Raw genomic sequence first — 63,825 nt, 5'->3', positions numbered from 1 at the left:
GCAAGAGATAAACAAGTGCATCTCCATGGACGGAAATCACGTGTCTTACCAAGTGTTGGCTCAAGTGAATTGAAGGTATTTTAAGTTAACTAAAAACATAGAAATCATCAAAGGATCACACATTCTTTTCATTAATGGTTGAAACCACAAAGCTATAAATTCTTGCACTTGGAACCTTTCCCGGCAACCTTAACTCCAAGGAACTAAAAGTCTAGCCACTCATTCTCTGAGGAAACTTCCTCAAAGCTTGTTTGGCTAGAAAGAAAACTAACGAGAAAACAAATATATGAAGGAAAAATAGAGCAAGCTCTCTAAAATATATTTTTTTCTTCCACTGATTACATAAAAAAGATATCTTTGTAAAGAAAATTACAAACTATATATATGAGGTTATTCACCCTTTTCCTTGCTTAAAGACTAAGGAATCCTATGATAGGTGGATTACAAGGAGACTTTGGGGATTTAGACAACAAATATCTAAAGCAAAATATCCCAAAATATCTCAAAATGTCGGTCGAAAATATCAGGAAGCTTCAGGAGAACACCGTGACACTGTATACTGAGAGAAAACTCTCCGGGTAAGCGCTATTAGAGGATCCGGATATGTCTGACCGGAGAAGTTGAAACGTCCTCCTCTCCCATCCGACTGTGAGATATCCGGATGTAAAATGTCGGCGCACGGAATTTCGGATATGAAATATCCGGAGAAGGTGGAAAGTCGGTCGGATAGAATCCTTCTACGGGTGGAATGAGCTATGTTGCGCAAAGGGGATCGTCTACGTGTGCAAGGTGTAGGGACTCTTCTCCCGGATGACACGGAGCGCGCAAGGCTATCCGGATAAACTCCATCCGGATTCCCCAAGAGGACATGTGGCGCGCTCTCCTATCCGGACTCCCTCAAGGAGAAGCACACGACACTCGTGAACATCACACCTGGACGATAGCATATCCTATCCGGATATACTGTCCGGATCATTGACTTCCGCCGCCATTTGATGGTGTGTCCGAATGCCCTGTCCGGACATCTTTTGCTCCTTGCCTTCCGGATTTGCTTATGACAAAGGACTTCAAAGCTTCAGTTCTACATGTTTTTGAGCTTTCCATTGCTTTGACAAGGATTCCAAAGAACTCTCCTCAATCTCTGATTGCTTTGGTGATAAAAAAGCTATCAAAACACCAAAACTTAACACAATTTGATTAGAATTGATTGCAAGGGTCCTTAATATGTTAATTGGGTTAAAAGGTGATAACTACTACTCAAAAGTGTTTAAAAGAGTTTATTACAAGCTATCAAATAGCACTTTTTGAGTAGTAATCACCAAACCTACCTCACTCAGTGTATACTTTGTCGCCCCTTTGACCACCACCCTACTTAGCTTCTAAATTTTGTCACTTCTCACCATGTCATTATTGATCTCTAAAATTTATCCACTCATGACATCCTTTCCAACAATGATGACATTTTCATTGGTGACGATATAGGTCTTCAAATCACACACACAAAATCCACAACTCTTTATTATCTCTTCTCTAAACTTTTTGTTCTTATTGATGTCTATTGTGTCCCTACCATGAAAAATAATTTAAATCTCTATGTCTAAATTTTGTCTTCATAACAATGTTTCTATTGAATTCTTACATTATTGTTTTTATGTGAAAGATGGTCACAAGAGGGCAATACTTTTTAGGGGCCAACTAAAAATGACATTTATGAGTGGCATTAATCAAGTTTGATCACACCACCACTACTTGCCTTTTCCACCATCAAAGCTCATATCTCCAAATGGCATGTTCGTCTTGGTTACCTATCCTTCCCCATTTTGAACCATTGAGTAATATTCTCATCGTCTTAATCTCTCTTCTTCTATTAAATACAAGTTTTTGTGTAATTCTTGTCATTGTAATAAAAACAAAAATTGCTTCTTCTTTTTTTCTTTTTTCTTTTTTTAATTCAACATTTACCAGTTTTGCGCCATTAAAACTAATGTTTTATGATGTTTGAAGTTTTCCAATTTACTCTCATGATGGTTTGAAGCACTATGTCATTTTTGTTGATCATTTTACTCGTTATATTTGGTTTTACCTACTAAAACGCAAGTCCAATATTTTTGACATGTTTATTCATTTCAAAGCCGTAATTGAAAACTTTTTTCAGAAACCTATTATCACCTTATATATCGACAATGGTGGTGAATACATTGATCTCAAATATTTCTTATCCACCAATGGTATCTCTTATATTACAACACCACCTCACATTCCTAAACATAATGAATTCTATTAAAGATGTCATCGCCATATTATCAAAACATCCCTCATCCTTCTCCATCACACCTCCATTCACATCACTTATTGGCCCTATGCATTTGAAACAACTGTCCACTTAATCAATTGCATGTCTAAGGTCAATCTCTCAATGTCTTCCACATTTGAAACGTTTTTTCATCACCCTCCTAATCTTTCCAAACTCTTATTATTTGGTTGTCTATGTTATCCATGACTTTGGCCTTACACTTCCTATAAGATTGAACCCAAGTTTGTATTGTGTATTTTTTTTGGGTATTATCTCTCGCAAAGTGTGAATCGCTGCAAAACAAAAAAAATCTACATTTCTTATCATGTCATATTTGTTAAAGATGTTTTTCATCATAGGTTATAAAAGTAATCTACCATTAAAAATTCAATTTGAGAAAAAGATGCAAAATCATGCCCCATAGTTGATTCCTCAAGCTTAAAGATTAATCTTATGACGTTAAAATTTCAAGATTTAGGTGTACTAAGGAATGCATGAAAATTGTTTTATAGGTTTACATTTTTAGAAATAGAAAAAAATTAATCATCTATATTTTTTTTCATCTAGAAAATTTGATAATAATATTTAAATTTTTATGTTAAAATTATTTTAATAAATTATGATAATTTTTTTAAACAAAGATATTATTTAAATCTAGATTGCATTTGGAAATAGATAAATATCAACTAAATTAATTGAATAAAATAATAATAACATGCCCATTTAAAAAAGGGGAACAAATATTTTAGTGTTTAATATATAGTATATATTTGTACGAGGTTTCATAAATTTTTTGCTTTATCAAATTATTTTTCTTGAAAATTTTAACTTGTATTTTTAATATTTTAATAAAATTTATCTACCCATGTTTTCATCCTTGAAGTGGTACCGTCCGTGTAAGTCATGTTTGACGTTTTTACCTTTTCAATACTTGATAAAATGTCACAAACATTTCCTAAAATCAAGACGCACCCACGGACCGAAAGCTTAGGTCAAGTCGGCCGGTCCATGAATTAGGCTATTGGACCATATAAACCTAATCAAACACAACCTTCTCCTCTAGGGTTTTAGAGCTTCGACAAACCCTAGAATTTTTTCTCGGTAAGCTTCACCTTCATTTCTCAATCACATGACTGATGTTTCTTCCACACCATCCATGTCGTTAATCTCTGGAGGTTTGTTTCCTTAGGTGGGAACCGGTGCCGAAAATGTCTCGAGTTTATGTTGGGAATTTGGATCCTCGTGTCTCAGAAAGGGAGCTTGAAGATGAATTTCGAGTTTACGGTGTTATTCGGAGGTTATTCCTAATTTTTTTATAAGAGAATTGCGTGGCAATTGTTCTCCATTTCGTAATTGAAGTTATTTTTATGATTTTTTTTTCTGCATTTTGGTGACCCTGGTTGTGATATCTCTTGTTTGTTGCCATTGGAAATATTTTGGAATATCGGTTGGTTTTTTTTTAAAGCCCTTTTTTATGTCTTTCGTGGTTTCCCTTTTGATGTTTCTTGTCTTTGATTTAGAACCATCTTGTGTGTAGGCAGCTGGTTTCTTCGATTTCTTGAAACTTAAATAGTATGAAAACCTATGGCAGTTTGGCAGCATATCTCCTTATGTTGCGAGCCGAGCCTTCTGTCTGTTGCAATTTTGCTTACCAGTTTGTAATATTTATTTCCTCTGAATTTTATACTTTAATTAATTGGGAATTCGCATTCAGAAAATGCACCTGTTTCTAGCACTCTCCCCTTTTGTTTCCCCACTTTTTCTTTTCTTTTTTTTTTGCTTCAAATACTTGGTTTTTTTTTTTTTTTTTTTTTTTTTTTTTCAGCGGGAAAGAAATGGGGCTCTAATATATTATATATCCATGTTCTGGAAATTGGGCCAGAATCTTCTTTTAACTGTTTGGTTCATGCTGATTTGTTTTATAGCAGAATTTTGGGTTATTCATGGATAATATTGTTTCCTTATGTTGATATGTTCCTTAAATAATTGAAAATCAAATTTGAATTTTATATGAATTGTGCAGAAATTTTCTGGATAAAAGATCTATGTCTATTCCGCTAATCAGTAGCCCTTAAAAACATTATGTAGGTGCAGCCCAAATAAAATTATGCTAACTAGTTTTTCCTAATTTTATTTGATGATCCTTTCCTTTCATAGAGTCTCTGACCGTGATTGTGGGCCATTTCCTTACCCATGTACATGATTGTGGCAATCATTACAAGAGGCATTAGCAACCTGCTAAAATTCAGGCATTATAATATAAAGCGTTTTAACATGGTCCAATATGCATGGAGCTTACAAAATTACTTTCCGTCTCCAAGTTGATGGACACTTATTTGTTCAAAGCCCTTGCCAAAATCCCAACTTCTCTGGGGTGCTCAATTTATCAGCAATTCGCACTCTTCTCCCCCCAAGGAATTATGCTCAAATCTACTCTCAAGGTCATTTGACTTGTACTTGTAGTCTTCATGACCAAACATATTGGGATATATAATTTAATTGAGAAATGTCAAGTTCTTCCTGCGGATTCATGACAGCATCAATATTCCTCAAAAGATTGAATGGATTGGGCACAAATGAGTGCAATGTGAGCATATGTGTATTGTGCCACTGAAAACAAAATTAGGTGTATACCAAATGTGTTTTATGTTGATGTATACCATATTAGATGTCAGAAAGTGTTTTTTTTTTTAAGACTATTGATTGGTTCCCAGAAAATTTGAGGGAAAATGCAAAGGAAAGAAAATAAAGAGAAAAAATAGAAAGAAAGATAAATTGTAGGAAAATAAAAAATAGACACTCCTACTTGGTTGACCTGCTGAAAGCCTGTTATTTTTCTCAATGATTGTCCTGTCCTTTCTCCATCATGGATGATTGAAATTACCCTTCTTTGGGGTCCATTCATTTTGATTTCTGACGATTGTAAACTTTCGTCAATTTGGTTCACTTTTTGATCTTTCTCCTTGAGAATAAAATGCTGCAATTTTCTATTCTGCAGATACATCTGAATCACATGTTTAAGGCTTTAGCATTCCTTGGTTGTATGTCCATTGACTCTTATCATATGTGCAATATTTGGCTAGGTCCTGCTTTGTAGGATCTCCTTCAGGCTGCACAGGCCAACAAAACTTTGGCAATTAGGATAATACCTTGAACACTTGGGCATGAGGAGTTGTTGACTTGGTAAACATATGGTCTATTTCTTTTGACTATAACCTCACCAGTTGTCCTGTTGCAGAAGTATGGTTACTCTGTCGACACTTTCTCTTCGGAATTGCTAGAATTTGCTTCCTGTTTTTTCCCCAAGTAGTAGTGGCTACCACCTTAGGTTGAGAAGATGTTAGGTCCTCTAAGCTTGCCAACTCGGTAGGCTCAAGTAAAAGCTTGCTCCATACTCTTTGCCTATTACTTATGGAGCGATTGATTTGAATCAGAATTGGTAGATAGACCTAAAGGTGGTGGTGTTGTCATAGCTTTCCACCTATACTAGGGTAACAATAAATTGCTTTATATAGTCACATACACTTTCTCCATCCATCATTTGCACATTAAATAAAGAATCCATATCCCTCCTTTGCCTAGAGGAGCACATCTACTGAGATAAATATGTTGCACGATTCTGAGAAAGATCTAGACAAATTATGGAACCAGATAAGTGTGGGCCTTGCAAGCTTGATGGAAGCGCTTTGCATAACACAACATCATTTCCCTACATAAGTGTCATAAGATGGTGGAACTCGGAAGTACATTAGATGATCCACTGGATCTCCATCCTGTCATCTATCTAGAATTTCGGAAATACAAATCCAGAAGGCACATCAGTTTTCAAAATGTTTTTAGTAAATGGGCTCCTAACTATTCTACAAACAATATAGCTCATGAAATGATGCAGGGTTTTCCCTTTCATTGAGTGAACTCAGGCCTTTAGTTCATCTATTTATTCCTATAGGTCTGCTTTTTGGCGGTATGATTGGGAAGTCCTATTCTGGACAGATTTATCATCTTATATAGTAGGAGGTTAATCTTCTTGCTACAACCTTGTTGCAAGTGGTGGTGCAGAAAGACTAACAAATGAAACTGACCTCCTACTATTCAGACAAACTCTCAACTCTTCATTATGCCTTGTTAGAGCCTCATTCAAAGAGTGGAGTCTCTGATTGAATTGAGCTTGTTGTCAGTCCAATTGGCAGCACAGCTGCTCCAAGGAATCCTCATGCTCATGGATCTCCTCTTTCTCTCTTCCGGGTGGTATTGGATCTATCATTCCCCTTTTGATTTCGTTGTTCCCACGGATGACACCAAAGTGTAGGTGCAGCCAAAATATAAGTGCATTAATGATTCTTTTTCCAATTTTATTCAATGATCCTTTCCTTTCATTATTTTTTTTTTGATAGGCAAACACAGAAATATATTAGAACTTTCCTTTCATTATTGTTCCATTTAGAGTCTTCAATCATGATCACAGCTCATTTCCTTCCCAAGCTCATGATCGTGGCAATTGTTACAAGACAGTAGTGGTTTGCTAAATTTCAGGCATTACAACAAAAAGCATTTTGACTTGTTCCAATATACATGAAGTTAACGGAACTACTTACTGTCTCTAAGTTGATGGACGCTTATTCCAAAGTCCTTACCACAATCCCTACTTCTCTAGGCTGCTCAATCTGCAAACAATACCCACACAATATTTGCTTACTGCTTTGGCAGGCATACTGACCAGTGTTATCAGAACCCAAACTGGATTATCTGGTCTGACTGTTGAATTGGACACTGGTAGTTCAACCGGTCAAGCGCTTTGTTGTTAAAAAATTAGCATGAGGCCTGGGTTTGGAGAGAATTGATATGCCAACTTTTTAGATGTTCTAAAGATGCCACAACCAATAGCCTCTTATGGACAATATGAAGTACATGTGTCTCTTGTTTCTCATCTTCAACTATTGCGTTTGCACAGGAAAATCCAATTTTGTGTTAGACTTCTAAAGGAACCACATTTCTCATAAGACAGTCATTAAAAAAAGAGGGTTGGCTTTGGGCCAAGTGATTCTCCTACCATGGTTATCTTTAACAAGCTTTGGGCTAGCATGATATAACTATAGAGTCAGGACAGGTGTGAGTTTTAACTAACTCTAAAAAAAATTTAGGACTATGTATATAGGCAAAGATAGAATATATTAAAGTGCTTTACAAAAGATGAGCAAAGGTATACACTGAGCGTACAAAGATGCCAAAATGGACAAATAATGCCAAGGGAAAACAAAAAACAACTCCCATGTCTCACTTAGAGCCTATCCAATCAATCAAGCCTAAGATAGTCAAAGAGCTATCACCTATGAACATTATAAGCCACTCCTAAAAAACATACATGAAAGCAGAGGTGGAGCTAGGAATAGGATGCAGGGGGGGCAATAGGATAGAGGTTAATTTAAGGAGGAGGGGGGGCAAATATAAGCCAAAAAGCAATGTTTGGCCCATCGGCTGGTGTATTTCTCTTAAAACTGAGGTCAAAGGTTCAATTCCTTATTATGCATGGGGCATGTGCCCCCTCTGGGCCTAGCTGAATCCACCAATGCATGAAAGTTTGCTTGATTACTTGGTCCCCTTTTTCTATATTTTCAAAAGCTATCCTATTTCTTTCTTTCCATGTTGTCCAAAATAGACAACAAGGGACAACTCTCCAAGCCTTCATCCTCTTCCTCCTGACATAAGAACCATTCCAACTTAAAAATCTGACCAGTTTTATCCCAAAAACAGCATAAATAAGATGTCAAAACATGACTGCTTTTAAATAGTGAGGGAGGATTTGATCAATTATTTTTTCATTGCCTTTGCAAAAATAGCATCAATTCTGAGTTTTTTGTCTCCTCTTTTTAAGTTGCTTCAATGTCAAAACCTATCCCAAGTAGCTTCCCATGCGAAGAAACTCATCGTCACAAAGACCCAAGGTTGCAAACCAAGTTTGTAGGGAATGCTTTTGAATTTACAAAGAATTCTGTTGAATCTCTTTATTCCTCTTTTTTAGGTCTATATTATTATAATTATTTTTTGATAAGTAAAAAGAAGAATATATTAAAAATGCTTGTAAAATGGCGCAACAGAGTACCCATAGAGTATACAAAATAGGCCAAAAGACAAGCAAAAAGAAGAAAAGGAAATGAGAGAGCAAATACCAACCACCCTAACTAACCTACCATCCCCATGAACCCCGAAGCCCCCCCTGACCTAAGCACAAACCAAAACACTTGACCAACCTCACAAAACAGGATATGAGTCCCCAGAACTCCTTCCCCTTCCCCTTTCCCTGATAGTGATCGGAGACTTGTTATAATTAACCGAACACTCTAGTTTATAGATATCCTGCTCAAAACGGGTAGTCAAGGGAATACTCCTCTTTCTGCCTGAAACCTTGACCCCACCCACGCCCTTTTTTTGACCCCAGTTTCTTCAATGGGAACTAATCTCCTTTTCAAACCCCTCCACAGGTAACCCTAAGAAGCTGCTAAAATTGACTAAATTAATGGGGAGGCTATTTGGATCCCCACCCCGGGACACAAGCAATTGCCAAGGCCTTAGGGGACTCCACCTCCTCAACCACAACCTCCTCCTCCTCCTTACCCGAAGCTTCTCAGCATTTCTGGAAAACTCCAGCAAGCTGCCATTTTCCAGCAACATGGTTATCAGTGGCTTGCCGGGTCCACAGGCCCCAAAGAAAGGAGCGGGGAAAGCCTTGGAAACCTGTTCACCTCCTCCATGAGAGCTTCGTTGGTAAACACCACTCAAGAGCTCTTTGAAACCAATGCTCGCAATGCCTCAAGCCACACATGCCCATCTTTGACACAACTGTACTGCGTCATCTCCTTGAAATCTGCAGAGAAGGCCCTCCCTTTAAGAAGTCATAGAGAGCCCTTCTCTCCCTCAGCCAAAGCCACTAAGCAACAACCCTCCTTTTTATCCTTTAAACTCACTAAACCCACCCCCACTGGCTTGGCCCACTCTTAAACCCTCCCCCACATCATTAACAGAAACTGAATGGGCCTCTGAAGTTTCCAGTCCACTAAGGCTTTGGGCATGAGGAATTGCATTGCCACTGGGACTTTGGGCTCCCTTTAACCACTTACGACCCAACCTTTGGGTCCCTAAGTCAGCCCCACTAAAGATGCCCTTGGCACAGTGCTGTTCTACCATACAGGCCCCTCCTGCTACACCTGTACACCTCACAGTTCTTCCTTGGACATCCCCCGCCTGCAGCTTCTGCAGGTCTATATTATTCCACTCCTATCCATTAGAATCATGGATTATTAGTGTCAATTCTACAACTTTTATATAAATGGAATTTATTTTAAATATTTTATATGTTATTTTATATCACTGTTTAATGTTAACTTTGCTATATTATACAATTTTATTCTTACAGGGCTGGCCTAGGTTTCGAATTTGGACTTTTAGGTCCAAGCTTGGCTGTTAAACCTTGTATTGAAGCCGTCTTTGTGGAGTAGCACAACTATTTTGTTTTTTAAAACTTGATACTATTTTCAACACATAGATTACTTTTTAGTATCCTGCATTTGAAATTTTTGTTGGTCTTAACACATGTTGCTAAAATTTATCAGTGTTTGGGTTGCTCGGAGACCACCGGGTTATGCTTTTGTTGAGTTTGCTGATCGTAGGGATGCTGTAGATGCAATTCGTGGATTGGATGGTGAGTACAAAGCATTTTCCAAATATAAATGTCAAGTTTGGTTCTTTGCATATTTTGTTGATCCTACTGTTTTTATCTTCTTTTTTTTTTCCATCCTTCCTGTTTATTTTATTTGAATTGTTTTCTTTCTCATGTATTCCAGCCACCTTTTGTACGATAATATTAATTTCTGAGGGGTAGTGTCACCATTAACATGAGACAGATTTGATACTTGCCAGAGGAGCTCAGATTTATGGCACTTGCATCGGCCAAGAAAAGGTCATCCCTGTGACCATCCTTATGGATGCTCTTTGGGAAGACTTTATTTTGAAGTTTGCGATTATAGTGTAACTTTGTCTGTTTGAAAAGTTATTAATGCTTTTCTGTGTTAACTGTCAACATAGTTGTTGTAAATGACCAGTTTTCTCCTGTTTGTGTTGGTTCTGTACACGATGTTCAGGTTGCATTTTGGATCCTGCTGGACAGCAATCCCTTTTGGTCAATTGACTCTGAAGGGTGAAGCTTGCTTTTATTTGCTTTATAAACTTTGGAACTTTTATGCGAACTCAACTTTGGGTTAACAGGAAAGAGTGGGTGGCGTGTGGAGCTCTCTCATAATTCTAAGGGTGGTGGTGGTGGTGGTGGTGGTGGAGGCCGTGATCGTGGACGTGGTGGAGGTGAGGACTTGAAGTGCTATGAATGTGGTGAACCTGGTCATTTTGCTCGAGAATGTCGCTTGCGGATTGGTTCACGAGGCATGGGAAGTGGACGGCGTCGAAGCATTAGCCCTCGTCCTCGTAGGAGTCCAAGTTATGGGCGCAGGTATATCCTGGCTATACTTTGTTTTTTTCTTTTTTGTCATAAAGTGCACATGCTATAGAGTTTTGCATTATCAGGTTATTGAAATGCCTTGAAGCCTTTTCTGTTTTCCTCTTTATGTGAAATTATATAGGATTAAATTTTTTGGAATCTGGAGCATAACTGTCTGAAATACCTTTTTTATGGTTTTACTTGAGAAAAGTTGACTTTCTGAAACCCCAATGCTAAATCCTTTGCATGTTCTCTGCAACTGAAAGTTTTTTAGGAGCTCAGAACCATGCTACTTAACAGTTGGTATCATATGATTATCCTCATGTGTTTGGCTGTCAGCCGCTTCTATTGGTGGCTCACAGCTGAACCCCATTAACGGCAAACTCACTTGAGGCAGGGATATCCTGTATCAGTGATATATTATATTACATATCTTACTCTCATATGTAATATTTAACAGGGATAAAAGCTGTTACAGGATATCCTACTTTCATATAAGGGTAACAGGGTATTTAACAGTGATAAAAGCTGTTTCTCAGATGAAAATGTCATGAAGTATCACTTGACATGGGTGCAATTTTGTAACAAATAATCTGTAATAGTGTGTGCTTACTGGCCATTTTTCCTCTCTCTTTCTCTCTTTCACCTCATGTGATTGCTTCTATCTTGAATTGCTATTATATGATTTTTTTGGCAGATCTTTCCTCCAAAATATCTTTCTTCCAGATCATATCAGATATCAGAACTTTCTGTTTGTACTTCTATGTTTAGTTGATTAGATGAGTCGCTCATATATTTTCTAATTTGACTGGGGGGAGGGGATGAGGAATGCATAGTAGCATATTGGTGTGACACCTTTCTGGAATGTGGATATTAACCTTTTGCTAGCCTCTATGAACTATGAACTATGACATTCCTCTAAATGTTGCTGATTATGAGTAGAATTGTAGATATTTGTCAATGACGTGCTTCTCAACAATTTTGGACTTTGAATTGAGTGATATTATTAAAATTGCATCTTATGCTAGGAGCTATAGCCCGCATGCGAGAAAATCTCCACGACGTAGAAGCGTATCGCCTCGTCGAGGTCGCAGCTACAGCAGGTCACCTCCATATCGCCGTGCTCGCAATGATTCACCTTTTGCTAATGGGTATGTCATGGGTCCATGCACAGAATTTCTTGCACATGTCGCTATAGTCATATATCCTCTCATTACTTAGCTGGCAACCTAGGCCTTACTGAGATATGGTGCCACGTGTAGTTGGTGCCATTGAGAAACTACCACTTGAATGGACAACTGCCTAAAATGACTGTTTGAACAATGATAAATTTATAAACATTTGTTCACTTGCTTGATTACAGGCCCGTCTCCCAGGCTTTGGAATGTGTCTACACTAATAATTGGATAAATAAATAAATAACACATTATATGGATGGTGAGGATTAATGAAGTTGGTGCCTTGGGCCTAATCTGTCAAATTGGTTAAAGAAACAGTTTATTTCATGTTCTAAATTATGCAGGTTTTTTTTAATCTTTTAATTATTGCTAAATGTTATTAAATTTTTATTTTTTATCTTTAGAATCCAAGCTGATATGGTTAGTTGCATTGGCAGAGACTGATGTTGGAGTAGCTGAATCAAACGCTGGATGGCATTAAAGAGTGGCTTCTCTGCCATAGTGTAGCACTAATAGGATTTGTTGAACAACCAAGAACCATGTTAGTTATGTTCATGTCATGAGAATGGGTTATGTTGGAAAATGGCTTCTACAGTGTTATAGCCGCCAATAGAGATGATTTGGACTGTTTTACGTCGGCTTGCTCTCTTCAGCTTTACTGAAATTTGGAGGTTCCGCCCCTACTTTGAATTGTCATCTTATTGCTGTTTGTGTTTGTGTTTGTGTTTGTGTTTGTGTTATTATCTGTAAGCCCTCTATTTAAAATATAGGTTTCTAAAAGGTTTTACATTTTCTTTTTCTTGTTTTGAGGTGTGATTTTAGGCTAAAACGACATGGTTACTGCTCACATGGTTTATCCCCCCCACCTCTGATTCTGCAACAGATGGACCTCCTACTCGTTGCTTCTTATGCTTCTTAGTCTGCTTGAGTCACATATTGTCACCGCAAATGTTGAGAAACTTGTTGCGTTTGAAACTTTATAATGCGGCAACAAGGCTTCTGACATTTATAGTTATGACCACCTACTTTTTCTGCTATCTGGGTCATGGGTGGACAAGATGAAGCCATTTATTGATCTCCGTCTCAGTTTTGAGTTGGATAGTGACTTTCAATCTGAAGCTGCGTGTTCAGGGTAATTTTGCTTAAGGGAAATTCCATCCGTAGTAGCTTAAACTCGAAGGCACGTGGCACTATGGCTGCATCAACTCAAACCGCAAACGAGTCTTTTTCAACCCAGTAATTGTAAAACTGTTGGGCCAGTGTGATTTTCGATGTTGTGGGACTCAATTGCTTGTGTAGTAGTATGTTATCCATGCAGGATTACTAATTCACCATTTTATCATGATTTACGCTGTTGCAGTCCGCACTGGGTGAAGAAAATTAATTAGTTTTTTTTTTCCTATTTTCAATAATTAAATAGTTTTTATTTTTGTATTTTTAAAATATGATTAGATGGTAAGTATGAATTAGATTAAACATTAGATGCCGTTGGGGAGCAAGTTACATTTTAATGACACAAGGCCCTGAACCTCCGCGTAGACTCTTAATATTTTATTCATATTTTTTGTTTATTTGTTTAGTTTTTTAATGGAGGTTGACGTAAGCTACTCACTCTATTTATGGATCAAATGGAGTGGAGTTTGGAGATGAATCCAATCCAAGTGATACCATGGAAAGGATGCGTTTCCTTGGCACCTTTGGAATCATCAGAGAAGCCGTGAGAATTGGAATCAGAAACCCCAGCTTCATTCCCCTGGCAACAATCGTCTCACTTCCTTTATTTTGCATCACGCTACTTCATGAATTGCTTCTCCAGCATTTCCTCATGGAAGCTTCTCTCTCTCCTCAGCTCAGAAAGCTTCCTCCCAACTCCAACTCTCTTGCTGTAACCAGATCGACTCACATGATGTCTGGCAGGGTTCTCCTACTGGCTCTTCTTTACTTGATCCCCATTCAATTATTGAACCTCCTCACTGCAGTCACTACCGTTTATTCAGCTTCTGTGATTCATGCCGGAGCCAGACCGCTAGGTTTACAAGATATGCTCCGTAATTCCGTCGCCAAAACCAGGTGGAAAGGCCCTCTTGTTACCTACATTTATACCTTCCTCTTGTCCAATTTGTCGTTGATGGTGATAGTGTTTTTCATCCTATTGGGCCCCTTACTGGTGTCAGGGAATGTGCTCTTGCTTCTTGTTTCTATGATGGGTGTGATTATAGCCCTTGGAATTTGGTTGGTGTTGAGTGTCTGGTGGAATATGGGTGTTGTTATTTCAATTTTAGAGGACAAGGGCGGTCTTGAAGCCTTGTCAACCTCACAATACTTGAGCAAAGGCAATAGGTTGCGTGGATTTGCGTTGATGCTCCTCAATTTTATTTGGTTATATGGCCTATCCTGGTCAACCCTCCATGTAAGAGGAAGTTTTTCCGGTAGGATTGTACTTGCTTTTGTTAATACAGGCTTGGTGTGTGTGGGAAAGGTCATTAAATGGGTAGTCTTCATGGTTTATTACCATGATTGCAAGAGGCGCTGCACGGAGAAGGTTGACATGGAAGAAGGTAGAGAAGATGAAATCCTTTGCAAAAATTTTTCATGAGTGTAATCTTATGTATTATTTTGTACTCAATTCCACAAGCCCCAAGATGGGTTTTTAGATGTTATTTACTATGAATAACTCATGGAATCTTCTTCCATGGTTTTAACTGATCTTTGTCGTCTCTCTTTCTGAAATCTGAATTGACATTAAGGGAAGGGAAGGCTTTTGAAATGCTGAACAGCCATCCATCCCACCATTTCAAGGCTCTGCGGATCATAAAAGTTGCAGTGTGCCTCAGGATAGTCCCTTTAAACTGGATTGTTGAGAAACATTAGGCACCATTGCTATGAGTGAGAATTATTTTGTCTGTTTTCCTTCCCACTATGGGCATTGCCACTGGTATCGTTGGCCTCGGAATATAACGTGAATTCCAATCCTATTCTTCAAACTCGAGCCCATGATCATGTGAATGTGATAAGTACCAGATATTCAAAGGTCAACTTGGATTGATATGGTTGGTGACAAGCTTACCAACCTGCTACATTTGACTGAGCTTCTGATAAAAATGGAAGTGGGTAGTTGCTCTCTACTTTACCCTTATATTCTACAAATAGTTTATTTCGATTTATTCTTTGTCAGATCTTGATTGTTGATGTAGTTCAAGGGATATACACTGAGGACATGCCTGTGGCTCTTAGGTAGCTGATTGATAATTATCCAGAGGCTATGATTGTTCAACAACAACAAAATCAGTTGTTGGGGCCTTTTCCTCCCTCGTTCCTCAAAATAAAAAAGGCTATGGAGATGAGTGATAATTATCCAAGGTTTCATCTATAGTGCAATCCAAGTGGTGGAACACCAAGTCAAATCTTCCCCTTCATTAGATGAAAGACTGCAGCCACAGAGAGAAGACTTTTGTATGTTTCAAGATCCACAGAGCACAGAAGTGAAAGGCTTGGAGATGAGCTACACCATATTGTGCATGATCAGGAGACGGACTTCTTGGATGCACTCAAAGGAGCTCTAATGGTCCCTTACAAAAACATCAACATCATCATCTTCTGTTTGTTTTTTTTCACTTCCCTTACTCTGTTTTGTTTCTTGAGTTGAGATATGAATAGATGGTAAGTATGAATTAGATTAAACATTGGATGCCCTTGGGGAAGAAGTTAGAGTTGACATAAGGCCCTTATGCTTCCAACCTCCGCGTTGACTTTTAATTTTTTATTCTAGTTTTTTGTTTAATTATTTAGTTTTTTAATTGTTAATGGAGGTTGACTGTTGACATAAGCTATTCACTCTATCTACGGATCAAATGGAGTGACGTTTGAAGGAGCAAGGGATTAATCCAGTGATTCCAATCCAAGTACCACCATGGAAAGGATGCGTTTCCTTGGCACCTTTGGGATCATCAGAGAAGCAGTGCGAGTTGGAATCAGAAACCCCAGCTTCATTCCCCTGGCAACAATCGTCTCGCTTCCTTTATTTTGCATCACGCTACTGCATGAATGGCTTCTCCAGCATATCCTGATGGAAGCTTCTTTCTCTCCTCAGGTCAGCGAGCTTCCTCCCAACTCCAACGCTGTAACTAGATTGACTCACATGATGTCTGGCACTGGCAGGGTTCTCCTACTGGCTCTCCTTTACATGATCCCCATTCAATTCTTGAACCTCCTCACTGCAGTCGCTACCGTTTATTCAGCTTCTGCGATTCATGCCGGAGCCAGACCATTAGGTTTACAAGATATGCTCCGTAATTCCGTCGCCAAAACCAGGTGGAAAGGCCCTCTTGTTACCTACATTTGTACCTTCCTCTTGTCCAATTTGTCCTTGATGGTGATAGTGTTTTTCATCCTATTGGGCCCCTTACTGGTGTCAGGGAATGTGCTCTTGCTTCTTGTTTCTATGATGGGTGTGATTATAGCCTTTGGAATTTGGTTGGTGTTGAGCGCCTGGTGGAATATGGGTGTCGTTATTTCAATTTTAGAGGACAAGGGTTGTCTTCAAGCCTTGTCAACCTCACAATACTTGAGCAAAGGCAATAGAGTGCGTGGATTTGTGTTGATGCTCTTCAATTTTATTTGGTTATATGGCCTATCCTTGTCAACCCTTCTTGTAAGAGGGAGTTTTTCCGGTAGGATTGTACTTGCTTTTGTTCGTATAGGCTTGGGGTGTGTGAGAAAGGTCATGAAATGGGTAGTCTGCATGGTTTACTACCATGATTGCAAGAGGCGCTGCAGGGAGAAGGTTGACATGGAAGAAGGTAGAGAAGATGATCTCCTTTGCAAAGATTTTTCTAAAAGATAATCATATGTATTTTTCTTCAAGATGTTACCTACAATGAATAACTTACAATCTCTTATTCCACAGTTCTAAGTGATCTTCTTTATCTCTCTCAAATCAAATCCGAATTGACAATAGGGAAGGCTTTTGAAATTCTGAACAGCCATCCATGATCCATCCCACCAATTCAAATCACTGGCGGATCATAAAAGTTGCAGCGTGCCGCAGGATAGTCCCTTGAAACTGGATTTTTGAGAAACATTAGGCACCATGGGTATGGGTGAAAATTATTTTTTGTCTGTGTTCCTACCCAGTATGGGCATCGTTGGCCTCGGAATATGAATTGAATTCCAAGTCTATTCTTGGATCTCGAACCCATGATCATGTGAATGTGATAAGTAACAGGTATTCAAAGGTCAACTTGGATTATTATGGTGGTGACAAACTTTCCCACCTGCAATATTTAACCAAGCTTTTCATAAAATGGAAGTATACCCAAATAGTTTATTTTTCATATATTATGATTGTGTGGAAAGTAAGACTTAAGGGTATTCAGTATCAGATCTTGATTGTTGATGAAGACTGAAGTTCAAAGGATATATACACTGAGGACATGTCTGTTGCTCATAGGGAGATGATTGATAATTATCCAAATTAAAGGCTATGATTGTTCAACAACAACAAAGTCAGTTAGTTTTCCATGAGATTATCCTCCAAAGCACACTTCCTGAAGCCTCAGAAATTCTAACAAAAGCTCCTAGTGACATAAGCTGGTATTGGCCATAGAAGAACGACTAGGGACTTTTTTTTCATAAATTGATTCAACCGGGTGTCCTAGATCTGGTGACCCTTCATCTCCTAGAGCTCACTCGTGTTTGTGGTCTAGGTTTGGCATCAAGGCTATATGTGTTCATACAATGTCCCTTTTATCATATCAGAATGTGCTCTCCTCTTCTCAAATTGTGCTTTACTTGGATTTGCATGGTTGGTAACAAACTACTATGTTATTTCAAGGAGGCTTCTGCATGATGAGCTTAGAAACTACTTGGATTGGAGTCTTGTGTGGGGCAGAACCGCCTGCATTATCTTCATATTTTAGCAGAGGTAGAAAGCAATGTGGGCATTGCATCTAGCTTAAATTTCCAGCCCTTTCCCTGCCCCGGACTAATGCATAGTACTTGGCATCAACGATGAAAAAAATTGGCTTCTTTCTGGAAATTCCCACTAAAGGAAATACTCTGCAAGCACTCTTATTTGCATCAGTGGGATTGACAGGATGCTTGAAATCAACAGCAGGTCCCTCAAAAGATCACAGCATGAATCCAATCACCCCGATGAAACAAGATTGACAAGCAACATACACAAATCGCAATCAAATTTCTGTTATCAATAAAAGCAACTGACAACAACGAATACCCCTGTTATGATCCAGGGGACAACCTTTTCCTTTGATATGCCAACATTATGAGGCAAAAAACAAGCCCTTCATTGGTTAGAAGACACTGAAATGTGAAAATCACCCTTTTTAATTAAAAAAACAAACAATTTATTTATTTTTGTAGTCTAAGCTGACTGGGAACTCAAGGTGAAAGGATGGGGGGAAGCATGGTTTTGAAATTCAGGGACCAGCTTCGGTTAAATTCATTTGGGTTATTCTCTCAATTACAATAAAATGCAACTGGATCTAGTATGAGTTGGCGACCTGGTGATGACTGAAGCCTATCAAAATCAAGGTCAACCAGATTAAAGCTATATGCTTTTGGATGCACATATCCACATCACATGGTGGGGTATACAGCATTAATCTCATCTGTAATGCAGTCCAAGGGGGGAAGAAGACTGCAACCACCAAGAGAAGACTTCATCTGCTTCAATCCTCTCCATCTATGTTAGGAAACTTGTAATTGATCACAGAGGTGAAAGGCTTGGAGCTAAGCAACATCAGTCTTATGATGAAGCAGGTGCAGGAGTTCTTTCAAGTTGTCACAGGAGCTCTAATGATCCCTTACAAAAGCATCAACTTCGTAATCTCCAGTCTTGTCACTTCTCTCCCTCTGTTTTTCTTCTTGATTTTCTATGAAATGATCTTCCAGAGAACACTTGTTGAAGCCTTTGAAATTCTAAATCCTCCTCCTGGTCACTCTAACCGGTGGGATTGGCTTGACCCAGCAATGAGAATGACTTGGGATTTTTTTCTTAAATTGGTTCTGTTGGGTCTCCTCTATTTGGTGCCCCTCCATCTCCTCGAGTTCTTTAACATGATTGTGACTGTCAGCTTAGCATCAAAGCTACATGAAGGAGAGAAGCCAATGGCTCTGAAAGAGGAAGCATATGAAATTTTCCATAAGGCAAGACTGAAGGACCCTTTTATCACATATGTTTATGTTCTCCTCCTCTCAATCTGTGGTTTACTTGGATTACTGTGGTTGGTAATTAACTACTATATCATTTCAGTGCGGTTTTGGTATGAGGATTTACTTGAAAAAGAAGGATTCTTGTATCATGTGTTCTTTAGTGTATTTTTTGGGGCAGCTTTTATAGCAGTGTTAATAAAGTACTTGGATTGGAGTGTTGTATGGAATACGAGTATAGTGTTTTCAATTTTGGAGAAGAGTTATGGGGCTGAAGCATTGATGATATCTTCATACTTTAGTAGAGGTAGCAAGGAGTCTGGACGGCTGTTGATGCTTGTTTTCTTCGTATGGGGGGTCAGTCTAAGGCTGACATGCCTCTATGCTGGATGCAGTGAAAGGGGGAGTGGAATCATAGCCCAAGTTCTGTTGTTTTGTATTGGGAATGTGTTGAAATGGGTGGTCTGTACGGTTTATTTCCAGAATTGCAAGAAAAGGACTTTAGAGAAGATTGATGGGGAAGTGGGACTGGAAGATAAAAATGTGAATGAATAAGAATTGTTCACGAGAACCAGAACTTCAGAAGAGTACATGGGAAAGTATGCTGGATTTTACCTGAGAAGCACAAGTTAGAAGTAAGGTCAATAAGGAAGCAAGTTGAGATGCAAAAGTTCTCTATGTTGTTTTCACTTGGAACTTTGAAGCATAATTGGACTCTCCAACGAGTTAATAGGCTCATCCAGCCCTCTTCCTCTTCCACATAGACTTTTCCAGAATTCAGCTTCATGTAAGCTTTCTTATATCCGTGAACTCTCTTCCAATTCCATGTAATATCTCCTTGAACTTGAACTCTATACAAGCTTTTATTGATGTTTCTTTTTTTTCCTTTTTCTCTTTCTAATTATTTGTCGATACATTACTAATCTTTTTAGCAAAGTTTAATGCCAATTGATGTGAAGTAAGATACAAACACACACACATACATATATATATACATGTACACAAGTGATGCCTAAGCACCAAATCCATCAGCAATGACATCACAAACAGGAGGGTGTGATGAGAGCATTAATGGTGGTGATTGGTTCACTCTTTCACTACTGCTTTTGCATGGTTTGAAGGCTCTTCACAATTTTCAGTATCCCTATAGATGAGCCCTAATTCATCAACTCAGAACCTCAAATATACAAGAGAATTGCAAAGATAATATAAGAAACATGGAGATAACACATATTTTATGTGTCACACCTCTTGAGTTGGAGACTTTCAGGGGCCTGCTTGACATGCAATTGCAATTGCATTTGCATCTATAAGATTAACTCGATGCTTGAAACCAACTGCAGGTCCCTTAGTAGAGCACAGCATGAATCCAATCACCCAAATGAGACAAGATTGACATACAATCAATAAAAGCAACCGACCAAAACAAATACATTGCATGCATACTTATCCAGAGCAAAGGTGGTGAAGATCTTACTCTCCCTCATTTTTTTGCAGGAGATGACCCTATATTGTGATAGGCAAAAGGTAAAATCAAATAGAAGGAAGCAGCCTTTCATTAGTTACAAGACACTGAAAATGAAAATAACCATTTACTCCACCATTTGATGACCTAAAGATAAAACGGATTATTAATGGCACTCTCAACAAACAGCCATAAATCATTGATTAGACTTGAATTTCCTGCCTCCATAGACTTGACACAGAGTTATAAATTCATAGAACAACTGCTGTTCCATTAAGATCAGCATGAAGATTACCCCTAATAGCAAAGGAATAGCAGGGTTTGATGTGATGAACATGGAGAATAACTACAATAAGCAGAAGCAGAAGCTGGAGGTCTTTGACAGAGTCAAAAGAGGCTCGTGTCCCTTCCAAGCTCATTAACTTCACCTCCTTTCCTTTGTTATGCTTCATGGTACTTTATGAAATAGTCCTCTCAACAGTACTGGTTGAAGCCTCACAAGTTTTAGCTAAAGCTATAGGTTATTCATACAATACTGAATGGTTGAAGCTCATTCTCTACCTCCAGAAGATTAATTTTCTTTCTGTTATCTGGATGTCCTGTGTCTACTTCCTTATCTTCTTCCAGAGTGATTCAATGTGATTTTGATCGTTGATTTAGGCTCTAGGATATAACAGTGGGGACAATCCAAAAACTCAAAGAAAGCTGATATGTCAGGCCGTCCACAAAACAAGGTTGAAGAGTCCCTTCATCACATCTCTCATTGTTCTCACTTCTCATGTCAACTTCTATGCTACTTGGATTGATAGGATGGCAATAAACTGCTATACATAGCCTGCTGGTTGTAGAATTTCATGAATGGCTTTCACAGTACTGCTAGATAAGTACATAAATTAAAGTGCTGGAACATGTCTATCACGGTCTTGATTTGAAGGAGACACATAGGAGGGAAGCATTAAAGCTCTTGGTTAACATTAACAGGGGTAATGAACAGCATGGAACTCTTCTGGTGCTTGTTCTTGAGGTTGTCTTGCCTACAAGCTGAATGTAGTGCTGGAGGAAGCAGTCCTATACCTGCTACTTTGGTTTGGTCAATCCTTAATTTTCACACCAGTGGTCCTGAAAGCAATCTAGACAGCTAAAAAGGGAGTCCCTTACTCCAACAACATACTAGAAGTAATAATTAACCAGGTAAGAGGAACAAGAAACTTGTTTAATTCCTAAAGGCACTAAGAAAGTCCATCTGGAAAGGCCAGTAAAAGCCGAATGCCTACACAGTAGGAATGAAAGATAACACATTTTTGAGAGGCATTAGAGAATGATGTGGCCATTGGAATTGTGTCCCAACATGTGAACCCTAAGCTATTGGCTTCAGAGTAAGAAATCAAGAGGAGGTCAGAAGCATGGTCAATTCGAATGGGAACCCAACTGTAAATTGAGGTAGAGTTCACAAGACAATTTGAGCCCTAAAAAATATCTCATCCAGCAATTGTGAGACTAGAAAAGCCATGAGCCTGGGTCAGGACTACATAAAATTAAAGTCAACCAAATGAATTCTACCATTTGGATATAAACACATATTATATTAACAAGCACCCATGAATGACATCTACAGCATTGTGTTCATCTAAAATATCACCCAAGAGGGTAGAACACCAAGTCCATCCCTGAATTGGTAGACGGACGAGGAAACCACAGAGAGAAGACTTCATATATGTTCCAAGACTCTCAGGATAGAGCACAGAAGTGAAAGGCTTGGAGATGACTCGCACCAATATTATGTGGAAGGAGCTATGCTTCTTAGATCTAATCAAAGAAGCTCTCATGATCCCATACAAAAACACCAACTTCATCATCTTCAGCCTTTTCTCTTCCCTTCCTCTGTTTTCCTTCTTGGTTTTCTATGAAATAGTCCTCCAAAGGACACTTGCTGAAACCATTGAAATTCTAACACTGCCTCCTGGTTACTCTTACCGGTGGAATTGGCCTGTCCCAACCCATACAGCAAGAAGACTGACTGGGGTTTTTTTCCTTAATTCGTTCAGCTGGGTCTCCTTTATTTGCTGCCCCTTCATCTCCTAGAGTTCTTTAACTCGGTTGTGACTGTCAATTTGGCATCAAAGCTACAACCAGGAGAGAAGCCAATGGCTCTGAGAGAGATGGTATGTGAACTCTTCCACAATGCAAAATTGAAGGGCCCTTTCATCACTTCTGTTTATGTTCTCCTCTCCACCTGTGCTTTTCTTGGATTAGTATGGCTGTTTGTGAACTATTATTTTATTTCACGGAGGTTTTGGGATGAAGAGCATAGAGAAGTAAACAGGTTCTTTTTAATGTGTTGTTTAGTTTACTTTTTGGGGCGGCTGTTACAGCACTGCTAACAAGTACTTGGATTGGAGTGTGGAATGGAATATGAGCATTGTGCTTTCAATTTTGAAGGAGCCTTATGGGGCTGAAGCATTTGCAGTATCTTCACATTTTAGCAGAGGGAGTGAGAAGTGTGGACGTCTGTTGGTGCTTGTCTTTTTAGTATGGGGACTTGGTTTAAGGTTGGCATGCCTACAAACCAGATGCAATGTTAGAGGGAGTGGAATCCTAATACAAGTTAAGTTGCTTTGTATGGGGACTGTGGTCAAGTGGATGGTTTTCATGGTTTATTTCCACTACTGCAAGAAGAGGATTTTAAGGAAGACCATTGTTGGAGAAGTAGGAGTAGAAGATAAAACTGTGAATGTGGATTTTACTCATGAAACAGAAGCTGGAAAGAAGGTCGACAAGGCAGCAGGTTGAGAAGCCTAAAGCTCTTTATTTTGTTTTCATTTGGATTTCATTACACAATTAAGCCTCTTGAGGATTCATTTGGATTTCAGAACTTCAAGACACAATTAAGCCTCTTGAGGAGTTAATAAGCTCTCTCTCTCTCTCTCCTCATGTGTTTTTACTTGTGTTTCTTGTTTCCATTTATGTTTGGATATCAAAATTTTAGGTTCTTTTGCAAGATCCTCTTGTGTTTCTTGTTTCCATTTATGTTTGGATATCAAAATTTTAGGCTCTTTTACAAGATATACCCAAGTCATGAGGACATCAAAGTATGTAAATACAGCAGATACAGTTGAGAGGGGGCACAACACAAGTTGCTTTCCTTAATTGCTTCAAGTGTTTCCCCTGCTCTGCATCCAATACCTGCTGCTGAGGGAAGGCAGTCCTTTGAGCACGGTACATCCCGTTTACCCCCAGCAGAGCACTTGCTCATTATACTTTGTAGCAGCTTCCTGCTGTAAATATACAAACATGAAGAAACCTAAACCAGCAGAGCTTCTGGTTGGTTTATTCTTTTCACGTTTGAGGGCTCTTCACAAATTGCAATCACCCTTTAAATGAACCGCATTCCTTGTATTCAGAGCCTCAAAATCCAGTAAAGAATTGTAAAGCTAAGAGACGAAACACGTATGACAAATGTTTTTGAACCGGATTGGGAAAAAACCCCTATTTCTTGAATTTGGCATCTCAAACATACATCAAAGCTGTAATTGCAAATTCAAGAAACAAAGAAACATAAATATAATATTTATGAATTAAACAACTAGTTGCAAAAACTAAGCTGGCTATGAGTGGTCCCCAAATTTTCATAGTCCAGTACTAATCATAAGGAATGACATTAATCCCAAAAATCCAATAAGCATACTAACTCCGCCCCCACTGAGGACATATTTCAAACCTCAACTTATTCTATGGTTCATTGCTACTGCACCATTTCGATGAGGATGAAATCCAGCAACTCTACCATTAAATCCTGGTCAAGTGCTCTTTAAACTTCTTCTTCTTTTCTTTTTTTTTTTCATGTAGTTTTTGAATCAATCACCTTCTTTGCAAAAGATGGCAAACAGAAAGCTGCAGCGTGAATCTGAAAACAAAATCCAAAAAAAAATTGTAAATCAATATAATGCATGATTAATGCAGAAGTGAAGAAGACTTGGGGCAAGCAGAATCACACCTCTGAGTTGTAAAATTTCAAAGGTCGACTTGACTTGCAAGCACTCTCATCTGCATCAATGGGATTGACAGGATGCTTGAAATCAACAGCAGGTCCCTCAGTAGAGCACAGCATGAATCCAATCACCCCACTGAAACAAGATTGACAAGTAACATACACAAATCACTTATTAATAAAAGCAACTGACAACAACAAATACCCCTGTTATGATCCAGGGGACAACCTTTTTCTTTGATATGCCAAAATCACAAGGCAAAAAACAAAACTCTTCATTAGGTAAAAAGACACTGAAATGTGAAAAGCTCCCTTTTTAATTTAAAAACAAACAATTTATTTATTTTTACAGTATAAGCTGACTGGGAACAATACCATTCCATTACCCAAAGATCACCAAAACAACTTGGGTTTCGAGTCTCCTTAGAGCTCAAGGACACAGGTGTGAGCTATTGAAAAGATCTATTCAAATAAGGTTGTTACGAAAAATTACTCCTAATAGAGGAGAAATAGCAGCATTTGAGGTGTGGCCCAATTATGAAGAACAGGGGAACCCTGTAGATGTGTTACTCTACATACCCCATAATGACTTTTCTATTTTTTATTTTTGAAAAGATGACATTCACAGGCAAACACAAGATTGAGCCTCTAAAGCCCTATTATATATGTGTTTATAAGAGTGGGCTTGGCATTGTGCATGAACATCAAAATATATATGTGGATTGGCAACTGGCACAGTACCCACTAAGGCACTTCACTTAGATCGCATCGTATTCTTATCTACGTAGAAAGAAAGGACATTGCATACCTTGGGTATGTTGGAACTGTTGTCCATGCATAGTTGACAGAGCCTTTGAATATCTGGCGGCAGTTTGTGACAATGTCTTCAATAATGTGCATATGAAGCCATATACTTTCTGCCTGAGTACACACAACTCCTCCTGGACGAAGAGCCCTTGCCACTGACGCAAAGAAAGGCTTCTCAAAAAGCTCCTGTGCAGGACCTGAGTCATGAAAAATTATTACTTGGGATTCCAAAGAAGATAACCCTTAGTTTCCATTACAAAATTTACAAGTGATTGTTGCATGGATAATCTTACCTATTGGGTCAGAAGAATCTACTATAACAGCATCATAAGTTCCTTCAGGTGCATTCTTCATAAATGCAACCCCTGCAATGTTGAGATAGCCCACCAAGAAATTAGTTCATAGGAGATGGGAAAACAAATTAGAAAAAATGAAGGCGCTGGATGATCATACCATCGCCAATATGGAGATTCACACGGGGATCATCATACCCAATTGCTACGTCAGGGAAAAATTTTTTAGAAACCTGGAAGATGAGAAACAAAATTCAGGTGATATACTAGGATTGGTTTCCAGAATGATTAGGGGGTTGGGTCCATAAGAGCAATTCATTGTAGCCTATGTCAAATAAATCTGCAAAGTAAAATTCAGCTTCCTTTTTGGAAGCCATATAAAAGTCCCTTCAGTATCCATAACAAAGGACATTTTACATAGGTACACATTCATGAGATTTAACACACAGTGGAGATCTGGAAATAGAAGAATATGGCATTCATTCAAAGCAAGGAAAACATTTATTATTACTCACATCGACAACCATCCCATCAATTTCACAGATATCTATCTGCTCAACAGAAGAATGTCGGGCCACTTCTCGCAGGACACCACCATCTCCTCCACCAATGACCAAAACCTGGAAAAGAAGATAAAATGATTTGAGTATAATTATAATTAAATAGAATCATGTTTACTCATTCCCCACCAAAAGAAAAGGCATGAGCTTACAGAAAACCCACAGCATGAACTCTAATAGCATAACAATTAACAGTGTTATCTGTAAGTTTATTTTTTAGGTAACGAGTTATTTTCCTATTACATGGAATCGAACCTGGAACCTTCCCTATACCCAATCCAATCACTTGCTCCTTGAGCCAGTCCTCAAGGGCCAACAGTGTTAAACGTAAGCAGGAGAAAAAACCTTCTTTGGGTTTGGAATTGAGCAAAGTGGCAGGTGAGTGATCATTTCTTGATATGCGCATTCATCCCTCTCTGTGAGTTGAATCACCCCATCCAAAACGAGAACCTTTCCATATGTTGCTGACTGCAACAAAAAAACCACAGCACAGCTTGGAATCAAACAAACAGAAGGCATAACTAGAAACAGGTGACAGTAAGAATATTGATATGTTCATAGAAACAAATACCTGAAAGACCATTACATTCTGGTAGTCAGATTTCTCCTGAAATAAGATCTTTTCTACCTTTAAGGAATGTGCCTCTCCTGCATTAACATCATATAACTTCATGTTTTATTGCTATATAAGAATAGATAGATACAAACTTAATCATCATAATTAGACATGCATTCGTCCAATTAGATTGGCATATGAACCAATATGCTGGTTTAAATTATGATTATACTCTAAATCTAGAAAGAATAAGTCAAATTCCATGTCTATGAAGTTAAATGAGAGGAGCATAGAGACGTAATCTAAGTCTAAACAAGGCAGTTAATGTCAAGTATATCCCATTAGCAAACAATGATTTGAACATCCAATCTAGACAGATAAATAACACATGATTAAAATAATAATAATAAAAAAAATAAAAATCATGTTACACCAATTAACAAGAAACAGGTCGTGAACATATTCATTAAAAACCATATCTAAAATACATCCATACTTCGAAAATCTTATACTCCAATGTTTTTATCATCATCATCATCATACTAAAATCCCTATCAACCTCCTAAAAAATGTAGGAATTTGGTTCAGAAGCTATTGATTCACACAGAACACATCCTCTCAATGCTAAAGCCCAACTTATGCAGAACTTTTAATCAGAAGTGCCTAGTTCTTCTCACAAAAGAAATTCCACAATAGGTCCTCTTCCTATAGTAAATGTATGCACCTTGCACTTCTCTCTCCACCCCTCTCTCTTGAGAGGCAAGCAAATAAAAAGAGGTATGCAGCACACAAGACTACGAGACCAGCACTAAAGTTATCTGCAAATACTGTGTATCAGTCCTTGAATAACAACTTAATAAGAGACATACTTTACCAACAGACCCCGGAATAAACACTCTACTTGATATTAAGTTCTAAGTATGGCATTAATGAAAAATTCTACAGAAGAAATCTCCCCTAAAAAGAGGAGTAGGAATGGCCTTCTCACTAGTACTCTGTTATCAATCAAAGGAGAGAATTCCAATATGTGAAATCAAATACACTGCTCCACCCATAATTTCAAGTTAAAGCAAACAAGCTATTGGCATTCTCAAATGAAGAAACTGCAGCAGATATCGAGAGACAAGAGCCAGAAACAAAAATGAACCAAATTCGAAAAACAAATCAACCATAGGGTAAGCCATCATGTTAAGTGCTCTATCTCTTTGCTGAGAAGGGAACGATAATAAGAAACTTTAGTTAACAAAAAAGCACTCCACTTTTTAATGATAAAAACCAAAATTATGCAAACATCAGATTCAAAGCTGTGTTTTTTTCGTTTCTTTTTCCTGTTTCCTCAGGATAAAAGAAAAACGCAATCCAAAAACTGAAACAAACAAAGCTAGTGAAAGACACAGCCCTTGATAAACCATATCAAAACCCCACATGAGAAACAAAAAAAGAATTAAAACGGAATCAAGCAAACCTGCATTTGGCCACCAGAGAACCCAAGAGCAAACAGAAAATTTCAGAAGTTCAAAAAACCCCCATCCCCTTTCCCCACAATTTCCACCAACCAACCCTCCCATAAACACAAATAAACAAAGAGAAACAACAAAAACACAAAAAGATTCAATGATTCACACAGAAACCCACCAGGCCACATTGGGCTAATCTCCGAAAACCACCCAGGAATCACAGAAGACATGCAACCGCTGACCCCATTCTCTTCGCCCTCTCTGGTATGTTCAGCCATGGTTTCAGGACAGTGAAAGAGCAAAATCTGAGTGACCCTTTATGTGAAAATCCCAGCCAACTATAAATAGGGACGAGGCAGAAAGAATCTGCTTAGGAAAGACGCGGCTCCGCCTTCCCCTCAAACACACAAGATATGCACCAAACCAAGCCTCCTCACCCTTTATATATATCATTTTTTTAAAAATAAAAAATACTTTAGGGTTTATCATACTATTTATTTTTATTTTTATTTACAAATTTTATATTTATATATATATTTGATTAAAGTACAATAAAAAATGATAGGGCTCTCAATTAGGGTTGGGATGCGAGTTTCATGATCAGACAACCCTCTCCATCAAAATATCTCTGTGTTTGTGCTTGTCTTCTATAGCCCATGCTAGTACCCTTGTTTTACACCATTGCCACTTTTTTCTTTTTTTCCTTTTTTTAAATTTGTTCTGGCATTTATTCCATTGGGTAGTGCAGTCTAGGGTTTGCAGCATAAAGTGATAGAACCCCATCCTTCCATGTATAATATTCTTATTCGATGGGAAAGCTAAGTAAATTTTTTTTATACAAACCCTAATATCTTAATCTGAAAAGTGTAATATGATGAGATGGATAAATTAAATCAATTGTTGGGGAAGATCATGATAGAGGAAAAATAATTTAATATGGTACACACCACTATATATATATATATATATATATGTGAGATGAAAGAGCTTCTTAAATATTAGAATGAGAGTCTTGAATATAACTCCAACTTTTTCAAAGGATGTTTGAATAGATTTGACCTCCCACTTATATATATATTGGAAAAAATAAAATAAGATATTGGGTGGGTGCCAAGCATTAAGCCTTTGGCACCATACCATTTGTTGTGTTACATGTATGTATATTAAGTGGTAATAAATTTATTTATTTTTTAAAAAAATTTCTAATTCTTCTTTATTGATAAAATGGGAAATGCGCTTATTTAAAAATAATCATAAAACATATATATATAATTCAAATTTCATGCACTTATGTTGAAGGTAATGAGAAAAAATGTGTTTTCATATACTTATATAAAAATAATATTAAAATAGAATATTTGAAAAATAATTCAAGTTTTATATACTAACCAGTCAAAGGTAAAGTAATATATAAGATGGTTAAACATATTATTTATATCGTTAAAAGATAGTACTCAAATGGTCAAACTTATTTTTTTTTTTATCAAAGGGTGTATGAAATACTAATTATTTTAAAATGATTGTTTTAAAATTTATATTTTATAAACTTAGATCCCTTATTTACGGGTTTTTTCCTATTGATGCACAAAAACACACTTTTCTCAAGGCGGTATCTAATATTATTTAAAGGAAAAACCTCAATGATAAAATATAATATCTTTAATAAAAAATGTATGAAATATTAATTATTTTTAAATTATTATTTGAAATTTATATTTTATGTATATAGGTTTCTATTTTATGATTTTTTTTTTCATATGAGTATACGAAAACACACTTTTCTCAATAAATTATTATCTTAAAGAATTTTTAAAATATAATTTGATTGTTAAGAAGATAAAAATTAATTAAATATATTTTATCTAATACTTACCTTAATTTAATATACTTATATTATTTATATTATGTAAATATAAATATGCGATTAAAAATATTTGCATAATATTTTATATACATTCTTCTTAATTCAATATTTTGATCATATATACATATTATTTCTATCTAAATTATAATTTTTATAACCAAATATTTTCGTTACATTTACATTTTTTTTTGTACCCTCATCATATTCTGCATACTCTACTCATATTTTTCGGATCTTTATAATATCCTGGTCATAGGATACCTTGATAAAGAAACTTTACTCTATAGTCCAATATGGTGTCCTGGGAATTTGATTCAATTTCAAAATGTGGGTCCATTTCAACCTTCTAACACATCACAACGCTCTAGGTGGTAGGAATATTTAATTTTATACTATAATGTATTAATTTATTAATTTTTTTCCCTTTTCTCTTTCCCATGTTCTTACCCAAAAAACAATAAATAAATAAATATATCCAATTATATTGTTATGATGACTTGTCAGTTTTGACTCCCTTTTTACTTGTATTTGACAGACATTTTTTTTATTCTCTTCAAAATTGAATCTTATTCTTATCCTAAAAGACTATGCAATGCACATCTTGGTACATGCTAATTTATTTCATAAAATAATTAAAATATTTATTTTTGAATTTTTGCAACATTAAATGAAATTTAAATATAAATTAATTTATAATATAATGCATCTAAAATAGAAAAAATTATAAAAGAAAGATTATGTTTGCTTCTTGAAAAATATTAAGTAAAGAAAAAAATTACAAAAAAAAAATGATTTTTTTATATTTGATTATTTTATGATAAATTTAAAAGAAAATCAAATATAATTAAAATTAATTAAATAATTATGTATTTTTAAATTATTTAATTTTTATATTGATGAATTAAAATAAATAAAATGAGTTTAAAGTAAAAAAAAAATTATCAATTTTTAATATATTTTTTTATTTTTTTTTATTTTTTGTATTTTCATTCTAATTTTCCGATAACCAAGCCAAAAAAAAACAAAAACCATTTTAAATTCTAACAATAAATGAAGTGGGTGGATTCCTCCTGGGTGATCCATCAAGTACTCAATAATATCAGATGAAGAGATGAGGAGGCTGTGTTTTTAACTTTTTACATTTACCCTCAAGTTAAAGCTTAAAAGTTTGGGTGGATTGTTGGTGTGGGGTTGGAGGAAGGAACAGTTGACGTGACTTTTGGACAAAAAAGGAGGAGCCGTCCAAGTGGGAAAGAGGGGTGGCTGTTTGGCTGGTCTACCATGCACGATTCTCATTTCAATCATTTTTTAATTTTTTTTTATAAAGTCAATTTCTCTTTTGCTGACTGCCCTCCAACATGGAATCCGTTCTTATTGCTTTTTCCTTTGCTTTTTGACTTCAGATTCTTTGGGCCTGTTTGGTTACTGTTTTTGAAAACTGTTCTGAAAAACAGTTTTTGAGAATAGTTTTTAAGAACAGTTTTTGATGTTTTTAAAAAAAAAATTGTGTTTGGGAACTGAATTTTGAAAAACAGTTTTTGTTCTCAAAAACAAAAAAACATGTTTGGTTGAGTTAATAAAAAAAGAATTAGAACAAATAAAACAAAAAACACATTTGAAAGATGTTTTTTTTTTCTTTTCTAATTAATAAAATATTTTCTTCAAGTAATTTATATTATAAATTTATAAATAATTTTTAGATATATAGTTCATTTAAATTAAAAAATTATTTATTTTATTAATTTTAAAATAAAAAAATATATATATTTAAAATAAATCAAACATAATAAAATCATTTTTATTAATTGGTTTTTATTTAATCTTTAATTTTATTAAAAATTATAGCATATTGGAGATAAAATTGTTCTCGTGGTTTGTTAATTTTTTTTTTTTATCTCTACTAAAACTAAAATTCAAAATGCCACCCTCTTCTCTCACTCGGGCATCAAGAAGCCCTTTTCTGAAGTTGCCCTCTCCCTAAAAAAGCCCTCTCACTCTGCCATCAAGAAGCCCTTTTCTGAAGTTGCCCTCCAGCCGAGAAAATCCCTAAAAAAACCCTCTCACTCTGCCATCAAGAAGCCCTTTTCTGAAGTTGCCCTCCAGCCGGAAAAATCCCTAAAAAAAGCCCTTCTCTCACTCTGCCACTCTCAATCCTCGCAGGTACTAATCTAATCGTGTTATTATTATTTTTTTTCAACCTCCGTTTGATTCCCAAGAAAATCCATGCCCCATTCAATTTCCGGGAAAATTCATCCTCGTTTGATTTCCGAGAAAATTCATGCAAAACCCCCAAAGAAAACCAAAAAAATTGATTTTCTTTTGCTCCCTGTGTTTTCTGGATCCGTTTTAGGGGTCTCTTTGCTATTGTGCCATTGGATTTAAATTTCACGAACTTGAATCAAAACCGAGAAACGGGAAAAATCAAGAAGAGGCCGCGCGACTGTGCTGGAGAGGAGAAGAGACGAGAACGGGAAGAAAAAAAAAACACGGAGAACAGATGAGTTTTTTGTTGTTTAATTTTGTTATGTAAACAGTAGAAAAACAGGGAAAACAACATTTTGTTGTTCTCTAAACAGTGCCATTTTGAGAACACGGGGAACAACAAAAACAAAAACGACTCTCTCAACCAAACGAGTTTTTGGTGTTTTTTGTTTTCAAGAACAGAAAACAGTTCTTGAAAACACTAAACAAACAGGCCCTTTGGTTCTTGTTTTGTTTTCTAAATTTTCAAGTCAGAATTGTAATGAAAGAACCCACCAAATAGATGAGAAAAAAAAAAAAAAAAAATCAATATTGGGTTTATATATATACTTAGGGTTTTTATTTTTATTTTTTTTAATATCTTTGTGATTTTTGAATTTGGGATAAATATGATAGGATTGTGGGATGAAATCAAATCTCTACTAAAACAATATTGATTCAAATGAATGGATAAGAGATGCACGAAGTATTAGATAAAAGTCTAATAAAAAAAAGTCACTCTATTTGAAATCGAGTTATATTTTATGTTTGGAAATCTTATGAAATTGTCTCATTCATATTCTTTTTTTTTTTTTTTTTTATAAATATTTTCATGATTATTGAATTTGGAATGAATTTGGTGGGTTTGTGGGATTGGTGGATGAATGATTTAATTGAATAGTTCATAGGAAAATTATTAGAGAGACGAAGACAGATGTGAATCTTAGCAAATGATGGTTAGATGAAGGGAGAGCATGTGGGTGGGCAAGACTTGGGGGGGATTTGACATGAAAAAGCTGAGACTTGAATTAGGGTAAAAGCAAAGTGGCCTACTACTTCCGTCTACTCCAAGGAAAATGCGTCATTTTTTGCTATGCTTTTCTCTTCATTTCCTTTATGGTCGGTCTCTTCCCTTATCATATTAATGTGCAAAATGGGCATGTTCTATTTTGTTTCTTTGTGAACAAATTAAATCTTATCCTATTCTTCTTTCCTTAAATATCATCTACAATAAATTTGAATGGCAAATATGAATGGTCGCCTTTCTTCTACTTTCCCCACCTCAATTGTAATGCCCCAAATATATTTTGAGGGGTAGAATCATAAATAAAAATAAATAAATTAAAATGCGTAAAAACATCTTTTTAAATTAAAAGGCCGATCGAAATCAAACGACATGAGATGGCATAGGATTGAAAATTTAAGAATTTAAGGTTTGAAAATTAATATTTTTTAAGTAAGATTTTGACTCTTAAATTAGTATTTTATATTTATTAAATAGCTTTAAAAAATCTCAATCTAGAGTAGGATTCAGGGTGTCGGAGACATAAAATAGGAAGGATAGGTTGGCTAATGTTCATGACGGTGGAAAAAAAAATTATAAATAAATAAAAGATGTTTTTGTAGATGAAAGAGAAAGCGTGTGGTGTATTTACTTCGCAAAAGAAAAAAAAAATAACAAAGAAAGAAGGAAGGTAGTCTCATGTGACACACGAGGGATGAAATAAAAAAAAGGAATAATAAAAAATAAAATAAAAAGCCATTAAGAATTTGGCGAAATACAAAGTTAGTATAATAATAATAATTTAATACGAGAAAGAGGAAGAATACACTTTTCGGAGTTTTACTTTAAATATATAGATATCGGATGATTCTTAGGAATAAATATTTGGAAAAAACGCAAGTTTTATGAAAAAATGGAAATTCTTTAATTAAATTGTTATTGATTAAGAAGTTGAAAATAATAGTAATTATAATAATATTAATATATAAAATTAATTAAGATTATTAATAATAACATAAAATGTTATTAAGATTGATAAATTTGTTAAGTATGAAGTAGGTTCTTAAGGACGAAATTTTTGAGGATTTTGAGGTAAGGAGACTCAATGCAAAGTTTGTAAAATAAAATAATTTTCTTTTTATATGTTATTTTTGTTTCTATGTATGAATCAAATATATTTTGCATGAAAAAAATGTTCTAAATGTAAGAACAATTTTTTTTATAGTAAAGATATTATGTTTTTTATTTTATATTTTTTTGGTAAGTTTGAAATAGTGAAACAAAGTGTTTGACTTTGGTTTGTTTGACCTAGTCAACGGGATATAATAGTTGATCTTTTGAGCTATTGTTAGCGGGATTTAATAGTTGACCTTTATATTTCTTGGTGGAGAATATAATTGCTTTGAACTCTAACATTTAGGGGTTTGGTTAAAGGTTATTAGTACTAGTAATGTTTGGTTTCGTCCACCTTAAAAGGAATAAATTTGAAGCTAATCACCCAATTGTAAAGTCTCACTTGATTGGACACAATTTGATATTTGATAACTAAAGAAAAAATATTTTAAATGTATTTGATTTGAATTTGATATGAAATTGTTTTAACATAAATATGAAAATGTTTAATTAAAAAGTTTTGAATGTAATAGTATGTTTGAACTCAAAAGTTTTTATGAAAAAAAATTATATATTATATCTTTTGCTTGTAATCATAATTAAAAATGTTTGATTCATGAAACTATATTAATATTTCTTATTGAGTTTTAAATTCATTACTTTTTATTGAAAGTTTATCAAGTACTTTCAGTTTGGGCGAAGAATGACAATTAGGATAAAATTTTGTCATTGTTAAGATTTTGCTTTAAACTTTATTTTTGGATATTGTTTAAAATTTAAAATTTAATAACCATTTGAATTGTTAAGTTTAAAGTTATTTAGACAATAGCACTTTAATTAATGTGTTAGTTTTAAGGTTAAGATTTGAAAATTATAAAATTTTGTTTTACTACTCTGAACAAAAATTTGGTACCGTTTGAGTTTTTAGGCTTGAGGTATGAAATGATTATCATGCCTTTGGAGTGAATTTTGGGGTATAACAGAGTGGTATTAGAGCACTAGGTTACAATCTTATTGAGATCTTGTTATAGTTTACTTTGTGGATAGATGAGTCATGCATTAGTTCAAGTTTCAATTTCATCTAATACATTTTTTTTCATCATAAATTGTCTAATTGGTTTTTTAATGACTAATCTAGGCTGAACACACTCTTTTGTTTTAGTATTTTGTTGGTTTCTAGGGTCTGCCCATTGCTAGCATCGACTTTGATTTGATTGTTACCACTCAGATGTGAGCTTTTGTTGTGACTAATAGAATGCTTAGAAGTTGTTTTGTGATGATTGGTTATAGAGAGATGTTAATTGACTTAGTACTCTTGACTTTTAGGATTTATTGTGATTTTGAGAACGGATTTAGCTTCATACCGTGCCTTTATTGATTGTTTTAGGAAAAATGTGACATTCCAAATTCTTGGTCAACTCGAGTTTAGTTTTGAGGGAAAACATGTAGATAGATTACTGTGTATGATCTCAGTCTTGTGAGTTAGTTCCTTGCTCAAGATGGATTGTCAAGGCTTTTTAGCTTATGTGGTGAGTAATGAAAATGATATAAGATTGGAGGACATGCCGATTGTAATGAATTATCTTGATGTTTTTTTAAATGATTTACTTAGCTTGCCACTAGAGAGAAAGATGTGGAGTTCACCATTGATTTGGTCCTAAGAACAACTCCAAACTTTAAGGCCCCATACAAGATGACACCTATGGAACTTAAGGAGTTGAAGATTTAACTTTAGAAGTTGTTAAATAAGGGTTTATGAAGTCTAGTGTTTCACCGTGGGGAGCTTTAGTTTTATTTGTAAAGAAAAAGGATGAGTTAATGAGACTTCACAGTGATTATAGAGAGCTGAATAAGGTGATAATAAGTAACAAATACTCTCTTACTCATATTAATGTTTTGTTTGATTAACTTCAAGGTGCATGTGTGTTTTCTGAGATCAGTCTTTAATTTAGATATCATCAATTGAGGGCCAAAGGTGAGAATGTATCCAAGACTACTTTTCAAACTAGATATAGGCATTATGGTATTTATTTTTGGATTTTGGTTTGACTAATGCTTGCTGCTAGGGTATTAAACTCTATATGGATCAATTTATGATGATTTTTGTTTTTTTGTTTTTGGTGTACTTAAGGAGTAGAGAGGAACATGAGTGTTATTTGAACATTGTATTACATACTATAAGGGATAAACGGTTGTATGCTAAACCTAAGAAGTGTGAGTTTTGGTTAGACAGAGCATCTTTCCTTGGGCATGTGGTTACCAAGGATGACATCTCAATTGACCCTAAGAAAATAGAAGTTATAACAAATTGGAGAAGACTTGGTACTATGATTGAGCTTTGAAGTTTTTTGAACTTGTTGGTTGTTACAAGCGATTTATTAAGGGGTTCTCGAAGATTGCCCTATCTTTGACTAAGTTGACTAAGAAAGGAGTTAAGTTGAGTGGTTTAATGATTGTGAATGTAGCTTTAAGGAGTTGAAGATTAGAGTAGCGACAACTCCTATTTTGACTATTTCTTCAAGTTTATGAGGGTTTGTGGTGTATAGTGATGTCTCTCATTAGGGTTTGGGTTGTGTTCTTATACAACATGAGAAAGTTGTGGTTTATGCTTCTAGACAATTGAAGCCTTATGAGCGAAACCACCTTACTCATGATTTGAAGAGTTAGCTGTAATGATTTTTGCACTTGAGATTTGGAAACATTTTCTTTTTGGTGAAACTTATGAGATATTCATAGATCATAAGATTTTGGGTGTACAAGACCTTCAAACTCGTTAGGCTTCATTTTCACAGAGTGAAATTGATTTGAGAACATTCAAATTAAAGGTAAAGTTTTCTAATGTTTTTTTTCTTAATCCTAGAATGTTAAAAATATTTTTATATATTTATTTTTTTTGCTTCCGTTGCATAGGATCTAGAGATCTAGGGTGTTTTTGCTTCTATTGCACCTATATGATCCAGGCTAAAGAAATGGAGAAATCCAAGGTTCCCAACAATCCACCCACGAGAGATGAAGATATACAAAGATTTGAGACAAAATTATTGGTGGTTAAACATGAAGTGAGATATTGCACCATTTGTGATTCAATGTTTGGTGTGTCAACAAGTGAAAGTTGAGCATCAATGACGAACAAGGTCTTTGCAACCACTTTATCTTGAATGAAAGTGAGAACATATTACCATGGATTTTGTAACACTAATGCTATTTGGGTTATTGTTGATTGATTGATAAAGACTGCTCATTTTCTGCCCATGAAAGTCATTTTCTCTATGAATTAACTAACTTTTCTTTATGTCAAGGAGATTGTTAGAATGCATGGGATACCTGTTTCTATAGTATTTGATAAGGATACTTCGTTTTACTTCCTTGGAACTTCAATACCAAGTAATTGCATGTTCTTTTCTTGAGGATGAAAATGGTCTTTGTAAATAAACAACCATGAAAAAACTTAATAGATATGTTTTGTCAATATAAAAGCGTTTTATTTTTTATATGTGCTAATTGATGAACCAACACTTCATTTGAAAATTGCTCATTCTATAGATTGAGATAAAAATTCGATCGTCTAAGGTCTTTCATCTACATTCCTTTTTTTGAATAACTAATCATTCTTGTCTACACTCCAAGAGTTACAACAAGACTTAAATTATTGGTTTCATTTTCTTAAGATCTTTCATTTCTAGTTATTTTTTCAAATAAGTAGTTGTTCCTGCCAACATTTCAAAAGTTTCAACAAGACTTAAATCATCTACATATATTGCAACAATTATAAATTTGATTGTTGCTTTCTTAATGAACATATAAGCGTAAATAGAATTATTTACATAACCTTCTCTCATTAAATATTCATTAAGGTGATGTACCCCTATGTGTCTAAATGGCTTTAATCCATACCAAGATCTTTGTAACTAATTGGATACATACCGAGATCTTGAAAGATTTTATTCTTTTTGAAAGATGTAAGAAAAAATAGGCTTGAAGATGAATGGTAAAATAGTTGTAAAAGCATACACATTTTGTTAGGATACTACATGTAATCACATTTTAAAACTCAAATATAAGTTTTTCACATGATATGTGTAGGTTCACTATACAGGGAAGTGGCAAAATGTTTATATGTCCTATCTTTTTCTTCAAAACGATTATGTGTTTTGCCTACAAATTTCAAGTTTTCTAGCTCAAAATTTTCATCTTTTTCCCACTACTTTTCCAAGATAAAGGGCCTAACATGTTGTGAATTCTCTAAAAAAATTTTGGAGTAAAATTGGTACATCTCGTGGTCTAAGTTTGATTTTATTTAGGCAATTTGATACATGCAATTCTTATTATTTTTCTCACTTATGATCCACCATGTCCTTTACCTTCATGTATGCACGATATTATTTTCATTTTGACACAATATTTATCAATAAATTAATGAATTGTTTAACATGTCTTAATTTATTTAATAACTTAGTTGAGATTGGTTTATTTGAGGCTTAATGGAGCCTAATACCTTCCTAGTAAGTAATTTGACCCCCAAATCCCTTTCCCAATTTGTAGACCATTTTTCTTTCGGGAGTCATTTGAGATCTTGTAGAGTCTCAATTACTTAAACTTTAATTTGATATTTTATTTTCCCAAAATAAATAAATTAATAATTGTTTTCAAATAAATCAAGTGCATCGCCATAAGATGGTGAGATCAATGCATGACTTTAATTTAAATTATGTTTAAATTATTGATTTAAAATTTATTACTTAATTTAACTTTAAATATTAAAGTTATTTGTTAAAATTGGGTATAATTTTTTTCTACACTATTAATACATATGTTTATCTTTATTAATATTGAGTAATGAGGTTATGAAATAGAAAAAAATGGAGAAGGTGATAGAAACTACTCAAGGAAATCAAGATTTTACATTCATAAAAGTTAATTATTTTGACTTATTACTTTGAAGCCGTTTAAAACTTTAAGTAATAATATTATATTATTTTATTAAATATACTTAATTGCTAAATTATATTGACTTATCAAGTTCATTTATCCAACAACATCTGATAAGGAATTTGGTAGAACTTAATGGTAATTTGATAGAACTTAATACTTATTAAAATAATTTTATATCAAATTATGCTTAAGTTATTGCTCCATGTTAATTCATTAATTTAATTTATCAAAATCATTTCTATCTTTAAGTTGAGATGTTGAATTATTTTATCAAACATATTAATAATTTAAATTAAGTCATATTCAGTTATTAAGTTAATTTTATCAACCATATTCTTAGTAGTAAGATTAAGCTTAAAACATTAAGTGAGTATTTGGCAAACCAATTTAAATAATTTAAAGTGACTTAATAACTTAATTTAAATTATTAAGTAAATTAAGTATGTTTAGTAAAATAATTTAATGATATGATTTAAAATAAAAAAAACAACTTTAAATAATAAGAAAAAATAATTAATTTATTCTTAAAATCATATTTTTATTTTATCTTTTTACTTCATTTGTCCTAGTTATTTCAATGATCTCTTTTGTTATTGAACCTCATTTGTCTTAATTATAATTTATAAAGATAAATATGTTAATTTGATTGTTTAAAATAAATTTTAAATTAATTTTATCAAAAAACCTTAATATTTAAAGTAAGAATTAAGAAATAAGTTTTAAATCAACAACTTAAATATAATTTAACTTAAAATCAACTTAAGTCATTAAGTAATAAGTATTACCAAATACCCTTTAAATTTTATTAAGTTATTAAGTTGATTCACATATTAAATATTACAAAGAATGAATATTGTAAATAAATTGTACAAAAACGAGATATTATTGTATAATTATTTTAGAATTAAGATAATAAAAATAATAAAAACTGATATGAATTTTAAAAATTAAATTATTTATCAAATGTTTGAAACCGGAAACCGACTTAAACATGATTGAAAATCTTATGAGTGAAATCGGCCGAGTTACAGCCTAATAGTTCAAAAATTGGGCCGGCCCATACTTGGCCCATTATTTGCCTACTTAACTGACGAAGCCCCATTCTGCGTCCTGCAAGCGCTGTGTTTCAGTCTCGGTCGATCTCTGAGCTCAAGGGAAAAAGCTTTCAACTCTCGGTACACACAAAGAGAAGATGTCTGAGTTCAAGGTACCGTTTCAATCTCTATTCTCAATTCATTCAATCGACTTGCAGGTTGGATACAATCGAAATAACATAATGAGAAAATTAAAGAAAAGTTTGAATCATTTAATTTTCACCATCTAGGGCTCGACAATTCAGAAAATTGGACTTTACCTAAAACTCATAGGGTTCTTTGACTTTTTTGGTATGAGGTTTTATAATTCTTTTTGCTTTTTTGGATTTTTTGGTGGTAAAGAAAGTGAGAGAAATAACATAGAAATCACAATATGGCTTATATATGTGTATATAATTTTATTTATTTAATTTTTTTTCAGTTTTTTTGTAACTAAATAGAGGGTCGGATTTCACTGAGTGCTTTATAAGTTGGATATGCTATTGCTGGAAGTTTTCAATTCTAGGGTTTCTCTTTGAACTGCTGTGGAACTATTGCCAGTTTGGGTTACAGCTCTGAAGGAAAGTTTTGTTAGATTAACGGTCTTTTCTATTTGGGAATGTTTTCTTGTATAAAAAATTGATTTAGTTTAGATACAGAGAAAATATGAAATAAGTAATTGAAATTTTGAATTGTAAAATTTTCACCAACAATGATTTGAATCATAAAATTATCATCAATTATGATTTGGGAATACAGAAACATGCCACTCTGCTGAAAATTCACAGTGCTGAGGGGTTTTTTCTTTTTTTCTTTCCAGAAGCAAAGATGAGAAATAAGTTGTTTTCTTTTATTGCTCTATTTTCTTGGAAACCAAAATGGAGGGATAAGGTTTCTCTTTGAATGCTTTTAACCCGTCAATGCTATTTTTGAAAATTTTGAATTCTTGGATTGACCTGGACTGCAGCTCAAGCTAGAATTTTTATAAAATTAATTATCTAGGAACATTATCTTGTTCAATAATATATAAAAAGGATTTGGCTTGAATCAGCATTCACTAGTTTTATCGTCGAAACATTAATGGTAGCTACCATGCTATGAATGAATCCTGGTGTAAATGGAAGCCTTTGGAAGAAAAGGAAGAGCAAACGAAAAAAATAAAATTAAAAATTCTTAAGCTTCAAAGTGTGAAATAAATGAAATAAAATTAATTTATGATATATAATAAACAATAAGAAGTTTATAAGTAATTGCTATAGTTAAATAATAAAGATGTGAAATATAGGGGGGAATAAGTGATGTAGTAGGGGTATTTTGGGAAGAAAAAGTTCTACAAACTCTTCGCATTTTTATGTGTAGTAAATGTTATTAATGTAAACTGAAATTTCGTGTTGATAAACTTTGGATACAGGCAGCTCTTTCTGATCCTTTCCTGGCAGATTTGGAGGAATTGTCAGACAATGAAGCCGATCTTGCTGTAAGTACATGGCTTTGTTAATTTACCTATATTATTTTTGTTCTTGTTGTTCTCACTATTATTATTTTGGTTTTCTGTTCATGTGTCAACAAAACAGTACTATTGAATTGTGTGGAATATTTGTATTAGCTATAGTCTGTCGTATCTATCATTTGGTTATTTTTCTTTATGCTATATTGTGTTTGTATTTAATGTTTTATTATTTCATCTTATCATGAAATTACCTTCTTTCAGAATGAAGATGACATGGGTGTTGGAAACATGGAAGAAGACGATGATGGGGAGATGGCAGATATTGAAGCTCTTAATTACGATGATCTGGACAGTGTCTCAAAATTACAGAAAACACAACGTTACATTGACATTATGCAGGTTATTTAATTTCTTTTCATTGATTTTATCTTCACCTTGCATATGCTTCATGGCTTATCATCCTCATAAATGTTTGTATTCCATATTGATCTTTATGCTATGTTTGAATTCAGGAAAATACCAAGGAAAGAAAAAAATGTTAAGGAAAATGATTTTCTTATGTTTGGTTTTATCATGAAAATGTGAAAGAAAATAAAATATAATTAAAATTAGTTAGAAGCTTATACATTTTCAAATTATTTAATCTTTATATAGAAGAGAAGTGAAATGAGTTTCAACTAGCCGTCTTTAAAAATAATTTATTGACTTTAAGTCTATTTTTAATTTTCCTTCAATTATCTTTCCTTTTACTGTCCTTCTCCTCTTGCTTTCCCTTACATTTTCCTCAAATTTTCTGGGAACCAAACATAAGCCTAATGTTCTTTTTTCTTATCCTCCTTTCTTTTTTAATCTTTGTTTGGTGATTGATTGCTTGCATGCATAACAGTGTTTTAGTGGTTAACATTCAGGGGTGTCCATTATTGAGCTATTTTACAATTGTGCAAGAGGAAATTCATAAAGTTCTATGGAAGTCAGGCATATTGTGGCCTTTTGTTTTGTAGTAATATTTTGATATTTGCTGGGGTTAGACTTGTAATTTTTCAATTATCCATGCTTTATTTTGTCTAATATGTTTTGCATATTTTCATGGATTGAATGGATATCATGGTCTTTAATTGCAGAAAGTTGAAGATGCGCTAGAGAAGGGGTCTGATATGTCAAATCATGGGATAGTTTTGGAAGATGATCCTGAATACCAGTTGATAGTGGATTGCAATGCATTGTCAGTTGATATTGAGAATGAAATTGTTATTATCCACAACTTTATCCGTGATAACTACCGTTTGAAATTTCCGGAGCTTGAGTCACTTGTGCATCACCCAATTGATTATGCTCGAGTTGTTAAGAAGATTGGGAACGAAATGGATTTAACCCTTGTTGACCTTGAGGGGCTTTTACCTTCAGCTATCATTATGGTTGTTTCAGTTACAGCATCAACTACTAGTGGCAAGCCACTTCCAGAGGAAAACCTTAAAAAGACAGTTGATGCATGTGACAGAGCTCTTGCTCTAGATTTAGCTAAGAAAAAAGTCCTTGATTTTGTAGAGAGCAGAATGGGTTATATTGCGCCCAATCTTTCTGCTATAGTTGGCAGTGCTGTTGCTGCTAAACTTATGGGGACTGCTGGTGGTCTCACAGCATTAGCTAAGATGCCAGCCTGTAATGTTCAGCTTCTTGGTGCCAAGAAAAAGAACCTTGCAGGGTTTTCTACTGCAACATCCCAATTTCGCGTAGGTTATATCGAGCAAACAGAGATATTTCAGAGCACACCCCCTTCCTTGAGAATGCGAGCCTGCCGGCTTTTGGCTGCAAAATCAACACTTTCTGCACGAGTAGATTCTACAAGGGGAGATCCTACAGGGAAAACTGGAAGAACCTTGCGAGAAGAGATCCTTAAGAAGATTGAGAAATGGCAAGAGCCACCTCCTGCAAAACAACCTAAACCTCTTCCAGTTCCTGATTCTGAGCCTAAAAAGAAGAGAGGTGGTCGTCGGCTAAGGAAGATGAAGGAGAGGTAGTGCAGTTTTCTTATTGTCATATGCTAGATATTTTACTGGTTTTTTGGGGCATACGTGATGTGTTCTCTGATCTTACATTTCTCAGGTATGCTATAACGGACATGAGGAAGCTGGCCAATAGGATGCAATTTGGTGTTCCTGAAGAGAGTTCTTTAGGTAAATATTGTTGTCTTGAGATTAGTATGATTTTTGAAATAATTGTAATTTAAAATTTGCTTGTACCGTATTTATCTTTTTCACATCTGTGACTAAATTTTGAGTTACTTCATTGCTGTGAATGCTCTGAAAAAGCAGAAAATATATTTGTGACATATGCATGTCCTACAAGTGAATTTTCAAGAAGGTTTTAACTACTGCCAATGTCCTGCAAGTCTTTGATTATTAACTTTTTCTTTAATTTTTAAAAATTCCAAAACCTGTTTTCTATGGGGAATATATTTCAAGATTTCCTTTTCTTACCATTTGTGTTCTCCACAACAATAGGGGATGGACTGGGGGAAGGATATGGAATGCTCGGTCAGGCTGGGAATGGGAAGTTGCGTGTATCAGTTGGTCAGAGTAAACTTGCTGCCAAAGTTGCTAAAAAGTAGGTTTTTATATATTCATTTGATATTATTTTGTTTTATTTGAATTATTGTTAGTCCTTATTTCTTTTTAATTTTCCAGCAAAATTGCATGTTTGGCTGACCTATAAGCTATTTTGTTCATATTTTAGTTGTAGTTGGTATCTGATAATTAGTTATCTTCAGTTGTGATTTTTCTGTTTTTTCTAGTTAACTTTTGACCTTCCTTGGCTATATATCATCATGAGCTATGTGATATTTTTCAGGTTCAAGGAAAAGCAATATGGAAGCAGTGGTGCTACCTCAGGACTGACTTCAAGTTTGGCCTTCACACCTGTGCAGGTTTGTCAATTCTTATCTTTCGCATGGATGATTTCTATTGTTTTTTGTATTTCTTTACTGGTGACACAAATATTGTTGATCAATATTAGGAGAAAAGCAGGAAGTCTGAAGACTCAGTTCCTGATTTTAGTGCCCCATGAACTAGGAAAACATACTAGTCCACCTTGGGATGCCATTTTTTTAGTAATCCATTAGTTCTGAATGTTAGCATCCTCTTCAATGGGTCTTAGTTGAGCTGGACTAAGAATTAAGCCATTAGAACTTTCTGCTTTTAGAATTTATCTCTATTATGAAAAGAAAATAGTCTTTATCAGAAGATAAGGTCAGATTAAGTAACTTCATATTTTTTATTTTATTTTATTTTATTTTTTGTTTTCAACATTTACTAGCAGTTTGTTTTTCCTAAATAGAGTCTACTTGGATGTGATTCAGTTTTTGAAACATCTTAAGCCTTGAGCTCTAATCAAAGTGAGTGCATGATCATTGTATATATATATATATATATATATATGGTTGACATGCATCTGTGCTTTATTTAGTGATTTTTGTCACGTCTAGGCTTATTGAGTCTAATTTGGTTGTGAGGAGAGGCCCGAGAGGGTTTGGAGTTTCAAGTTGGATGTGATTTCTTTAGTATTTGGGTTCTTTCTTTATGTTTTTATTTTTATTCTTTCTAAAATCTAGTTATGTTTTTTTTTCTGAAAACTTGTTACTGAAATTCCTTTTCATGTGTTATTTCTACTGCCTTAAAACCCAAGCCCAAGTTTTTCTTGGTAACAAGTTCCTGGTTTTTATATTTCACCATGAGCCTTAATTACCTTATTTTTACCTTATTTTTCAGTTTTTTTATATTTTCAATCTTTGCAAAATAATTATGTTAAGTTAGTGGCTGGTGCTGAACTTTTCGAGATCCTGTCAAGGACTTGAAACCTAGATTGTTCACTAGCTTGTTAAAGTGGTTAACATCATGTCAATGATATTACTAAAAATTGCAAAAAAATAGGTGAAGTATGACAAGTCTGATTATTTACCTGTTTTTATTTCCATTTTAAGCAAAGGCGATGCATGGTGTTCTCTAGGGGGATGTCTAGAAGTAAGGTTGGTTTTCAAAACCTGTAGTTGGGGAGAACCAATAGTAGAAATATGGCTAGAGCAAAGAAGAATGAGAGATTAATAGCTATAGGGTGTGATTGTATTTATTTTATATAAGGTTCTTAGTTTGGGGAGATCAATCACGTGGAATAGTTAGGTATTCAAGTTTGGGGAGAGAACAGAGTAAAGGATTAGAAAGAATGATGATGATTCTTTTTTTTTTTTTTTTTGATCAGAAACAAAGAAGAATATATTAATAAGAATGATGATGATTCTGCATGAGCACATTTGATTCTAAGATCAGTGAGATCTTTACATTCTTAAACAGAAGAAAATGAGAAGAATAGGGAAGAAGATGAAAGAATCCCAGTCGTCTAGGCATCGCTACCTTGTCTTTGTCCTGTAGGTTCTTGGGGAGAGGCACGTTTAGGAATCCTAGTACCAGAGAGAATCCAAGAAACCATCTTTCTCTTTCTTGGACTTGCTTTACAAATAGAACCTCTTATAGTGTTCCTTGAGGAAACTCTGATTAACCACCTTGTGATAACTTGAAAGGTTTTTTGTACTGACATGTGTCCCTTAAAGATTGCTGGATTTTCCCTACGAGTTTAAGATGTGCCAACCTTGCTTCATATAGCCTTTGGTCTAGACATTAAATGAATACCCTTAAAACTGTCCTATTGTACATAGCGTGGGAAGGTCAGCCACATCATTAAGGTGTACTAAGCCTGTAATGGAACCCTCGAGTTTTTCTTGACTTAATCTTGCATATTACTATCAAGGTACCTTGTTAAGGATGATACTCTCTAGGGGTGCAGGAGATCACTGGAAGGTGGCCCCTTACAAGAACCTTGGGCCCACCTTGGTGATGGAAGTGGTCTCCAGCTTAGGTCCACATGGCCCCACCTCCATCTGGAAGTGCTGCAGTGGAACCTTTTTTGTATCTGTCAGCAGTGGATATGCATATTTTGTGGATCACTAAAGTGCTTTGCCACACACTTGGGGGTGGGCTTCCTTATCCTAGTAGTGCTATGCTTTAGCTGGGGATGACATATGCACATTTTGTGGGAAACATAGTTCTTTTCAATTGATTAGGTTGCTATGATATATAAATGCCACAAATTAATATGTCGCATCAGTAACTGGGTTTTGAGGAGTGCACTAAATAAGACATCAACAATGTGTTCCTGTGAAAGGAGAGATCCACAGTGGTTTTCAAAACCTGGTAGATGGGTCATCTTATTCAAGAATCATCCATCTTTATCTTTATTAAATGATCGAACAATGAAAATGAATTTCCCTAGTTTGAAATGTTTTGAGTGGGTAGTGAGAACTGCTAAGGAGAATGGTTGACTGCTTAGCCAATTCAACCATCTTACTCGAGTTTCAATGTGGTTCTTGATTTGTTACCTTATAAATAATAATGAAAAAAAGCATATGCATGTTATCAGCCTCATGCACTATAAAAAAAAATTGTGGAAGACTCCAACTTCTTTTGACATTCTGAACTTTTTTAGACTCTCTCCTTCAATGGGCCAAAGTGAAATTCTTCCTCACCTCAAGAAATAGGAGATGAAAAGAAGAAGAGACAAGAAAAAGGAAAGAAGAATCCTGGTCCTTTTGGATGAACAAACATTGTGAATTTGGTATCCTTTATTCTTATGATTGGATCATTCTAGAACAATACATGTGGAACATGTATGAATGGATAAGTACCATCACCAGACATGAATTGACTGTTCTAGTCCTAATTTTTGAGTGAACATTTAGAATTTTCTAGTTTTAATTGTGAACCAAAATGACCTTACCTCAGTGGCTTGGCATGGTTGTTTTATCAAGTGAGGACCAAAAATTTGAGGTACAAACTGATGCACAAATTGGATTTTCAAGTTTTGGCTTATGATCATCCTGCTATCACTGTCATCTCAACAAGACCACTATATCTCACACTTCTTGAAAAGAGAGTTCCCTGACTGGATACTTGAAAACAACAGGTTATGATTACTAATTTTGAGGAATAACTTGAAAACAACGGGTTATGATTTCTAATTTCGAGGAATAACTCTTTTAGGGGGTTCAAGTTCCTCCTCTCTTACTCCAATATGTATACTTGTGAGCTGGATTTTTCAAGCAAATACTTAGGGTGGACTGCCCCAAACAAAGTTCAAGATGCTTCCAAAAGATAAATAAGATCTGTTGCAAAAGAAGCCATATCAGTATTTTAATGACCTATCTACTAGTACATGGTGACCTGTGGAAGCAATTGTAGCTTGTGAAGGTTGAATTGGTAGGATTTTTAGGTGCAACCTACAGAAAGCTAGGGGCTTGCACATTGATTCTAGACTTGAATAAGCTTCTTTAGTACTGTACGAATAGCCTTTCGACATTTTTCTGGTTCCTAAAACCTGGTCAAATGTGAAATTGGAACCTAGCTTAAATCTTTGTTATTGAGTCACACTTTGTTTGATACAATATTATAGTTTGTATGGCTGACTGTAAAGTTTGGATCCTTTGTAGAGTAGGAATGATGTGTAGACTGGGAATACCCTTTGCTTTATGTTGTACACAATTATAGATTTGCCTAGATTCATTGAACCATGCTGCAGTCAAATGTTCCTGCAACCTGTTATAGTCATTTAAGTTTTATCAGTTTTTTTTTCTCTTACTTTTGCCTATTGAAATATTGAGAAGTTGCCTTGAGCCACAAACTATGTTGAGTTTAAATACATTGGTATAGTTAATATGCTTGATGAATCAATGGAAGTTCGACAATTATGTAGTGTAACTACAACAAGGGGATTAGGACTTATATGATGTGTTCCACTTGCCCTTTGAGCACGAGATAAATACAGTTAGCATTCTATTTTTTAAGCTTATGTCCAACATTCTTCCACAAAACTGGCTAATCTTGAAATTGTCGAATTCGATTTTAAAATCCTACAATTACTGTTTAATAACAAGAATACATTTTGTTTTATTGAGAAACACTTGTTGGAGCATTACATCTTGCAAAATTGGAGAAAATTTTTAGATCACATAATGCAATCTAGAAAATATACATGATTGAGGTTTTGCTGGTTTTCTTCAATTTATTGAGGTTTTGCCAACTTTTCTGTCAAAGCTAATTAGCATTTTGAAGCTCAAAAGTTCTTATAAAATATTAATGCGCTGTGTAAAACATAATCTTTGTAGTAAAGATGCCTGCCAAAAAAGTATCTTCATTGTCTAGATGCTCAACAAGTGCTTTCTCCCCCTTCTCATAACAATGTGGTCTGATTCTTCTTTACCGGAATTCAGATATTTTTGGTGCTGTATGCTCCTTTAGTATTCTCATCAATGATATCCCGCCTTTTTTTTTTCTTCCTACAGGGAATTGAGCTGTCAAATCCCCAGGCTCATGCAAATCAGCTTGGAAGTGGAACCCAAAGTACCTACTTTTCTGAAATAGGAACCTTTTCAAAGATCAAGAGGACCTGAGCGAGCAAGACTGAAGCATTTCTTTATGGTACAAGGTTGCCTGCCCGAGTATCAGTCTCATCTCTGCCTTGTGTCAATCCAACATTCTGAACTTTTCATGGCCTGGTAGATGGTGCTCAGCTCTGCTCCCTGAAGCTAATACACCAGTCTCCTTTCCTTTTCTTGGGGGTTCAAAGGTGCAGGTAGATTTCTCAATGTTGTTGAGAAGCTTAGAACCCATTTTACAATATGTTTTTGATTATGGCTTGAGTAACCAAATCCTGGTTTTACTGCCCGTGCCCAGTAGTTTATATTGAGATACAAGCTAGGGCAGAACCAAAATTTCTCACTTCTTGTATATTAATTATTATTACCTCTGTTAGGTAAGTACATTAATGCATACAAAATTCTAGATATTCTGACATAGAAAATAAATACAGTAGGCGCATCATCTACATGCAATCCAAAAGGAGAAAGACAAAACGCACATGAATGATGACTTTCATGATATTCAACTCTCAGAATGTGTGTTATTGATGTTTCCCTTATGTCCCAGTGTTCATATCGTGGGCCACGCTAGGGTTATGAAAGAGGCACCTGTAATGATGTGACACTGAAACTGGGCCACGAAATATGACGTGGAACTGTTATATAAATTGGAATTAGCCTTTTCTCAACTCATTCCTCCACTTGAAGTAAGTGGGTATCTTTATCTTCTGTACCTGATGGCCATTAAGAAAAAGCTTTTTTTTTATAGCCACAGAGAATTAGCAACAATTGATATTTGATATGAGGTGTCGATCAAGCACGAGGCAGCAGCTGCGTATAGTTTTTTCCATCTCACAAGTCCTCCTTCCCTCTTTGTCTTTTTTATATTCAGAAGTTAGAATTTTCACGGCACAAAATGTTAGAAGAAGAAAAAACTGATTTGATGGTTGTTGGCAAATTGCGTGCATTCGCAGAAAAATGGCAAGTTGCAGCATAAAAGGAAGCCTCCCCATTGGATAGGCCTTAGCAACTTGTCCTCGATTATAGCACCTCCTTGATTAAAGCTCCTCCGCTCACCTTTTACTTTCTACTTCTACATTTTCCTTCGCCATCGCCGTCTCAATGGCGACTCTTCTTTGAATTGGCTTTTATGCCAACAAAGCGCATACGTGTTAAAAAAGAAGTCAAATTTATTAAATCCTAACTTTAATAAATGTATTATTTAAAAATAAATAAAATTTTGCATATTTTCCAACCAAAATTATTGTCTTTGACCAATCCAGTATTACTTTTTTAATAAAATAATTCTTATCTTTAGTGCTGTCTTCAGATTCTTATTTTCTGTTTTTGACATGCCTATAAAAACCTACTTTTCTAAATTTAAATTAACTTCAAATCATGTTTTAAATGAAGGAAACCCTTTTTGTTACACGATCATGACACTCTAAAAATGGCAACTCAATATGGATTATCCACTTACAACAATAAATTAGAAAAACTTTTATATTATATTATTTAAATATGATTACACGTGATTAGATGCAGATGACAATAAGACAGACTAAGATCACTTACTTTTATTAAAATTTTGTCATATTTATTTAAATCAATTCTCATTCATGGTAACAAAAAAAATTAAACAATGGAATGAACCCTTTATTTTATTTATTTTTAAAATATTAAATTCTATTAAAAATAAATATAATTTATAATTAAATAAATATCATATATATTTATAATTTATTTTTATGAAAAATAATATTTTGTATATACATTTAAAAAGTTAATAAAAAATCAATTAAAATAAATTTTTATTTGATATTATATATAATTTAGGTGAACAAGGTAAGACAAAGTCATACCCAAACCTATTCGAAAGTTATCCTAATTTTTAAAAGAATTTTCAAATTCATCCCAAACATATTTATACCCTTTGAATGCAAAAAATTCATACCATTGAACATATTTGGGAAAAAGGTTCAATATTGAATCTTTTCATATTTAATTTTTTATTTTTTTTAATATAATGTTTTGATTCTTATTTAACAAAAGAAATAAACATTAAAGACTAAAAAATAGTTGATGAATTCTTAAAAATAAAAATTAATACTTGAAAAAACTAAAAAACAATTTTTTTTTTTTGTAAGTTAGACAAAATGATGAATGAAGAAATTAGTTAAAATGAGAATAGGGATGGCAAATCACATTTTTAATATAAATTATTATTCAAAAAAAAGAAAAGAAATAAAAAGTATATCCAATCAATCCCTTAATGTTTTCCAAATTTGCATCCAAAAATCTCCACGAATCTCGTGCTGTCGACATCTCTAGTGTGGATGACATCGACATCATAACTTAAAAAGGTCAAAAAAATACTATTATTTTATCGATCGGGATAGGATTAGAATAAATAATACAGCCAGGTTGGAAAATGAATCCACAGTAGGAGGGGAAAAACGGATGATCCGTCGGGAAGTAGGTGGTGAATGCGTTTTCCTCTCTATCGTTTTTTCAAACCGGAATGCTGAGGTGGCAGGTCAAGAGAGGGAATTCATATTCTGAAACTCAGAAGGAAGCTCCTTGTATGCTTATATAAGTAGAATCACACAAGAGAAAGAGAAAGAGAAGAATTGTTTGCAGTGATGGCTACTTCTAGGATCTCATCGCTGCTCTCTCGCTCTTTCACTTCTTCTGCTTCTTCTGCTTTGCTTTCTTCCATAGGTGCTTGGGTTTATGCTTTTTGTTTTTTTTTGACTTTTTCTCTCTTTGCTTCCCCTCAAATCACTGCAAGTTTCTTGATTTTTGGTTGGCTAATTCATTGAGTTTGATTTTTGGATATGGCAAAAGGAAATGAACGCGATTGTTGTATCTGGGTGCTGTTCCCCTTTCCCCTCTGTTTGGTTGAGAGTTGTTTCTAGTTTCTAGTTTCTAGTTTCTTCCCAAATGACACAGCACCTATGTAACTACAACTCTCTGGTTTTGATAAGAAGATTGATCCAGTTTTTGGAGTTGAGATTCTTATATTGTCAATGGCTCCGTTCTTCCACCCCTGTCTTATATCTTTTCACCTTTTCCATCACTTTACTTTTTGAGGGGAAAGGCTGGTTATCTTTTGACTAATTGTATTGTTCTGTTCTTTCCCATTGCTGCTTTTGCTGTTTGTGGAGTGTTATTTTATCTGTTGATTAAGTGAAATACCTATGTTTGATATTTCCACCACTCAGGGAGGAATTCATCCCGGAGGGGCGGGATCTTTAGATATAGCACTGCTGCAGTTGTTGAAGAACCAATCAATCCTTCTGTTGATGTCAATTATACTCAGCTTTTAATCAATGGACAATTTGTGGATGCCGCAACGGGTAAGCCTTTTATCTATCATTCATAATCATTGGAGGCTGGATGCCTATTCCAATTTTCCAACAATTGATGATGGGACTCTGTTATTATTAAATCAAGTTAGCTCTTACTGAATCTCCTGTGGGGGCTTAATTCTCTCTGGCTTCAGGGAAAACTTTTGAGACATTGGACCCCAGGACAGGGAATGTGATTGCCAGTGTTGCTGAAGGTGATGCAGAAGATGTTAATCGAGCTGTCTCGGCTGCTCGCAAGGCGTTTGATGAGGGACCATGGCCTAGGATGAGTCCTTATGTAACTCTTCTCCTTCTTTTCCTTTATTGACTTCTCAATTACTCCTCACATTACCTAAAATGCGAAAAGGATATGGGTCTGGACTTAACAGAATTCACTCTTGGTTTGGTTTGATTTCTCCAGGAGAGATCCAAGATACTCTTGCGTTTTGCTGATTTGCTTGAAAAGCACAATGATGAGATTGCAGCACTCGAGACTTGGGATAATGGGAAGCCATTTGAACAGGCTGCAAAGGCTGAAGTACCATTGGTGATACGTTTGATGCGGTACTATGCGGGTAGGTGAAATAAAAAAGAATACAACATGTATGCTACTTGTATATAAGTTTCAATACGTATGCTACTTGATCGTCCTGTGAAATTTTTGTATGTAAAAATTCCTCAGGTTGGGCAGATAAGATTCATGGTCTCACGGTTCCTGCTGATGGATTGCATCAAGTGCAAACCTTGCATGAACCCATTGGCGTTGCTGGACAGATTATCCCCTGGAATTTCCCACTTCTCATGTATGCTTGGAAGATTGGACCTGCATTAGCATGTGGTAACACTATCGTTCTAAAGACAGCAGAGCAGACACCATTGTCTGCTTTATATGCATCGAAGTTATTGCATGAGGTAGTACATGAATCAAACTCTAGCACTGGTTCTTTTTATTTCTTTTTGCTTTTCTAGGTGTACTGCATCTAGTATATTTCTGTGTTGCATCAATGCTCAGTTCATCAAAACCCTAATCTCAAGTACTTGCAGTGGTGGACATAGGATCCTTCTCGCCTTTAAGCTCTATGTAGTCACATGCTCCAGTTATCCTTGACTATTATTTCTTCTCTCAACACCTTGGTCAAATTCCTTCTGGCCTTTATCTTGTTCTTCAGGCACTTTAAAATGTAAAATGCTAACCCCCAAATAATTTGAAGGATGTCCAGTTCAGGCATGACATAGTGTCAAATTGAAGCCCCCTAGCTCTGTATTAACACAAGCATGTATGATATATGTTTGATTTGCACTCAATGTCAAGATTTTATTCTACTGGCTGTGTGTTTTGTTTTCTGGGTGACATTTCCATTTTTTATGCTAAAAGAAATATCTAACATCCACTTTTATGGATTAAGATCGAATGCTGTACCCATGCAAATAAAAGATGACATCATGGACATGAACTTGATTTTCCATAATTGTGATTTGGTACATTTTCCTAGACTAGGTTCCTGAATGTTTACCGATGCTGAAGTTTCTTTATATCATCAACATTACTTCAAGAGCTGCCACCTTTCTCAATTTTTACTAAATTTTTGTGCTGAAATCCTATATTTATCTCTCTTCATCTTTCATACTGAGTAGATAACCTTTGTGACAGGCCGGGCTTCCTCCAGGTGTTCTAAATGTGGTTTCTGGTTATGGTCCAACTGCTGGTGCAGCACTTGCCAGCCATATGGATGTGGACAAGGTAACTTATGAACTTAAATGCCTCCATTTCTATCCCTCACATACTTGCATCTCTGAAAGTAGATAAAGATAGAATTGTCAGTGCAGGGAAATCCTGAAAATTGGCAGAAGATAGATATTCACTAATCATTTAAATTGTTAGTTCTGGGAAATCATGATATAAAGTAAGGTTAACTCTTCCATTCATAGTTGCATTATGTTTTTAGTATTGTTGATGTATGGACCAGTCAGGTTTCTTCTTTGTCTTTCTCTAAATATTTTTACTCTGTTATTCACTTGGACACAGCCTTGTTCATTTCCAAGGAGCACTTGAACACATGGGAAGTGATTTTCCTTGTTCTTTTGGGAGGGCAGAGTTGGGATAGGGTCTTAGTTGCTCAGTTCGGGTTTAGAGCTGCGATGAAGTGGGGGACTAAGCTTCCTAATGCACATTGTAGAGAACATATAAATTATTTCAATAGATTTTATAGTTAGCCAATTTGAGATCAAGTTAATTGACTTGGAAAGAAAGAAGCTAAACATGCTTAGATGATTACTTATAGCCATTTTCAGTAACCAATGCAATTTGCTAGTGTTGAACATGAATAATCAGTCAATGGTTAAACTGGATGCATTATTGTTTTCCTGAGTACACTTTTGACCCCTTAGAGCTACATGTCCTCTAATGGCAGCTTGCTTTCACTGGATCAACTGCAACTGGAAAAATTGTACTTCAATTGGCTGCAAGGAGCAATCTTAAGCCAGTGACTTTAGAGCTTGGAGGGAAATCCCCTTTCATTGTGTGTGAGGATGCTAATGTAGATGAGGCTGTTGAGCTAGCCCACTTTGCTTTATTCTTTAATCAGGTATGTCCAAGAAATTCCTCTATGTAGGGGCAAGACAGGTTTCACCAATCTTTGAATTCATTGATTGACAAATGTGTTGCAATCTGCAGGGGCAATGTTGTTGTGCTGGCTCCCGTACATTTGTACATGAAAGTATATACGATGAGTTTGTAGAGAAGGCAAAAGCACGTGCTTTAAGACGCACCGTTGGTGATCCATTCAAGGCAGGCATTGAGCAAGGCCCCCAGGTAAATTTGCCACCACTTCTTGCATATAACCATACTCTTACAAATTGATTTTTCTTGGTGGATGTCTACTTTTGAACTTTGAAAAACATAACTCTACATTATGGTCTCACATGTAATTTTGGAAATCCAGCAAATGAAATTCCAGTAAAACGTGTTGAATTTAATTTTGGGAATCATGGCAAACAATTATGCCTCTTACTGCTGTCAAATATTATGAAATGCATCAATTCTCTGGGATTTTGGGCTATAGTGATGTGGGTGCTTCTAATCAGATTGATTCAGATCAATTTGAGAAGATCCTGAGATACATAAGATCTGGTGTCGAAAATGGAGCCACCCTTGAAACTGGAGGTGAGAGATTTGGCAAAGAGGGCTTCTTCATTAAGCCTACAGTTTTCTCTAATGTTCAGGTATATCTTCTATGCTCCTATACGGCTATACCCTCCTTGTTCACAAACCATTTTCCTAAAAGCTTTAACATACTAACTGACATAATTGTAATATCAGGACGGCATGTTGATAGCACAGGACGAGATATTTGGACCAGTGCAGTCCATCCTGAAATTCAAGTGAGGAACAGGCCCCATCTTTGTACACTTCCCAATCAGAGGGTTCTGTCCTTTTATACACACCACTAACTTTTTGAATGATTGCAGGAATCTTGATGAGGTGATAAGAAGGGCAAACGCCACTAGTTATGGGCTGGCCGCAGGAGTCTTTACCCAGAACTTAGACACAGCCAACACCTTGACCCGCGCACTAAAGGTGGGCACAGTATGGATTAACTGCTTTGATGTGTTTGATGCAGCGATTCCTTTTGGTGGGTACAAGATGAGTGGGCATGGCAGAGAAAAGGGTATTTACAGTCTTCAAAACTACCTGCAAGTGAAGGCTGTTATTACTCCCTTGAAGAACCCCGCGTGGTTATAAATAAATCACCCTGCTTCTCTCTTCTTACTTAAGCATTATGAAGAATAAATACAAGCCTACACTAATCTTTGCTTGTAATAACATGATATTGATGATGATGATGATGATCTCAAAATTGGGTATGGTGCCGCGTGGGTACCATAGAATTTTTCTAAGTATAGTAGGCCTGTGATTGACCGCAATAAGTAGCATGTTTCATCTATGTTAGAGCTTTCTTTGTTGTGATTGATGAATGGAAAGTCAGGTGGCCCGTATAAGACAATCATGAACCGGAGCTGTTAGCCTGTCACTTTTTTGACTTTATTGGAAGTGGCCACTTGCCTCATTTTTCTCCTCTCACTTAAGACTACAATTATGTATGAATGCATGATAGCTACTTGGTTTCGTTTCTGTGATGAGTCTCACTGAACCATCATTTTCAGATTTTAATTGATTAAATCATTCTAATTGTTTAATTTTATTCCCACAAAAAATGAAAAAATAAAAATAAAAATTGATTCATTTAATCCAACAGATGCCAATTGAATTATACAAAAATAACTATGAACCTTTAATTTTGTCTTAGGACCCTCTTACCCCTTTTTCCTTTATTCGCCTTCAAAAGTATTGCATATTTATTTATTTAATTTATCATCATTTCATAATCTCTTTACTATCTATATTTTTTTTTTCAAAGGATGTTCATTTCAACTCAACCAGAGTTAAGTTTGATTTACAAAAAACTTAAATAAGATTAAATTTTTAATTATCATGATAAAATTTAAATAAGGTAGGTTAAGTTTTCAAATAAAGTCAAGTTTTTAATAATAATCTGAATTACAAGTTTCATTTATAGAAGATTAAAAGAACTTAAATATTGTACTGTTGTTAAGTTTTATTTAAAAAGAACTTAAACATGATTAAATTTCCATCATATATACAAATCTTAATTCGAATGTTTATCTATTTGATGTCATATTTGAAACCAATAAAACCTAAATGTAAAAAACCCTAATAAAAAACAATGATAAAAAACAAAAAAACCAAAACAAAAATTGGAAACCTAATAAAACCAAACCGAAAAAAAACCCGAATGGAAAACAATGGTAAAAAACAAAAAACTCTAATCGAAAACCTAATAAAAAAACCAAAACAAAAATTGGAAACCTAATATAACCGAACCCAAAAAAACCCGAATGAAAAACAATGATAAAAAACAAAAAACTCTAATCGAAAACCTAACAAAAAAACCAAAACAAAAATTGGAAACCTAATAAAACCAAACCCAAAAAAAACCCGAATGAAAAACAATGGTAAAAAACAAAAAACTCTAATAAAACACCTAACAAAAAAACCAAAACAAAAATATCCAACAAAAATTGGAAACCTAATAAAACCGAATTGAAAAAAACCCTAATGAAAAACAATGATAAAAACTCCAATAGAAATTCTAACAAAGATCCAAAACAAAAATCTCTAACAAAAATAACTATAAAAAACCCTAACCAAAACATCATAGAAGTTTAAATGATTTTTTTTTTTTTTAAAGCAAAAAGTCCTATAAAAAAAAAATAGTAAGCAACACCAAAACCCCCCAACAAAAACAACTACAATCCCTAACAAAAGATAAATGCAAAAAATCCCAACGAAAAATAAGTGTAAAAATCCCTAACAAAAACAAAAACAATGGCAAAAATGGAAAATGTGACGATTTGAAGGAAAGAAAGAAAGATGGAATAACTCTTGTGGTTGGTCTTTATCCTTTAATGGAAGAACTCTTTTGGTCGAATCATTTGTGAGAGAAAGTTAGTATGAAAAATGAGAAGGAAATGGATTAGAACGAGGGATAATGACACTTCTGTTGAAAGAAGAAAGAGCAAAAATGTCTAAAATAGATCAATTTTGGGATAACTGATTAAAAGGGACAAAATCCATGAATATTGTAAAACTAACCCTCCACTTTTAATAACCTTCAAAATGACCCAATTTGAACAAAAATACCTTTCATCTATATCAACTTTTTTTCCCTCTCATTCTAATTTCTCTCATTTTACCTCTTTTTTATTCTTTCTTACACTTTCTCATTCTTTTTATTTTTTTATTTTTTATTTATTTTCTCTTGTAATTCCCATTTCTCTCTTTTCAGTATATTTCTTCAAGTTTCATACATAGTTTTTCTTCAAATTTCTTCAACTTAAAGCACTTAAAGTTATGGTTGGATAAATAATGTACGCTTATTTTTTTTTTTCCATATATTTTTATTTCATGTTTTATTTATTGAATATTTTCAAACATTTAATGAGATGTAGTAAATATTTAAATAAGTTTAAAATTGTTATAATTTTTTTAATATCATTTACGACCATGAAAAAATGGGTTAAAAAAAGGAAATAATCGGCTTAAAAAGTGTAGTGTGGAGAAACATTATCCATATGGAAAAATTAAATGATGATAAGTAATAAAACTTAGGGAATTTTATGATGGTTTAGGTATTGTTTGCATATTTGTTCTTTATATAGATGTAAATATATGTGTTAATAGGGTTTTGATATAATATATAAAGTTATCTTTTTTAATTATATACCAAAACCTTATGGATATTAAGTTGAACTTGACGTATGTTAAGTTGAACTTGGCGTAAGTTAAAATTATATATAGTTATTTTATTTAATTATACTCAATTTTAGTTGAATCATTTACAAATTACCCTTGATATTAAATGCATTGCAACATAACCAATCTTTTAGTAAATAAATATATTTTTATAGTTTAAAATAGTTGAAAGTTACAATATTTGAATTTATTTAATAAATATATACATTGTATTTCTATAGCATTATTGGTATTATTTGAGGTAATAAAGATGATTAATAATATTATTTATTTGTTGTTTATTAAAAAAATAAATATGTGTAATGAAATAATATGTATTTAATAATGAATGAGTTTTTTAAAATTAAAACCTACTTATTGATGGTAATGCTACGATGTAACTAAAAAATATTCTAATATTGTATGTTGATGCCAATAATTGAATTATTTTGTTATTTCAGTGGTTGATGAAATAGGAATAATCCTTTTATATGAAGGAGAATGGGTACGAGATGAAAATGTTTTCTATTTCGAAGGAAGTAAAAGTAAAGGCATTGAAGTCCCAAAAACTATATCATATAAAGAGTTATCAAGGGTTGTACATCATATTCTGAAGCTAGATCCAATGAATTGTTTTCTTTCAATGAAGTATATATTCAATGCCAACATACCCACAAGTCCTATACAACTAACTAATGATGGAAATGTGAAATTCTTTATTAATTTAAATTGTACAAATGGTAAGCTGTTTGTTCCATTGTGCATCACAGTTGACAAGAGAATTGATAATCACAATCAAAAATCAATTTGCAATTCTTATTCCGAATATCATATGTCTTCTGTGATTGATAAAGAATTGAATGTGGACTTAATGTTGATGCATAAAAGTAGACACATTCATTGTGAGTTAGTTGAAACTCTTACCGTTGATGGTGAAAATGGACTAAGATTTCAAAATGAGTCACTTGAAAGGTATAAAGTTCATGATTGGAATATGAATGAGACTGCAATTAATGGGGAGGATTATAGGATGGATACTAACCCTACTAATGATAAGCAAGTGGCCCAAATTGGCTCATTCAGAATTGGATCAACTCAGAGTGTAGAAATCTTGACCATGATTGATACAAATGATGGTTTCATACATAATAATCCCACTATAATTGAAGGTGTAGCAAATGAAGGACAAAACATGATGCAACAACCTATAGTTAGTGGAATTAGTGATGACCATCTATAAGAGCACCAAATATACTCAAGTAAGAAAGAATTACAAAGGAAGTTGTATATGATGACTTTGAAAAGGAAGTTTGAGTTCAAAACAACTAAATCCACTACTAAGTTATTGCTTGTTGAATGTTTTGATAAAGAATGCAAGTGGCGAGTTCCTGCTACCAAGTTAGGGATTTCCAATATTTTTCAAACAATGAAATATTATTCAACACACACTTGTTGGTTAGATATGATGTCTCGTGATAATCGACATACAAGTAGTTGGTTGATTGGTGAGAGTATAAGAGAAACATATCAAAGGGTTGGTTGTGAATTTCGACCAAAAGATATTGTAGCAGACATTCAAAAGCAGTATGACGTTCAAATCAGTTATGATAAGGCGTGGAAAGCCAAAGAACTTGCTATAGGTTCTATTAGGGGATCAACTGAGGAGTCTTATAACACTTTACCATCCTATTGCTATGTTTTAGAGCAAAAAAATCATGGTACCATTATTGATATAGTTACCGATTGTGATAATCAATTCAAATACTTTTTTATGTTGATTAGTGCATTTCTTACTGGGTTTTCACACATTAATAAGGCATGTGGTTGTAGTTGATGAGACATTTTTGAAAGCAAAGTACTTAAGGATTTTATTTATTGTAGCGTGTAAAGATGGCAACAATCAGATATACCTTTTAACCTTTGGGATTGGTGATTTAGAAAATGATGCCTCGTGGGAGTGGTTTTTACAAAAGTTGCATGATGCAATTGGACACATTGATGATTTGGTTGTGATATCATATCGATATGGTAGCATTGAGAAAGTAGTACATAAAGTATTTCCCCATGCGAGGCATGGTGTATATACTTATCACGTTGGACAAAATTTGAAGACAAAGTTCAAGAATCCTGCAATTCATAAGTTGTTCCATGATGCTACCCATGCTTATCGTGTTTTAGAGTTTAATTTTATATTTAGGCAACTGAAGATGATTGATCCAAGAGTAGCAAGATATTTGATGGATATAGGAGTTGATCGATGAGGACGTTCATATTCTATTGGAAAAATATATAATATCATGATGAAGGGATCGTTGAAAGCCTTAATGTTGTGTTAAAAAATGCTAGAGATCTTCCGGTTTTGCAATTGGTTGAAGAATTGAGAAACTTACTTCAAAAATGGTTTGTGACTCGTTAACAACAAATTATGTCACTGTCAACTGAACTTACCATGTGGGTTGATGGAGAACTTCGTTCAAGGTATAATATGTCAGCAACATATCTAGTGGAACCTATCAACGCCAAGGAGTGTAATGTTAAATATGATGACATTAGTGCTCAAGTGAATTTAGACACTCGTTCATGCACATGTCAACAATTTGATTTTGATCATATTCCATGTGCACATGTTATTGTTGCTTATAGATTTTACAACATTTCATGTTGCACTTTGTGCTCCCAGTATTTTACTACTAAAACATTGTTATCTTCATATTCAGAGTGTATTTATCCAACTAGAAATGAAATAGATTGGGCAATACCTGATCATATTCATAACAAAGTTGTGTTACCACCTAAAACGAGACGCCCAACAGGAAGACCAAAGAAAATAAGAATTCTTTCTGGTGGAAAGGGTAAACACACATCTTGTTGTAGTCAATGTGGTCAATATGAGCATAATCAGAAAACATGTAAACGACCAATCCCTTGATATCATGATAGCTTCGGCACTCTATGAACTTACATGGAATGAAAATTGTAACAGTGAGTTTTTTTTGTTTTTTTGGTACCCATGTGAACGAAAATGTAAGTTATTTTTTTGTATAAGGTGATAGGATAAGCACATAGATGAATACTGTAATAATGATCCATTTTTTTTTTGCATACCCATAGAAATGGAGATATTTGTTACTTTTGTACATATATGTTATGATGAGTTATGTATAAAGTATGAATGAAAATTGCATGTTTATTCTCAAACTATGGACTCAACTGTTCTCACATTTATTGATAAGGAACTTGACAATAGTTAAGTTCAGGTTTTGTCTGAAGACTGTGAACTTAACTACCTTCAAATATGTACATAAAACAACTTGTCAATAATTAAGTTCAGGTTTTGTTTGAAAACTGTAGACTTAACTACCTTCAAGTTTGTACATAAAACAACTTGACAATAGTTAAGTTCAGGTTTTGTCTAAAGACTGTTGACTTAACTACCTTCAAGTTTGTACATAAAACAACTTGACAATAGTCAAATTCAAGTTTTGTTTGAAGATTGTAGACTTAACTACCTGCAAGTTTGTACATAAAACAACTTGACAATAGGTAAGTTTAAGTTTTGTCTGAAGACTGTGGATTTAACTACCTTTAAGTTTGTTCATAAAACAACTTGACAATAGTTAATTTCAAGTTAAAATGACAACTATAGACACAACTTCCTATGAGTCTACCTGTTAAGTCTAGATTAAATATGCTATTCTGGAATAGACTTCGACTTAATATCTTTCAAGTTTGTTCACAGTTAACTTGATAGTAGTTAAGTTCAGGTATTCTATTAAGACTGTGGACTTAACTACCTTCAAGTTTGTACACAAAACAACTTGACAACGATCAAGTTTAGTTTAAAATGTCAATTGTATACATAACTATCGAACTACATTCATCAAAATATTCAATTATATATATCAAGTTGTCTAACTACATTTATCAAAATGTCTAACTACATATATCAAGCTATCCAATTACATATAACAAACCATCCAACTACATTATCAAAATGTGAAATATCAACATGAATTCATTACATAGGCAAGTATTTCATATAAAATAACTCTGTTGCCATTTTTTTCCGAAACTAGTCCATTCGAGCACTTGTTAATGACTTCAATGGATGGTTGTGCATTAAGTATTCAACATATTTGATAACAAACAAGGCATAGTCACCACTCATGGTACACAGATAATCAATGTTAGAGCTATTATTAAGGATTAAATGAATAAGATATGAAAGTAAATTTAAGATCACCTACTCATTTTCCTGTTGAGGAATATCTTGCAGCCATTCAATTTCCCATTCCTGGTAGTTAACTTTTGTGTCACCATGAAACCCATAATATGCCATGACATTCAATATATGCGGCAACAATTTGGCTAATGGTTTAATGACAACTTCCAATCTTGCATTATTATTGATGCCCATCAATGAGTTATATACATATATAATCCTTCGACGAAGGTGGACTACTCCTAACACTAGTGACTAGCCCGAACATTGATAAGGACATACACAATTCTAAATATTGGAACCTGTTGACAATGAACTTGATAGCAATTAAGTTCAGTTTTTTCTTAACATATATATTTAAATCAAAATTCTAAATATTTGGATAAAATAATTTCATAAAAATTATATTCAAATACGTTATAAATTCATAACAAATAACTTCATTACACAAAATTTCAAAACCTTTTAATGGTGAACTTGATAGTAGTTAAGTCTAGTTTTTTCTAATCATTCAAATATTGCTTTAAACCTTGGACTATAACCTCACTGAGAA

General features: G+C 34.5%; 7 protein-coding genes across 9 annotated transcripts; 6 read left to right on the top strand and 1 right to left on the bottom strand.

Moving 5' to 3' along the window:
* Positions 1-3,280: 3,280 nt before the first annotated feature.
* LOC117913171 (serine/arginine-rich splicing factor RSZ21A) lies at positions 3,281-12,745 on the top strand. Of its 2 annotated transcripts, none has more exons than XM_034828132.1 (6): positions 3,281-3,394; positions 3,483-3,590; positions 9,901-9,989; positions 10,553-10,790; positions 11,816-11,929; positions 12,394-12,745. In XM_034828132.1, the coding sequence occupies exons 2-6, from the start codon at positions 3,502-3,504 to the stop codon at positions 12,398-12,400; spliced, it is 537 nt and encodes a 178-aa protein (XP_034684023.1). In that variant the 5' UTR covers positions 3,281-3,394; positions 3,483-3,501; the 3' UTR covers positions 12,401-12,745. The 2 variants fall into 2 exon arrangements, with proteins under 2 accessions (XP_034684023.1, XP_034684014.1); XM_034828123.1 differs by having other exon boundaries at positions 3,284-3,394; positions 11,807-11,929.
* Positions 12,539-14,662, top strand: LOC117913157. 2 transcript variants are annotated; one of them, XM_034828103.1, is made up of 2 exons: positions 12,539-12,627; positions 12,779-14,662. In XM_034828103.1, exon 2 carries the CDS (start codon positions 13,626-13,628, stop codon positions 14,550-14,552), a length of 927 nt encoding a protein of 308 aa, XP_034683994.1. In that variant the 5' UTR covers positions 12,539-12,627; positions 12,779-13,625; the 3' UTR covers positions 14,553-14,662. The 2 variants fall into 2 exon arrangements, with proteins under 2 accessions (XP_034683994.1, XP_034684001.1); XM_034828110.1 differs by having other exon boundaries at positions 12,540-12,627; positions 12,767-14,662.
* Positions 14,663-15,866: 1,204 nt separating this feature from the next.
* Positions 15,867-16,799, top strand: LOC117920070. Its single transcript, XM_034837425.1, has one exon. The coding sequence runs from the start codon at positions 15,867-15,869 to the stop codon at positions 16,797-16,799; it is 933 nt and encodes a 310-aa protein (XP_034693316.1).
* A 147-nt stretch (positions 16,800-16,946) lies between these two features.
* Positions 16,947-20,009, top strand: LOC117913148. The gene has a single exon (XM_034828091.1). It carries the CDS (start codon positions 18,725-18,727, stop codon positions 19,679-19,681), a length of 957 nt encoding a protein of 318 aa, XP_034683982.1. The 5' UTR covers positions 16,947-18,724; the 3' UTR covers positions 19,682-20,009.
* A 4,041-nt stretch (positions 20,010-24,050) lies between these two features.
* LOC117921792 (spermidine synthase 2) lies at positions 24,051-28,666 on the bottom strand. The gene is made up of 9 exons (XM_034839755.1): positions 28,431-28,666; positions 26,811-26,887; positions 26,585-26,707; positions 26,195-26,299; positions 25,840-25,912; positions 25,680-25,751; positions 25,388-25,583; positions 24,586-24,715; positions 24,051-24,495 (listed from the first exon to the last, which is right to left on the bottom strand). The coding sequence occupies exons 1-9, from the start codon at positions 28,528-28,530 to the stop codon at positions 24,430-24,432; spliced, it is 942 nt and encodes a 313-aa protein (XP_034695646.1). The 5' UTR covers positions 28,531-28,666; the 3' UTR covers positions 24,051-24,429.
* Positions 28,667-40,528: 11,862 nt separating this feature from the next.
* Positions 40,529-49,815, top strand: LOC117919049 (U4/U6 small nuclear ribonucleoprotein Prp31 homolog). Its single transcript, XM_034836094.1, has 8 exons — positions 40,529-40,612; positions 41,890-41,955; positions 42,190-42,327; positions 43,050-43,942; positions 44,032-44,102; positions 44,430-44,532; positions 44,776-44,851; positions 49,313-49,815. Exons 1-8 carry the CDS (start codon positions 40,598-40,600, stop codon positions 49,418-49,420), a joined length of 1,470 nt encoding a protein of 489 aa, XP_034691985.1. The 5' UTR covers positions 40,529-40,597; the 3' UTR covers positions 49,421-49,815.
* Positions 49,816-51,825: 2,010 nt separating this feature from the next.
* Positions 51,826-56,818, top strand: LOC117915686 (aldehyde dehydrogenase family 2 member B4, mitochondrial-like). The gene is made up of 11 exons (XM_034831320.1): positions 51,826-52,108; positions 52,612-52,746; positions 52,893-53,035; positions 53,159-53,312; positions 53,420-53,649; positions 54,389-54,478; positions 55,149-55,322; positions 55,412-55,549; positions 55,822-55,959; positions 56,057-56,118; positions 56,206-56,818. The coding sequence occupies exons 1-11, from the start codon at positions 52,030-52,032 to the stop codon at positions 56,477-56,479; spliced, it is 1,617 nt and encodes a 538-aa protein (XP_034687211.1). The 5' UTR covers positions 51,826-52,029; the 3' UTR covers positions 56,480-56,818.
* Positions 56,819-63,825: the final 7,007 nt, after the last annotated feature.

This window comes from Vitis riparia, chromosome 1 (assembly GCF_004353265.1).
Source record: "Vitis riparia cultivar Riparia Gloire de Montpellier isolate 1030 chromosome 1, EGFV_Vit.rip_1.0, whole genome shotgun sequence".
Lineage (NCBI taxonomy): Eukaryota > Viridiplantae > Streptophyta > Magnoliopsida > Vitales > Vitaceae > Vitis > Vitis riparia.
The sequence above is the reverse complement of the archived record's forward strand: the minus strand, read 5'-3'. Positions and strand labels throughout refer to the sequence as shown.

Coding starts and splice junctions, on each gene's coding strand:
- LOC117915686 (XM_034831320.1), top strand. CDS start 52,030: ATGGCTACTTCTAGGATCTCATCGCTGCTCTCTCGCTCTTTCACTTCT. Junction 53,036..53,158: donor GGCCTAGGATGAGTCCTTAT/GTAACTCTTCTC, acceptor TGATTTCTCCAG/GAGAGATCCAAGATACTCTT. Junction 55,550..55,821: donor GCATTGAGCAAGGCCCCCAG/GTAAATTTGCCA, acceptor GCTTCTAATCAG/ATTGATTCAGATCAATTTGA.
- LOC117913148 (XM_034828091.1), top strand. CDS start 18,725: ATGATGAAGCAGGTGCAGGAGTTCTTTCAAGTTGTCACAGGAGCTCTA.
- LOC117913171 (XM_034828123.1), top strand. CDS start 3,502: ATGTCTCGAGTTTATGTTGGGAATTTGGATCCTCGTGTCTCAGAAAGG. Junction 3,591..9,900: donor GTTTACGGTGTTATTCGGAG/GTTATTCCTAAT, acceptor AAAATTTATCAG/TGTTTGGGTTGCTCGGAGAC. Junction 10,791..11,806: donor AGTCCAAGTTATGGGCGCAG/GTATATCCTGGC, acceptor ATCTTATGCTAG/GAGCTATAGCCCGCATGCGA.
- LOC117913157 (XM_034828103.1), top strand. CDS start 13,626: ATGGAAAGGATGCGTTTCCTTGGCACCTTTGGAATCATCAGAGAAGCC.
- LOC117919049 (XM_034836094.1), top strand. Junction 43,943..44,031: donor CTAAGGAAGATGAAGGAGAG/GTAGTGCAGTTT, acceptor TACATTTCTCAG/GTATGCTATAACGGACATGA. Junction 44,533..44,775: donor GCTGCCAAAGTTGCTAAAAA/GTAGGTTTTTAT, acceptor GATATTTTTCAG/GTTCAAGGAAAAGCAATATG.
- LOC117920070 (XM_034837425.1), top strand. CDS start 15,867: ATGGAAAGGATGCGTTTCCTTGGCACCTTTGGGATCATCAGAGAAGCA.
- LOC117921792 (XM_034839755.1), bottom strand. CDS start 28,530: ATGGCTGAACATACCAGAGAGGGCGAAGAGAATGGGGTCAGCGGTTGC. Junction 25,752..25,839: donor GAATCTCCATATTGGCGATG/GTATGATCATCC, acceptor TCAACATTGCAG/GGGTTGCATTTATGAAGAAT. Junction 24,496..24,585: donor TGAAATTTTACAACTCAGAG/GTGTGATTCTGC, acceptor TTTTGTTTTCAG/ATTCACGCTGCAGCTTTCTG.